Raw genomic sequence first — 72,089 nt, 5'->3', positions numbered from 1 at the left:
TGTAAGTCTGTCAAGTGAATGAATAAATTCATGAATGGCAACTCTCCCCTAATATTATCAATTGGAACTTCTATTTATGTCTATAATCAAGTAGGTGAAAAATACAAAATACAAAACTGATGTAACATATTAACATAAGAGAAAGGTACAGGGGCCCTGGGTGGCTCAGTAGGTTGAGCATCTGACTTGGACTTCAGCTCAGGTCATGATCTCACAGCTCATGAGTTGGAGCCCTCCGTCAGGCTGTATGCTGACAACTCAGAGGCTGGAGCCTGCTTCAGATTCTATGTCTCCCTCTCTCTCTCCACCCCTCCTCTCTTTCTCTCTCTCTCTCACTCTCTCTCTCTCCCTCTCTCTCAAAAATAAATAAACATTTTAAAAAAGAGAAAGGTACAACAACATATTTACCTTATCACCATACTTTTTTTTATTATGTTAGGTAAAGAGACCAGGAAACACCAAAGAAAAATATCAGTGAAATATGCCTTGACATCCTACCTCTCTACTCTATCAGAACCTCCAGAATTGCCTCCTCTACCAATCAATGTCAACAAACAAACCTACAAATAATAACAAAACAACAAAGATCACAGACAAAAGTATCAGAAGACCTTCATCCAAATTCTTTCCTGTAAGCTGTGTGATCTTCAAGTCTCTTCCTCTTTATGCCTCTATTTTCTCATTTATAGTGTGGGTATTAATTCCCTTATAAATCTATAGTAAGAATTAGTTATATAATATATACTAATGCCAAACACAATGTATTGTGCATACTAGGTACTCAACAACATCTTGTATGTATGAAGTGAGAGTTATATGGTATGCAGAGTAATTTGTTCTACCAGAGTTAACTTAACTCTACCAGAGTTAAGTAAAGAAGTTGTCCCTAATAGAAGTTGACAGGATTAATAAGGGACAAAAGTGTTCCCTCAGTCATGCAGGCCATCTCTCCAGAATACTGGACACCGGGGTCCTATTTCTCTTACCAATATGCTACCTGCCCCAGTTTCTTGACCTCTAAAGTAGAAATCAATGACTGACCTAATACATTCTTCTACATTCAACTCTACTGTGTGGAACTTGATTATCTCTTCTATCTCATGAGAAATTTACTTTCAAGCAAAGACCTCGAAGTATTATTTTTAAAAGATAACATTTAAATAATATATGACATTTTTATGATATCACATTCTTATAGAGGTCTTTTACATTGTAGCTATCTTGTTGAAAACCTACAAATTTTGGATTAGGCTGGGGCTTTTGAGTTATCTGAGAACTGTGTACAATCAGAATTGACAGAATATAGATACATTAAGTGAAGACATGTTATAATCCAATTTAGTTTCTTATGATTCAATTCTGTAAGATTTACGTCACGGTTGCCTGAATGAAGAATCTCTACCATGATATTTTTATTTCTTCATTTATTTATTCCCTTCATTCTCTGCTATTGTTGTATGTCTTGTCAGTGTGTAATTATCTTATTTGAATATAGTTTATAAAAATGTATGTGGATGCCATGCACACACACACATAACTTAGGAACACAACATGAAATGAACTTAAAAGAAGACAGATGCCTTAAAAATATTTTTTTTTAATGTTTATTTATTTTTGAAGGAGAGAGAGATGGAGAGTGAGCAGGGGAGGGGCAGAGAGAGAGGGAGACACAGAATCTGAAGCAGGCTCCAGGCTCTGGGCTGTCAGCCCACAGCCCAATGCGGGGCTTGAACTCACAGGCTGTGAGATCATGACCTGAGCTGAAGTCAGATGCCCAACCAACTGAGCCACCCAGGTGCCCCTTAATATTTTCTAAAGGTAGTAGAAAATATCAAGAGCAAATGAATTTATATCTTTATAATTTTTTTATGAATAATATAATTTCCTAATATTATTGGATATCATATTCACTTATTTAGTTCCATAATCTGAATCATTGAGAATGGAATTTCAGAAAGTATTAACAGACAAAGAAAAATCTTCAACAGGTTGCAGTATATCTCCTTGTCAATCTATGCTTTCTATTTAATTCTATAAAAATTGAGGTCAGTTAATAGAAAATGCTTTAACCTACTCTTAGATAATATTTTTCATATCTTTGCATAGTTTTAAAATAAAAAATACCATACTACCATTCTTCATATTTATATTTAAAATGTTGTCTGAAGTTTTCTAAAGAAAATATTTATCAATATCAATATAATAAAAAATTTGAAACTTCGGATAGAATGAAAAGATTCAGAAAGTACTTAATTAGCTAGCAACAATATACATACTTCTCTTCACCGTTCACCTACATGCCTTTTCTTTGTCTATACATAAAGAAATTTAAAATAAAACTGACAGCTCAAAATTTGTGTGTATTGTAATGGATGATGGTAAGACATTAAGATTGAGAAAATAAGTACAACTAAATCAAGGACATTTGAGTCATATGCTTAGAAACTAATACCTAGCACTCTTTTGTTATTTTACTTTTATTTTACTTTTGAGAGAAAGAGAAAGAATGAGAAAGCATGAGCGGGGGAGGGGCAGAGAGACATGGAGACAGAGAACCCCAAGCAGGCTCCATGATGTCAATGCAGAGTACAATGTGGGGCTTGAACTCACCAACCATGAGATCTTGACTTGAGCCCACTCAAGAGTCCCATGCTTAACTGATTGAGTCACCTACATGCTTCAAGCTCGTATTCTACTTCTATCCACTCCTCTTTGCTTACTCTTGAAATAATGAGTGTCTGCAAAATTCTGTCCATGGTTTTTATCTATTTCAGCTTCCACCACTCTTTGCTGGTGTTCACATGCACTCAATGACCTCTTCCCACATGTTGAGGATATGTAAATCTTCCTAATTCAGTCGTGCCTTGAGCTTGAGCTGTTCCTCTCTAAAGGCCTATTGGAAATCACTCTATAAAATATCTCATGGATACCTCAAAGTCAATACATCAAACAGTATTATCATTGGGTCTCTCCTTCTTCAATAGTTATCTTCCTTTTTTGTGCACTCATTTTTATGAATAGCATCATCTTTCGACCATTTGATCAATCTAAAGAGCGGAAAGTTTTATTGAATTGTGCCTCTCCTTTACTCTCTCCATAACCAGTTTTTCTTTAACATTTGACAGACTGGCAATTCTGTATCAATTATCCCATTCAGTAATTCATTTAATAAATATGTACTAATCACATACTAAATTTTAGGTACTGTTCTGCATTCTGTAGTTCTAGCATCATGAGTTGATATTTTCATAGAGGCAAAGAGGCTATAATAGAATAAGTGATATAATTAAATCTATAATATGTTAGAAGATTCTTTTTCATAGTATATTATTGAGTGTTTTGCAAAATCCAGCTTGAAAAGAGCAACCATGACATTTTCTGCAAAGTGGATGGTGCTGTGAGAGCAAATAATAGGGAGATAGATATACTTTTTTGGGAATCCAGAAGATGTGCCTAAAAAAGTGATGAAAGAATCCAGAATGATGAACTGGATATGAAAACATTTTTAGATGAATATAAGTTAAATCATTTAAGAAGGGAGAAATAAGCAACTTATCCTATTTATCACTCAATTTATTCATCTTTATAATGGGCATATAACAATAACTCTAAAGTTGTTAGGATAAAATGAATTAAAGCATATTAAGTGCATGAAAAATGTGTTGTATGTGTAAGCATTAGTTGCTGTCAATTTAATATCAATATTATTATTTTTATTATTATTAACCATATAGTATGTGAAAGCCATCATGCAGGGTATCATGAAAAAGTGTGTGTGTGTGTGTGTGTGTGTGTGTGTGTGCACGCACGCTGACGTGCAATTTCAGTAGTTGTTCTGCAAGTTAAATAGATTTACACATTTTTTAATGCTTCTTTGAGTCAATCACAAAGGAAATTTAATTGCACAAGTGGAACACCCTAATTTTTCGTCAAAACCACAAAACCTAAAAGTAGGACAAGAACAGATAATTTCTAAAAAAATGATTTTTAAAATTCTAAGCTGACATTTCTAAGATTTCAAATGAAATTTCTCTCTCTCTGTCACACACACACGCGCGCGCGCGCTTGCGCGCTTTTTTCTATCTGGTTTTACTTACAATTTTGCTTCTGAAATAAGATGTTAGCCTAAGGCTTTCTTTTTTAAATAATAGTTATGTTCCTGGCCTGTCCATCCACTGGTCTGCCTGTCTATTGTATTAAAGGCCTGGATGAATTTATTTATAGCCATAATCTTTTCTTTGGGTAATAGCTAAAGCTAATGGTTTATCATCTGTACAACCCCGGCAGTCTATCTTCCCTGATTCCTTAGGGTAGCTATCCCCTCCACCTCATCACTCCGTTGGATCTCTGAACAGACATCATCCTTAAAATCCCATTTGTACCATTTGGATCAGGTCAGGAAGAGTAATAGCTCTAATCTTCTTGGAGTGATATTATTAATCTTGAGCAGGTGAGCTCCAAGGTACTTTCTCTAACCTACACATTTAGAAAGCAGAAGCTTTAGGGCTGTAATGAATAAAGCTAAAATGGAAGCCTGCAGCATAAGGGGAAATGATTGTAAGATTAAGCTGTCCTTTAGGTTTGTACTTAAAACTTGTTTACTCTGTTAAATCAAGAGCTTTGAAAAAACTAAAGACAAGTATTAAATGGCTTCCCATGTGAAGTCACTCAGAATAGTATTCCATTATTAATGTTCTTTTTGAGTGGAGACTATACGAAAAATCATAGAACAGTTTAAGTAGTTTTTTTTTATTCTAAGATAATTACAATGGCTTTCAGAGGCATTTGTTTTTAAACTGTTTATAAACCTGTTTCTATAACTGACCAATAACCAAACACATTTACAAGCCAAAATAAACTCTTTTATTTTCCTTCTCTCCCCTTCTATTCAAAACCTCATGTTTGCTGATCTAAAAAAATCCATTCTCCTGCATATAGCACAAAGGGGTGTGTCCACTCTCTGTTATACACACCTGGCTCTCACATTTTTACTCATTAGTACCTTAGATTTTTTTTTTCTTTGCAGTGTGTGTATTAAATATTCTCTCTTCACATTTCAGTTTTTATTTTTCAAATCATATTTCCGCCCTTGCTAAAAAGTCTTTATGTTTCACTCACCTTGCAGTGAGTCATAAAAGGATACGATCCTGAAGCAGGTCCAGGTAAATAGGATGTAGTTGAAATGTTTAAAAGTTTCAACATACTTTTTTTTTGACTGGGTTTGTATATGTTTAAAAGTAACCGGAAATTGTTTTACCTTGCTTTTATTTTTTTATTGAAATGGCTCAAAATTATTTTACACTATATTTGTATAGTGTTCCCATGATTCATTAATCACACTCTCAGTTTTCCATATTTTATTAGCCATCATTGTTCCATGTATTTTGTAAACTGTAAATACAAACTTCTTTTGTTAGGCATGCCTATCATGGATAGTATTAAGAAATGATAGAAGAATCTAATATATGTCACCTAATATTAGCTACAATGACCATGAGCTATTTAATTATTTCCTCTGTACCTTAGCTTTCTCTAGTATTAAAATATTAACACTGTATATATTTTTTGGATTGCTGACACACAATGTTTCATTAATTTTAGATATATAGCATAGCTAACATATATCTTTTAGGAAACAATACAACAATACAACACATTATGTTACAGTGTCACAAGCATTATTTTCTTTTCTTTGTTTGTTTGTTTGTTTCTTTCTTTCTTTCTTTCTTCCTCTCTCTCTCTCTCTCATTCTCTTTCTTTCTTTCTTTCTTTCTTTCTTTCTTAGAGAGAGAGAAAGAGAGCACAAACGGGGAGGAGCAGAGGGAGAGGGAGAGAGAGAATCTTAGAGAATCTTAAGCAGGCTCCATGCCCAGCTCAGGGCCCACCTGGGGGCTCAATCTTATCTCTATGAGATCATGACCTGGGCCAAAGCTTAACCCACTGAGCCACCCAGGTGCCCCCAGGCATTGCTTTTAAAGCTCACATTAATCCTCCTGTCAACTCTATCAGCACCATTTTACCTATGAGGAGACTAAGACACAGAAAAATTAAATAATTTTCCAAATTATAAGTATATTAAGTTGTGGAACCAACATTCAAACCCAGACATGACTGGGTCAAGTCTTAAGTGTTAGTATAACATAATTCTGGTTTTGCTCCATCACTTAAGGTTTGATAGAGATGAAAGAATTCACAAAACGGTGATTAGAACATTAAAAGGGTCTTTATTGTATGACTACTATAATCCTGGTCATAATTATTCTAATATTCTTACTTAACCAATAGTTTTGTCATACCTACTCTGTGTCAGGCATTATGCCAGGCATTTTTCACTAGTATTATTATTACTATTGGTATCACTAGCTTCATTTTGTAGAGAAAAATATGAAAGTCCTAATCATTTAAACTTGCTCTAATACAAAACACAGATGGCAGATCTAGAAAAGGGATTTTTATTAAAAGAATGCATGTTTAAAAGTTCAGGGCTGGATTCATCCAATAACTTTATCAATGACTTTGAATGAAGCTAGCTAGTTTTAATTATTTTATAAATATGACAACACAATTTATATATCCTCAAAGCAGAAAAGTAGCATGATTAAAACAAAGGAACTACAGGAAGACTATAAAAAAATAGACAATTTTTTCTAGAAAAATTAAGCCACAGAGAGTATAATAAAAGAAACTGGTCAGAATGACTGTTTTTTAAAATATATATATTTTAAAATTTTTTAAAAGAATACATATTTTTAAAAATATATGATATCTCCAATTACTACCTGTGCTGCAGCAAAGAACCTAAAATTATCCAAAGAAAGGAGAAAACACAGGATAAAATAAAACAATCATTTATACCTCAAACTGTAAATATGATGAATTATATAAATAACTTCTAATATTAAATATACTTTCCTTTCTTGGGGTTACCAAAGTTGTTCATAATGTTTTATATTTGTTTTATAAATTGCATAGAGAATTTCCTCTAAAACGTATTCAGTAGAACAAAAGACCAAGAAAATCAAGGCAGTAAAGGGAGAATAAAATATGGAAATATTTTCTAGTAAAATTAAAAGTTATTACAATACCCTATTAAGACAGTACAATTTTGCATACAGATAGTAAATCAACTAATGAAACTAAAACATAAAAAAAAGAGGGACATATAAATGTACAAAAATGGCATCTGAGTTCTGTTGGAAGTGTATGGCTTGTTTAACTGATATTACTAGGAAAAGTATTTACTTATATGGACAATTTTATTTATTTTACACTGTAAAATACATTTCTAGTGGATCACAGAAGAGTGAAAAATATTTTTATAAATTTAGAAAAGATTTAATTAGAATATGTTATTTTAGAGAGATAATTTTCTTTAAAGATATTAAGAAAATATATTTAAGAAAATGTTGATAAATTGAATTATATTAAAAATAAGATGAAATATTTATCAAAAGACACTAAGAATAAAATATAAGTCACGATAAGGATTTTTGCAGAAGCATTTGTTATCTTATATTTCTTCATCTAGTTGGTACATTAGTGTTTGCTTTGTTCTTCTTACATATCTTATACTACAAACAAAATATATAAGGCATACCAAAATTGATTTTCATATATTAGAAATCTCTGATGTTAACTAATGTGTTCCATCAATATAAATATTGTTATTTCTCTATTTTTTCAGTGAGATATATTTTCATGATTCCACTCTGGAAAATTTCCCAAAGAATCACAGGTTCTTACTATTCTGTATAAAAATGATGGCTTTTCTGTTTGGACTACTTAGCAATGATCACATGTATCTTTTGGATAAATAATAACAGTCTAAAAGAGTATAACTTTAAATTAATCCCAATAATAATTTATATTTAGAATGTCTAGTTCAAAATCTATTTCTAATATATTCTTTTTGGATCAATAAAGTAAAACATCAAACATTTAAAATTAAATACAACTAACAAATACATGTCAGAAAAGAAAATGTTCATAACTTGTCAAATATAAGCAATTTATTATCTCTTTCATTATCCATTGCTTTTTGTTATTTTTTAAATTATATAAAATTTCTTCCAGTCTTTATGTTTATTCATATTATTCTGAAGTATTTAGTCTTCTGTATTTTAAGGCTCTAAATCATGACATATTATCATATTAGCATATAAAAGTTTACATTGGCAATATATACATTTTTTTGGAAATTACTTTGTTAAAATATATTATTATTTTAGAAAAATTGGTTCCACATTTGAAGTCAAATATTTTCTCTCTCTTTATTTATTGTGTTATGAAGATTCTTTGATCTTCAATGTTCTCATTTGTTAAATGGGATTATCTATCCCCCTATCGAATTTTTCAAAATGATCTAGTATAATATGCCATGGAAAAGGACAAACTGATGGTCTGTGTACCAACAATTTCAGGAGACAATCACATGAAAATGCTTCAACCTTCTTATGGGTAAAATCTGTATATAGCAGGGCTTGTCTCATGCTTCAATAATAGTTTATTATTTTACTTAAATAACTGTTTCAAAGGAAAATGGCATGATTAGTTAGAAAATTTTAGTGACAAGTGTTTGTCAAACAAGCTTAAATTTTTCTGGATTGCTGGGTTGGTCAAGCTCAAATCAATAAATTTGAGCTCAAATTCACTAAACCCTTTGAAAATGGAAGACATTGCTTGAGAGTATAGCATAGATACTGTTTTGAATCTAACATAGAACATGTGATTCTGTCTTCTTAGGTCAAGATCTTATGTATTTTGTGCATGTGTATTCAGCAAGAACTACAGCTGAGTAAAATTAAGAAAGAAATCCTAAGGTTATCCAGTAGAATGTCATTGACTTAGAGTAATTGTTCTTCATTGTAAGTGTCAATATTTAGTGTGCTTTGGGGGACTATCAAGGCTCTGTGGTTATAGCCACAAGATCAAGAAATTCATACTGCTCTAAACAGTTTGATCATTAGAGTTGTAAAAGGAAACGATAAAACAGACCATATTACCTAGGAGGTAAAAATCTCATTTAAGACATTTTGTCACAAGGTTAAAAAAAAAAATCAACGTAAATAGTAATATCTATCAGCATAAGAGTAATTATATGTTAAATATATATTTTGCACATTTAGATAATTTTTATTCTTGCATTATTGGGAAAATGATTGTATGCTCTCAATAAGGGAAATGAAATAAGTCCTTAATAAATGGGATATAATTCTAGATTAAGGATACTTTTTAAAGGCAGTTTCACCACATTGATTCTAATGTGATTACAAAGGATTATCAAATGGCTCCCCATGATGCTGGTGAGAGTATAACATGAGTATTTTCATTCACTTCTGACAGAAGCATGAAAGACTGTAAAAAACTTTGTAAATATTCATTATCTAATTTGGATTTATTTCAAAATCAATTAGAAATTCATAAATATAATTTATTCCTAAAGATCTTAATATAATATTAATAAGGAAAAAAATAACCTAAATGTCTACATGTGAGGGAAAGGTTATACCAATTTTTTGCACAGATGTTAGAATATCATGTATCAATCAAAATGTCTTCATATTATGAAGAAGAAGGTAGGAATAATAATATTGGGTTTACTGCATAAGCTTAACTATGAAATGCATGTACACAATATCTGGAAATAAATTTAAAATCGTTTCCAAAAAAGCTGCCATTGTATATAGAACATGTGCACTATTCTTCTTACACTTATTGATTCCCTAAGTTTACTACAATAAACAAAGGTCTGCAATCAGAAAAAAAAAAAGAGAAAGGAAAAAAATAACCAACAAAAATCCCCTATACCTTTCTTCCTTGCCCATATTATGTTATAGAGCCTATGTGCAAAGTCAGGAATAATCCTTTATTCCTATCCTTCCTTGAAACCCCATATCTAACCCAATAGTAAATTACAGTCTCTATCTTAACACTATACTTATAATAAAACTACTCACTCCACCTCCATTGCCATTTTGTAGTCTAATCTACCTTTCTCTCAAGGCAGTATGCTCCTTTGCCTCCCTGCTTTAAGTTTATTCACACCTAATCTTTTCTCTACACAGAAGTTAGAACTATATAATAATATTGATAGAATAATGACACTTCCTTGATTAAAACTCTATAATTCCTTCTTTAAAAATCAAAACTTTTTATTGTGGTCTGGAAGATCCTACAGAATGTGAATCAAGCCTACTTTTCTTATCACTGTATCATTACAATCTTCCTGTCACGTACTACTGTTTGGTCCTGCCAGCTTCTTTATATCCCTACTATGTTATCCCCTTTCCCACTGCAATACCATGTATCCTCTCTACCAAGAAATTCCATCTCCTGACTCGCTTTGGGGGACAGCCAGGAGAATTCATCTGTCAGATAGCCAATCACAGATAATCAAATTTATATTGGCCCTGAAATTTATCTCTGAGTTTCCACCAAAGCTCATGCTTCCCACAAACTGTTTCTGGTCAAGAGATGGACATGGCAAGGATATCAAGGCAGGCTCCTCCCTAGGAGGCGTGGTAATCCTCTGATGGCTGACTTTGGTTCTAGGACTCCACTTGGCCTTGCCAAAGTTTTCTTAGGCTGCAAGGAGAGTAGAACAATTTCACTTTCAATCTTCCCTTCCTCTTCCTTTGACTCAGGATCATACTTGTAACGCACTCCTACAGCTCTTTCAGACTTGTCCAGACATGTCCCAATTTCTCATAGATTTTCCCTAAGAACATCTCATTTTAATTTAATTTTAATTTTAATTTTTAATTTTAATTTTTTAGAGACAGAGAGAGAGCAAGCATGAGTGGGGAAGAAGGGCAGAGGGAGAGAGAGAGAGAGAGGGAGAGAGAGGAAGAATTTTAAGCAGGCTCCACCCTCAGCATGGAGCCCAATGCAAGGCTGGATTCCACGACCCTGGGATCATGGCCTGAGCTGAAACCAAGGGTTGGACACAACCCACTGAGCAACCCAGGTGCCCCTCCCTAAGAAAATCCTTAAAAATTTAAGATCATTAGGGCATCGCTTCTCAGAGAATCTGGACACAGTGATTCTCTCCTTCATGTCTTAATTTCTTTTCAGACAAAAGCTACCTAATATATAACAACACTGGTTACTCTGTGTCTATTTTGTTTTGTTGGTTCAATTATTGTTATTATTTTAAACAGCACCTTTCAAAATACAAAATTGTCATGTTTAATGTTTATTTTTCTATTGTATTTCCCACCACTACAATTTCAGCTCTGTAAGACCTGGAATATTTTTATCTCATTCACCAATATATCCTTTTAGTATCTGAGACACATTTAAGCACTCTCAATAAGTATTTGTTAAACTAATTTATTCCTAGCCTGTAACTAATCTCTAACCCAGTCTATAAAATGGACTAAGTGAAAAAAAAAAGAAAAGAAAGGGAAAGGAAAGGAAAGGAAAAGAAAAGAAAAGAAAAGAAAAGAAAAGAAAAGAAAAGAAAAGAAAAGAAAAGAAAAGAAAAGAAAAGGACTAGATGTAATCAAAGATTATGTAGCAGTTGACTAGATCAACAAAATATCCCTATCAATTCTGCCATATTCTCAACTTGCTTTTATCAACACAGAATGGATCTCATGACACTGATCCGTAGAAATGTGTGTGAATGCTTTGGCAGTTTCTAAGCCACCTCTACAAGCTAGTTATGTCTTTGAAACTAAAAGGGAAAATTAAAAATGGGGCTTCTCTCAGCCTTCAATTTTCTAGCCTACCTGGAACATTTCACACTAATTACCACCACCACTTTCTCCTCTAGACAAGTGCCTCTCTTATCCTCATTGACTTCACACTCTTCACGTATTCAGATTTACAAACCTACTCCATTACTGGCTCTATTTCATCTTCCTAATTGGTGCATGTATCATAGTAAAACTTAGGTTTAGGTATTACTGATGAGGGATAGAAGTAGAAAAATGTTCACCTTTAACTCAGAAGGCTGACCTACAGCCTACATAGTTTTCGATAAGGATCAAATACCCGCTGGTTGCACATTCTTAAAGGGTCTCATGATTGCCTGTAAATTTCAGTGATATATAGTATCGAACCGAATGACAAACACCAGAGAAATCTTGGTGAAAATAGTTTTACGAGTAGAAATTCAAAGACATTTATGACCTAGTACTCCCTGAAAGTCCTCTCCTCCTTGAGCACTAAGCATATATAACCACCAGACTCATACAATAAAAAGTGCAGCTCTTTCTGTCCACGGGTCCTGTCTCCGTGCTACCTAAATAAACTTACTAATTGCACCGTAAAATGTGTCAAGAATTCTTTTGAAACAGGTAAACCACATGTTATATTCAGAATGATTATGATGTATAGTTACCATCTAACTCTATTGGTACCTATTATTGAAGGTTAGTAAAACCATCGCTTTCTCCACTCTTTTCTCTCTCCCTTCCGCCACCCTCTGGTGCCAATGTGAAAGGACTGACTATATAGAATACCAGAATAGGAAAGAGAAAGATAAATGTGAATTATTTCAATAAAGCATAATGTTTTTAGAAATATAAAGCTGCCCTGCTAATTTAGCAACCTGTTAAATGTGTACAAATAAACATCCTTTATCATTTGATTTAAACTTAACATACTTAAACACCATGCATACTTAACATACTTAAGCATACTTAAACACCAGGTTATTTTGGAATACAAAGGGATTTATCTATGCTAGTGGCCTTTTCTGTTAAAAGCACTCACATAGAACAAATTCTGGTCTATGTAGCTCTGAGAGAAATGCTTTCAAACAGATTGCAATTTGTATACCACCCACAAACAGCACTGAGCATTATTAATAAATACAATTCTGTTTCCTTCTCTTTTTATTAATAAAGCAATGATGATATTTATTGGGGTCAAGATAAATGTACAAAGAATTTATACTAACTTTAGTTTCCATGTATGAGATCATTTAGTACTTTTAAATTAATTAATAATTTATTTTCAACATTTTTTCCTTAGATCCTTATTTGAAGAATCCAGAATACTTTTAAATGTAAGTAAAAATGCACCCAGATTCAGAAAGGATGAATTTTTTTCTAACCTGAATTATGTTGAAAGTCTGTTCTCTTTCCAGTAAAAGGCTCAATATCAGAATATTATATGTGTAATGCCATGCAGATTGACTGTAAAAAAGGAAGTTAATGTGATTCTTTTGGGGCATTATATATGGGGACATTATTGAGGGGTAATAAAACTTTATTTCCTTGTGTTTTTAAAATAGACCAAAGCATATTTTTTATTCATTTAAATGTAATGATACAATCTTGCAAAATGAAAATGTTATAAACACAAACTAGTTCAATTATTTTTATTGATGTCCAGTGCCATACCTTGAAAAATGTTAAACACACAATTTTCACACATATACAGTGAAAACAAATAAAAAAAACTTTAACTTATTAATAAGAGAACAGGAAGATGAAATAGCTGATCAAAAAGAGTATAAAAACTCTTTTGATTTAGGTATAGATCTGGTTAAAGATATAGATATATATGGATCCTGCAATGAAATTGCCCAGTTAAATCTAAAACAGAGTAATGTACTATAGGATAATAAGACATAAACTTTGGGGTTATTTTGTCTAATACTAGTGAAAAAATTCTTTTGGGTCTTTTTAATTTGCATAATGCAACATCTAACTTTATAAAGGCTAAAGGGTAGTAAATACTATGTAGGTATATTTTTCTAAATGGATAATTCTGATATGGCTTTATTAGGAAATGTTCTAGTATGACATTGTAGGGTTATTTATTTATTTATTGCCTTACTTATAGATTGTATATACTTTTTCTTAAAACTAATTATTGATTATTTAATAAAGATTAATGTATTAATTTGTTAATAAGTAGCTGCTTTTATTGATCAGTCTATTAAACACAGATAATAGTTTTACTTTTGGTGGACATAGTTAAACAGATCTAAATCCTAGTATTAACATAACTTTTACTCAGTATTACAGTGATCATTAATAAAACAAAACTCTTAATCTTAAAGACTTCAAGTTCCTCTGCAGAGATTAATTTCTACCTAGGATATATTTTCATGTCCTATGAAACATGGCCTCCATCATTTGAGCCATAAATTTATTAAATCACATTTAGTGAGTGATAATATATAGGCATGTATTAAATATACAGGGTTTTAAATAACACAGACAGGTATTAAAGTGAAATAAGTTTGTTTAATAAATGATCCTATATACCAAATACTTAAAATCTACAAGAAAAATTTTAAGGATATAAATAATCAAAATTAAAAGTAATATATCAGACTGCTGATAAAAATAAAATTAGGATCATGTGTTTAAGGAATAAAATATTTCTTGCTGGGTTGATAGGAAAAGTCCTTAGCAAAAGTTAGGAGATAAACAGAGGCTTAAGAAAATAGTAGGCTATTGATGCTGTAGAAAAGAATAATTTCATTGTGCTTCTGGTTACCAACATAGAATATTGATGGTTTTCAGTTCTGTTATCAGTTAACTAATGTTCAGAGATCAGAAAAGAGCAATAGGGAAAAACAAAATGACAATAAAACATTACATCATTAGTTGACACCAGAATAAACGGAGATAAAATTCAAGAAATTGATGATTCTTTATCCTGATGCCCAACTCATATTAAACACTCAAGAATTTAGTTATCACTTAGGAAGAAAACAAAAAGGAGAATAAAATTCTTTAATTGAATTATTTTTTCCTTAAAAACAACACTAAGAAAAAGGGCTGGGATGAGTAAGTTGACCATTAATTGGCAAAATTCAATTTTAGAACCATTAGTAGAAATGTGGGTTTAACAGCTAAGTGAAATTATTAGGAGATAAATATTGAAATGTAATTACAGATAGCAAGAAATCAAGTATTTTTACTCTCTTGAGTTTATGTCTGTAAAAGTACCTCTCAATCCCATCCCCAGCCTAAATTTCTTACTGGCTTTAAAGACAGTTTCCTTATTCTGCATTTTTTCCTTTTCTTTCTTTCTTTCTTTCTTTCTTTCTTTCTTTCTTTCTTTCTTTCTTTCTTCTTCCTCACCCACATAAAACTGTGTTAAACTCTTTAATTGAAAAATACAGCAACAAAATTAATAGTGGTATTTTCTTATTTTGCTTTTTTAAAATATTAAGGCTTACCCTCATTCATGAAATGTTCAGTCTGTATTCTCATGTGAGATTCATGGATGTGTAAGGAAACAGGACAGGCTATTATGAGTATTTTAAGCAACACAGAGTGCAGGCAAATATACTCATCAAAATAATGAACTGTACAAGCAATTTCACCTAAAAGGCCCAAGGACTTTTTAGGAGGAGAAAAGTACTAGGAAGTTCTGAATAAGCTGAGGCAGGTTTTCTCTGCCCTGCTCTCACCATTGTATCCATTATCCTACATTTCAGCAGAAGTGACAATTTTCTTTCTTTTTTTTTCTTTTCTTTCTTTCTTTTTATTTTATTGTCAAGTTAACTCATGTACAGTGTATACAGTGTGCTCTTGGCTTCAGGAGTAGATTCCATGCTTCATCACTTACATACAACAGCCAGTGCTCATCCTAACAAGGGCCCTCCTCAATGCCCATCACTCATTTTCCCTGCCCCCCGCCCCCCTCCTGTCAACCTCAGTTTGTTCTCTGTATTTAAGAGTGTCTTATAATTTGCCTCTATCTCTTTTTGTAACTTTTTTTTTCTTTCCCTCTCCCACGGTCTTCTGATAAGTTTCTCAGGATCCACATATGAGTGAAAAGATATGGTATCTGTCTTTCTCTGCCTGGCATTTTACTTAGCATAATACTCTCCAGTTCCATCTACGTAGCTACAAATGGCCAGATTTCATTCTTTCTCATTGCCAAGTAGTATTCCATGGTGAATATGTATACACACACACACACACACACACACACACACACACACACCACATCTTCTTTATCCATTCATCAGTTGATGGACATTTGGGCTCTTTCCATAATTTGGCTATTGTTGATAGTGTTGCTATAAACATTGGGATATGTGTGCGCCTAAAATCAGCACTCCTGTAAGAAGTGATGATTTTCAGGGTACCTAAGTCAGTTAAGTGTCCAAACTTCAGCTCAGGTCATGATCTTGCAGTTTGTGGGTTCAAGCCCTGCATAGGACTTTGTGCTGACAGCTCAGAGCCTGGAGCCACCTTAAGATCCTGTGTCTCCCTCTCAATCTGCCCCTTCCTACTCATGCTCTATATCTCTATCTGCCTCTTAAAAATGAATAAACATTAAATATTTTTAAGAAGTGATAGTTTTCAATACCTACTACCCTGTGGTTAAAAACTGATACATTTGGAAAAAAAATTTTTATGTTTATTTATTTTTGAGAAAGAGAGAGAGTGTGCACCAGAGAGGGGAAGAGAGAGGGAGACACAGAATCTGAATGAGGCTCCAGGTTCTGAGCTGTCAGCACAAAGCCCCACCCGGGGCTGGAACTTAGGGACCACAAGATCATGACCTGAGCTGAAATCAGACGCCTCAACCAACTGAGCCAACCAGGCGCCCCAAAACTGATACATTTGAAATAGAGTCAAATTTAGTTTTTTTTTTTTTTTTTTTTTAAGGTTTATTTAGTTTTGAGAGAGAGAGAGAGGCAGAGACAGAGTGTGAGCCAGGGAGGGGCAGAGAGAGAGGGAGACACAGACTCTGAACCAGGCTCCAAGCAGGTTCCAGGCTCTGAGCTGTCAGCACAGAGCCCAATGTGGAGGTCAAATGCACAAACTGTGAGATTATGACATGAGCCAAAGTCGGACACTCAACCAACTGAACCACCCAGGTGCCCCATACATTTATTTTATTTTTTATTTACTTATTTCTGAGAGAACCGGAGAGAGGGTATGAGCTGGAGGGAGGGGCAGAGGGAGAGAAAGAGAAAGAGAAAGAGAGAGAGACAGAGACAGAGAGAGATTCTTAAGCAAGCCCTGTGCTCAACACGGAGCCCAATCTCATGACTGTGAGATCATGACCTGAGCCAAAATCAAGAGATGGACGCTTAACTAAGTCACACAGATGGCCCTATTTTATGTTTTTAAAGTAAACTTAATATTAACTTTTTAAGAGCTCTATGCCTTTGAATCCCTTTCTTTCTTTCTCTCTACCTCTGCCTCCATCTGTGTCTCTCTTATCTTCCTTCCTTCCCTCCTTTCCTTCTTTACCCTACCATCTCTTCCTTCCTTCCACTAAGGATTTCCTTTGAATATTAAAGGTGAAAGCCCTTGAACTATATATACCTTAAACCATACACTGAACAAAATGTGTACTGACACTTCTCATTAAAAATGATGGTTGGAAAAGGAGAAGCAAAGTACCATGAGTAGGAAGCATCTGAGAAACACCTCTTGCTCTAGTCTCAGGTATCAGGGAAAGAAACACCAAGTGGAGTGAACCAGATCTGAGAAAACCTTTGCTTTCTTTTCTTGTTTAAGCCAGGGAAAACAACTATTTTGGTGAAGATAAGCCATTATTAATGACATTGAAATTTTTAAAAAATCAGTAACTCTATAGGAGACATTGTGCCAATTCATATTTAAGAAGAGTTATCAAGTTATCCCTCCTTTGAATTTTCTATACACAAAAGTTTCTCTCACTGCCCGTAAGGAGCAAAGAAGAAGAAATAGTGGACATGTGGGATTGGTGAGACTTCTAGGTCAAATTAAGAAGTTGGCAGCTATCTCTTTGAGGATCATGACCTCCAGAAGGATCAAAGCACCTTCAGCAAGAATGAAATCAAGAAAACGACCAAGGAACAAACAACAAAGGAAAATAATCAGTGAATCTCATTAGTAGCAAATTTGGACATGGGAACAATAACATCTGAGAAGAAACAGAAGTCCTCCTTATATACATGAGGTGTGATAATTTTGAATAGTCAGGGAAGCCAACACTGTGATATACTTAGGAGCACAAGTATTTATTGGGGGATAACACTAGTAAAAGAGAAAGAGATGAAACAAGATTGAGAAGGGGCAGCCTTTAATGGAGATGATTTAACAAACTCTCCATCAATCCAACAGGGATCTTCAGAGCAAATATAGACAATTAGATCAATGTTGTATAGAAATGACTAGATCTTTGGATGGCCACCTAGCTGTTATTGGCTTTTTATTATTGGATATTATATCCCTGGATACCACTGTCTTTCTTACTAGGGTCCACCGTGTAAACAGTGTGACTTTGGCTCAAAATCTGAGCTAAAGATTGAGGCTCGTGGCTAACTACCTTCTCTGCAGGTAGGCAGTAAGTCCTTTCCTGAGGAGGGATCTGAGTGTTGCATTTTCATGTCTGTCATAACAACATAGCTTTTTTCAAGACCCTCTGACTTTCATGTCTCCCCATCAGTTACTCAAGGGTAAGTCTTATTTAGAGGGAAAAGAATAGTAAGGGTGATGATCTTGAACTCCTTATGCCAAGAAAAACTAACAAAAATTGGGATTACTGATTTCACTTGGAATTGTCAAGATTGGTTTTCCTTTTTAATAAAAATGAGATTCAAGACCTAGGTAGTATGTAATTATAAAGAAATAAGCAGTTAATCTTTGTACACCAATTTTTTCCTATTACAGTAATACCCACTCTATGTATTTTTAAATATACAGAAGACATATATCCAAGAATACTGTGTCATAGATGTTTTAGTTCTTGATTTCTAGATGGATTTAAGTATAGAACTATTAGATTATTTGCTCTAAAGGTGCATGAGCCAACCACTACATGACTTCAGCATTTCTTTTTCAGAGAATTATAAAGCTATATTCTAGAATAAATTGAAATAAACAGTAATGAATTATTCTTTCAGTGAATCCTACTAAGTGAGCTGAAAAAAATTAGTGACAACTTCTAAACATGAATAGAATATATCCACTTATAAGTCCCTGATGAAACCAAATAGCCATGCCATGAAAAAATATATAATGCAATTAACACTTTATAGGAAAAAAAATTTTCAGATAAAAATGCAGGTAAGTCAAACCAGATGAAAGAGATTTAATAAAGAAAAACAAAATCAAGTGTAATAGGATTTTCATCATCATTCACTTTCTCAAAGTTTCTCCAGAAACTCCAGATCTAAGAGAGATACAATAGGTAAATACCCCCATAGCATAAGTAAGATGCTAGGCTACCTATACAGATGTTCTACGAGACCGTCCAAGAAGTTGTATGACATTATGGGAGTCCTACCTCCTGGTTTTAAGGAACAAGGAAGAATCAAGCAAAAAGATTCTTTTGCAAGGATTTGTCAGTACATTGTGTCTGTTCCCCTTATCTCCCTGGAAGAGGCAGGAGGAGACTGTTTCTTCTAACCATAAGCCAGGGATAGATCCTTCAAGGGGGTCAAGTACTCAGAGAGTTTTACTTTGGGGGTCATAAAGATGCCATGAGAGGCTACGGCTAAATTGGACTAAGATGCAAAGGAGAGAATGTGGGGAGGTAATGCAATAGGAAAACATTAGGGACAAAGGCACCTGATTAAAGGGGTGACATCATCTGGAGCCATCTTGAGAGGGAATATTTCTAAGAGAACCATCTGAGAATTTAAAAAATGGGAAAAATCACTGATTTCCAAGGAATAGTAGATTCTCAGGGAATAACAGGGCCACCTGGAGAAGACATATTTTGATCTGGGGAATTGTATGTATATGCAAGATACTAACAAGAATATTTACAGGAAAAAAAATCAAAGTTCCCTAAGAGAGAATTAGTTTTATATATTAACACCAGATCATAAACATCACTAGCAAAAAGACTGTTTCATTTTTGTTTTCTTTAATGTTACCTCCCCCATAAGTATGACAGTGAAGAGGTCAGAACAGGAGCTAGGTAATGGGCTAGGAGTTGAGTAAGGGAAATGGAAGAAGTCATTCCCATCCTTCACTGCAGCTTCTAAGACTTGAAGATACCCAACTGGAGAACGGATCTATCTTTTAGTAAAGTGAAGTTTGGAGTCCTGATGGTTATACTGGACACAAATTTAAGGCAAAAAAATACAAGAGAACATATGTTAAGTGTATAAGAGTTATGGAGAAAGTTATGGATCCTGCTCCAGCTTTGCCAAAGAAAGTTAAACCAGTAGCTCACAAAATACATTAGAGGATCTATAGAAAAAAGATCAATCTTGATTTATGGTTTTGACTTATTGAATTCAAATCATGTAATAATCTAGATAAAAAAGTTTATATCAATTAAGAAGCAGAAGCAGTTTAAATCAAAGCAGCAAGCATCAATGTTGCAGTAGTAATACTACAGTTGGTTGTGATGAAATTCATACAAATTTCATGGACACAAGTTTTGCAAAATCTTTTAATTACTCAATAAAGACAAAAGTTTTGTTTATGGAAACGTAACCTGAGGAGCAATCTAATATCTACATAAATTTTTTAAATATGCACATCTCCAAAGGTAAGGGAAACAAAAGCGCAAATGAACTACTGGGACCTCATCAAGATAAAAAGTGAAGGAAACGATCAGCAAAACTAAATATCAACAGACGGAATGGGAGAAGATATTTGCAAATGACATATCGGATAAAGGGCTAGTATCCAAAATCTATTAAGAATTTACCAGAGTCAACACCTGAAAAACAAATAATCCAGTGAAGAAATGGGCAGAAGACATGAATAGACACTTTTCCAAAGAAGACATCAGATGGCTAACAGACACATGAAAAGATACCCAGCATTGCTCATCATCAGGGAAATACAAATCAAAACCACACTGAGATATAACCTCACATCTGTCGGAGTGGCTAAAATTAACAACTCAGGAAACAACAGATGTTGGTGAGGATGTGGAGAAAGGGGAACCCTCTTGCACTGTTGGTGGGAATGCAAACTGGTGCAGCCACTCTGGAAAACAGTGTGGAGATTCCTCAAAAAATTAAAGGTAGAATTACGATACAACGCAGCAATAGCACTACTATGAATATATCCAAAGGATATAGGAGTGGTAATTCATAGGGGCACATGTACCCCAATGTTTATAGCAGTGTTATCAACAATAGCCAAGTTATGGAAAGAGTCCAAATGTCCATCAACTGATGAATGGATAAAGAAGATGTGGTTATATATACAATGGAATACTACTTTACCATGAGAAATAATGAAATCTTGCCATTAGCCATAATGTGGATGGAACTGGAGGTTATTATGCTAAGTGAAATAAGTCAGTCAGAGAAAGACAGATATCATATGTTTTCATTCATATGTGGATCTTGACAAATTTAACAGAAAACCATAGGGGGAAGGCAAGGGGAAAAATGGTTTCAAACAGAGAGGGAAGTAAACCATAAGAGACTCTTAAATACAGACAACAAACTGACGGTTGACAGGGGTGGGGAAAAACGAGTGATGGGCATTGAGGAGGGCCCTTGTTGGGATGAGCACTGGGTGTTGTATGTAAGTGATGAATCACAGGAATCCAATTTTGAAGCCAAGATTACACTGCATGTTAGCTAACTTCACTATATATATATATATATATATATATATATATATATATATATAGTCAATGATATAATTAATTCATTAAAGGACTGAAAAAAAAAGCATAATAGGACATCTTGAGAATTTTCAGGTAGACTACTCAGCAATGAATCATAGAATCTACTCCCAAAGCCAAGAGCACACTGTATATACACTGTATGTTAGCTTACTTTACAACATATTTTAAAAATAAATAAATATAAAAATGTGCCAAATAATGATCATCATGACATCATCTTTCATAAAAAAAAAAATGAGCAGCTGGTTTGCAATCTACGTCCCAGCAGATTACTGTCAGGAAATAAAGAAAGCAGGTGATCCAGGTGTGCTCTCTTGGCATTGTCTTAATGCAAAGGAAATCATAAGTTTATTAAGTAAATTCCAAAATCTCACTGAGATAGAATTGAATGCATGGAAAATGTACAGTGTTCTTTGATAGAAAAAATAATATGCAGATACAAATTTAAATTTTTGTTTTGGACATAGTTCTTCAATATTTTCTTTTTAATTTTTAAATTATCTTTTTATCACTGTATTTACTACTTATATAATTTCTTCACTATTGTAACATTCCATTAACTAGTTTCCTCTTTCATTCTTTGCATAGTTTCAGGAATGACGTTTCTAAAATTTAAATATTGTCATATTTATCCCTGTGTAAAACCCTTTAATGACTCTGATTTCTCATGGGTAAAAGTTCTGACTCCTGACAAAAGAATTCAGCCTCTCCAGGACCTAATGCTTGACTGCACTTCCCAGCCTATGTGTTGTTCTCATGCACCATGCTGCCCAATGCCTATCAACCAAATTCATTCTGCTCTCTGTCTATAACGAATACTCTGTTTTTTGGTTTTTTTTTGTTTGTTTGTTTGTTTTACTCCATCATCTGCTCAGACAACCTCTCCAGCTCTTTTAGTAATCAGTTCAAAGGTTATTCCTGGTATGAAACTTTACCAGATTCCCTATTTACTTTTATCTCCTACATAAAATAGAACACTTAATGTCTTTGCCTCCCCTGAACTTAATACATGCTTCTTTCGAAGTACCTATGATACTTTATTACAACTATGCATTTGCATGCCAGTGTTACTCTACCAGTTTTGATTTACTGATGTTTGCATCCTCAGGCAAATGATTGACACAAATCAGATTTGTGATAATCTTTGAGTAAATGAATTTGTTGTTGAAGTTTCAACTGCATGGCTACATTGATTAGGCAAATACCAAATATATATCTGAAACTCTGTGCTTAGATCATTTGTTGCCATAATGTAATTACATTTCATAATCATTTTTAAAAGTACCATAAATGGAATGCTGTAGTGAATACTATGATATGCTGTCCAGATCCCCTCTCAGACCCCAGCTGCTGGCAAAAAGCCTTAGACTGTGAGAGTTCTTTATGAATTGTCACTGCTGAAGATAATCTCACCAAAGGTCAAGTGATGTTCCTGGGGCATCCCAGGAAGGCCTAAGTCCTTTGCCATAATTCAGGACAATACTGAGAGGAAAAACATGTTTGAGAGTTCACTTTCAGGTCAGCAGAAACCTTGTATAAGGTAACATTACACCCATTCTCCCTATGACTGATCCTGACTCTTTCCCTTTCTTTACATAGGTGTTCATCTCAAGAAAATAACTGTTATATTTCTCTCATGTTTTTCTCCTTCTCAGAATCTGTTTTCGGAAGATAGATGTGTCATCCTTTGAGCAGCAAAAGTAAGTTATTAGCACAGATATTTCAATTTCTTTTCACTGTAAATGTTGGAGGACATTACATCTTACTAGTGGCTAATATGCAGACTGTCACTGGTTCTCACACTCATACTTGTAACCATGCATCATACATAATATGAGACATAACCTGAGAAGAGTAAGGGTTCCAAACACAGTGGGATTTTATTGAGGTCCTCATTCACTGGTATACCGTTAGCATACTAGGACCTATTTTCCCTTCTATGCTCCCTGTTGGATGAATTTTTAGATTAAATGATATAATTTTAGTTAAACTAACACTTATCAATTGGAAAGATGACTAGCAAAGATACTTGCAGAGAAAATGGGTCGATGATACTAATGACACAAGTAAAAGCAAATAACAGTGAAGTCACAGAGATGTTGTGTCTCTCAAGTCTTGCAAAAGTTTTTATTTATTATTATTTTTTTGCCACTAACCTGGTTAAAACAAGGTACAGTCTAAATAAATGTGTTGAGAATTTAGGCAACTAAATAATACACTACTAAATAATTAATAGGTCAAAGAGAATACCTTACTACCAGAAATCCTTAAGTCCTAATTCCTATAGTAGAAAGTCATACTGAGAAGGTGGCAGATTAACAGATTCACTCGACGTAGACACAAAAAGACTTCTCATGTGACTTGCTATTTTTAATTGCTAGTATATTATGCCAACCTTAACAAAGTTTCATTTAAGCTCCACCTTTAACTTTCACTCAAGAGTCTGAATAGTTTACAGGCGATTATTAGCAGGTTGCCTCAGAACCTCCACCAAGATTCCATTCTCATAACTTCTCCCATTAATTTTTGTGAAGTTGTGATTAATACTCCCTTAAGCACGATTTTCATATTGCTAAGGACACTGAAGTGAGTGTGCATATTACCTAACATAAAACCTAAAATTCCCAAACCATACCACAAAGCTTCTCTGCTTCAACCACTTCCTATACAATATAAACAAACATATTTCTGTCAACTAAGCTAACCATTTGCCCTCTGCTTTACCCCGTTACCATCCTATCCAATGTTTTCTTGTTGTTTTCACCATATCAATGTATTTATTTTTATGTTATATTCACTCTTCCCTATGCCTTTATACAAATGTAGAGTCATTGTATCTTTTCTTTCAAATAAAAATGTAAATACAGAACAACAACTCAAAGTATTGAAAATATAAGGCCTTAAATTATTTTTTATGATAAAATGTGGCCTATTTTGGCCATCATTCTGAAAGTGACAAATTCCTAAAGCTATAACTTCTAGTGGGAAAAAATAAATGCAGCATATTCAGCTACAAGTTTAGAAAGAAACTTTATCACCATTTATTAGGCTCATATTTTTTCAAAAGTACATAGTCACTTGGAAGAGTGATGTTGAGGAATACTATACTTAATGCCAAGTGCTATTTGAAGACATTATTTCACCCAATCAATAGTCATTGATATTAATTTAATTTTGATATGAAAATTAAATATAATTTACATGTATATTTAAAAAATATTTTGCATTAGAACAAAAAATGTCCTAAATATATTACAAAGCAAAGTAATCAGAAAGCTCATCTTAATAAAAACAAGAAATAAAAGTGTACATCTTTAGATTTTCTCATTTGTTAAAAAGTTAACTTTGATATAAATGTGTATGCTTTTTTTCTGTTTTGAATATTCACTTTAAAAATAAGGGCTGTATTCTACTTGTTTATGCAAGACATTATGTTTTAATGTAACAAAATATAAGCTAAAATGTGTCTGAAAAAAAGGTCTCTGAATATAGAAATTGAACATTGGATGGAGGCCTTCTAAGTCATAGTGTACCTATATTGCCTTTAAGGCAGCATAAAGAAAGTGCATTTTGATATATATCTTTAATATTCTTTTTATTGAAGTGAGAGACAGTATAAGAAAGTAACTTCTAGTTTCTTGGAACAATGTATTCCCAGATTATTCTATGTGTAGACATCCTTGTTACTTTTAACATTCCCTTTACACCAATAACCCTTTACTTGTAACCATAAAACAAATATTCAAAATCATAGAGGAGAGAAAATGCACATGTTACCATGTTTTAATTAAATATTTATTTCATTTTCACAAGTTAATATTTTTTAGAATTAGTGTAGTTACAGTGTATTTCTGAAAATAGAAGTTATACGATTTAATAACTATGTAGAAATAGATCTGAAATAAATCTTTATATATAAACTTTTTGTAGACTCTAACTCTAAAGTTCTCTTTTGTCCAGGAAAAGAGCAAGACACAGGATGAAAAGCAAGAGATGGCTAATGTCTGCAAAATACAAGAGCCCCGAATAACCGTCCTTGCCGGTATTTATTAAGATCAGAAAGCTTACAAATGTGATAGGCGTGCACAAAGAGACAGAGAAACCGTAAACATTAACTCATGGGCATAAGGGAAAAGGGGGTTTTGAAGATATACAATGTTTGGGGTTTGGGCCAATATAAAACAAAATCCTGGCGCCTGGCAGATGGGCAGGTGGTTGTTAATGGCAGACAGGAGGCGTCGTGTCTGTTTGTTTTAGCTAGTCTAAGGGATAAGACAGATAGAACAAATAACCTCAGGGTTAACAAGGCACCTTTTCTTTTGTTAATCAGCTCTGCTCTGGGTAGCATCACCCCCAGAGCAGCGGTCTATAGCTCTATTTATCTGTTTACCTAACTTGGTCCTTTCCTCCTTAAATTCAGCTTTCTGTTATAGTACTAAATTAGGGGGTGCTTCTGCCCTGAACGCCTAATCTTGCTTTCTTCATATACCTTTGTATTGGGTGCCTTTTCACCCTTCTCTATTCTGAGGCCCTTTGTCCCTCCATCTCTAATCTGGGGGCTCTGCACCCCCTCTCTGTGCTGGGTTCCTTTGAACCCCCTCTCTATTCTGGGGTGCCTTTGCACCCCCTATTCTGGGGTCCTAATCTTGTTTACCCAAACTCGGATGTGAGCATCCTATGGCTTTGTGCTTCTTTATGCCTTGTTAATCCATTGGTATAAGCCCAGGGAATTCCTAAGCTTATTCCCCACATAAACTATCATAAAATCTACATAAAATTATACTAACTTAGGTAGAGTATATCAACTTTTAACATATTATGATAATTTAGAGCATTTTATTAGGTGAACATTGTCAAACTGAACTTAAATTAAAAGTCTCTCCTAGGACATGTAACTAGCCATTATGTATGTCGTTAGCCAATATTTCTTCTAAAGTTTCATCCGTATCTTTTGCATCCTCATTATTTCATTTTCTTTTTATCCATTTCCTAAATTTGTCTCATTTTAAGACTTTATCTCTTTGAGCACATGCTTAAATATATGTCTTAATGATATTTTATACATAATAAAATCTATTTTTAATGTTAGCAAATATAAACTGCAGCATTGACACATAACTTATAAAATGTTATCATTTTTATTAAGGCCACCAAAGATTTCTATTTTAATGTGTGTTTATAGATTTGTTAACAATATGAGTATCATTACCATCTTATTCCAAATGTTTTCAAAATCATTTAGTGATATTCTTTCCAGATGGTCTTATAGAGAGCTGTTAAAGCAGTATTCCGTCTTAATGTTAAAATTCTTATATAATAATAAGTTGATTACATTGTTTAAGTGGTTTTGATATGTTCAGAGGAAGACTTCTATGTAATCACTTAGTAAGTTTAAAAAGAGAGAGAGAATAATCCATGGCAAAAATCATATAATGTTGTTAATTTCAATATCTCATCCAAACAGGTTTTAGGTTCTCTTCTGGCGCCTATGTTAGAGATTTGTAAATAACTCATCATAATGTAGTTAGAGGCATAAAACCTGAATAAATTGGATATAAGCATTTCAACAATTAACCCTATCTTCATCTTCTTAAAACAATTACAGCATTAAATATAAGAAAATCATGTGCTTTTCCTTCTCAGTGCCAAATTCATCAGACAGACATGTCTTCAGTTGCTTCTGTCTCTATATAATTAAGAATTTATGATTCAAATATATGTTTGAAGGCTTATGGCTATCTATATACATATAAGCACATACACACTATAAGCTAGTGATTAGATAGATAGATAGATAGATAGATAGATAGATATCAATGGCTATATTCTGCCACTCAGAATCAAAAAAGTCTAATATCTACAGTTGATTTACATATTACCATAAGTAAATTCCGAAATATGAATCTTTAATCAAAGTATATGCACGATATATGCTAAAACCCACTGAAAATGACTTGATTTTTCATTAGTCAAGATAATCACAGATCAACTGTCATACACAATGCAAGATGGTAATATATTTGTTTAAACATTTACGTAACATAATTGCTTTCAAATACTTGGTAGTAGTTTAACTGAAGCAGTTAATTTTGGGAAAAAAATTTCTTCTCTATTGCATCCATGTGAAAACATTTATTTTAATAGTCTGCCTGTATTTTTCCAGTGTGTCCAGGGAATCAATTTTCCAAAAGAGCAAGGTTATTCCTTTGTTTTGTTTGTTTGTTTGTTTGTTTGTTTGTTTGTTTTAATGGAATCTGAGACTAAAAACATTTCTCTATGACTCTTCCATTAAACCAACCCTGTTAGTCATATGCCCTTTCTTTGTATGTATACACAGATTGACAATTCTCTAGACAAATCCATTCTCTTATTTCCTTTCCTTTTGTTACCTTTAATTGTGGCATTTGATTTTTCTTGTAAAGATAACTGTCCCAATTCCAATAAGCATCTTTCTGCAGGCTTACCAGTGTTCACATTTGTCTCCAGATTATTAACTCAGAAAATCATTTGGACAAATTTAGACCTCTAGAGATTAGTTCAGGTCATCTCCTTCTGTATTAGTTTTCTTAAGCAACTTGTCCACTGAGAGTTATTTCTGAGACAGATATTTGGCTATGACTTCACTATCACATGTGTGTGTGTGTGTGTGTGTGTGTGTGTGTGTGTGTTTGTGTGTGTGTGTGTGTCTCTATCTATCCCTATCTCTCTCTATCTCTATCTCTATCTATATTTGACTATACTCTGAAGGACCTCAATGATATTTTTCCCTTAGAATAAATTTTAGAGAAAATGCAATGTACTTCAGAACACTGTCAAGTCTTTAAAATGAAATGTTTCCATTTAAAGTTAAAATTTGCTAAACACTGAATGTGATTCATTAAAATGATATAATTTTAACTTTGTTCATTTTGATGGGAATGTAGAAAATATTGCCCTATGCCAGTGCAGGTTTAAAATCTAAATTCATGCATACACTTCACATAGTTTCCTTTGCATTCTTACTATACTACCAGCATCACAGAAAGACAATAAAAGCACAGTAAACGTTTGAACTATTATCAGAAGGAGATAGGGACACTGTCCACAAAGGTACTATTCTGAGAATGAAGACAACCTAGCTCTAATTCTGACTGTACCAGTGATTAGCTCTGGGTCTTTAGAGAACTCAGTAAGCAGAGGATCCTGAAGAAAAATTATCTCTAAAGCTATCCTAAGTACATCATTCAATATTTCTGAGTTTTAGAACACATGCATTTGCAAAAGGAGAAGACCCAACAGTAAAGTAACTAGCTAGATATGTAATATAAATATTTCAATCATATTCTAGTTTAGACTTCTAGTATCAGCCACTTCAAGTTCCACCAAAGGTAAAGTATCTATTCTATATTTTTCCAAAAATACTACAATGTTAAAAACCTAAGTATATTTCTTTCTCTTAATTTTAGATTCTGTCTTCTTAGCATATTCAAGCAAAAATAAAAGTATTCCAGAAGTTCTAAAATATTTATTTTATTAAACACACTACATGTGTGTCAATTCTGACTTTTGCACTAGTGCTTGAATCAGTTATTTTTAAATTTTTTTTAACATTTATTTATTTTTGAGACAGAGAGAGACAGAGCACAAATGGGGGAGGCACAGAGAGAGAGGGAGACACAGAATCGGAAGCAGGCTCCGGGCTCTGAGCCATCAGCCCAGAGCCTGACGCGGGGCTCGAACTCATGGACCGCGAGATTGTGACCCGAGCTGAAGTCGGAGGCTCAACCGACTGAGCCACCCAGGCGCCCTGAATCAGTCATTTTTTAAACCAGAAATGACATCTGTTACACTGTTACATTGTGAGGTAAAGTTTTCCTCACAATAATAAAATGTAGGTCTTGTACTAATTGGTGAAGTCGATACTCAATCGAAATTTACGGATTTACTAATATTCTAAGAAAAATGTATTTTTTATTGCCATGAATTGAAAGGATTTAAACATTCATAAACTAAAAATTCCTCTTAAAGCAACTAATACATTTTACTGACAAGTTTGACTTAATTCTTTCTTTGTCTCTGAAGAGGACTGACTGAATATTTGTATATAACAACTGAGCACACACCATATTGCTTTGCGGGTTAAAAAAAAACTTCAAAGGAATAATTTTCCATCAATCCTGTTTATTAATGTAGCATAATACATTTTATAAAATTATATAATTCCTATACTGATATTTTTAAAGTGAATATTTTGAAATAGGAGATATACTATGGGTATACATAGATAAAATATTCAAGAGAATTCACCTTCTTAGGTCTAAGAACAGTGCCATAGATAGGGATCCTCTCTAAATATCACATTACTTTCTTATTCCATTGGTAAGGAATATGAATTACATTTTGTAAAGTATATTCAATTTTCTGAGTTTCTATTTAGACAAGTGGTTATTGTTGGAAAAAAAAATAAAGATAGAACATCGATAACATTTCTCCCTGAAACTTATCCCCTTACTGGTCTGCTGTAAGGAACAAGAATAAACAATAGTCTTTTCTTCTTTTTGGTCCATAAGCAGGATACCCAGAAATCTAGGTAAAAGTTCATTAATCAAGTTTTTCTGAACCTTCCCACTTTTGAAGAAATTCTCTGTTTAAAGCCTGGGAAAGTGTTTAATGATAGCTCTCATTATCTCTCACTATGGTATCCTGTATAACTTTAGTGTAGTCTAATAATCATTGTCTGGTAGTTGAAAAGGGAATTCTGACATATATATATATATATATATATATATATATATATATATATATATATATTTTGAATTTGGTGGATTCAAGTAAGGCAGAAAATGTATTTTTACTATGCCATCTGTGATGCCATGGTTCTCATAATTTTTTTTAATTTTTATTTATTTTTAAGTTTATTTATTTTGAGAGAGAGAGAGAGAGAGAGAGAGAGAGAGAGAGTGTGTGTGTGTGTGTGTGTGTGTGAGTGGGGGAAGGGCAGAGAGATAGACAGAGGGAGAGAGAGAAAATCTAAACAGGTTCCATGCTGTCAGTGCAGAGCCACCCTATGTGGGGTTCAAACCCACAGACCATGAGATCATGACCTGAGCTGAAACCGAGAGTCCTATGTTTAACCGACTGAGCCACTCAGGCACCCCTCTCATCATTATACTTAATGTCAAATAATTGAACCACCATCACTGAAGCCAGGAATAAGACATAGAAGTCTATTAGCACTCCACTAATTCATCCAGTCATTCAGGTAACAAAAATGTATTCTGTGGAATGTAGTTTCCTTATTCTATAGTGCTGTTTGGGAAATTCTGGAACTACAAAAACAAGACAGGTAATTCATTTTAAAAGCTTAATTTTGGAAATCAGGTGCCAAAATACCATTTGTAGATGATTTAGTCATCTATCTACAAAACTCAAAGAATTAATAAAGCACTATTATAAATGTTCAGAAAGTTTAAAATGACAATTCAAAATCAGCAATATTAAAAGTTTTTATTCATAAAATTATGTCTTAATTATGTTTTCTCTTTATTTTTATATATTTTTTGGATCTTTTATATAATGGAGAACTTCAAAATACATAAAATTAGGCTATAGTAAATCTTTATCTACATCAAAGTAAAATCTGTTCTGTCCCACTTATGTCCCCACATATCCTCTCCCCATATTATGAGGGAGTTTATCTGTTTAATCATGAAAATTTCAGTATGTATTTCTAAAGAAGTACTCCTTTTAATTAACTGAACTGCAAATAGGGTTATCACACCTGAAGAAATAACAATAGTTCCTCAGTAAACTAAATATTCAGTTAGTCAAATTCTCATTCCCATAAATATTCAAAATCAGAAAATATTTCAAAATATTTCAAATATCTCTTTTCTATAATGAACATAATTTTATATTAACTTTAACCTTCATTTTTTCTATATATCCCCCTACAAGTCTACTTGTTACTCAGATATTTTCCTCTGTAATGTAATTTAAAAACTGTAACTTAAGTAACTATTCAATATATAAAAAGCATTGACTACAATAATACTACAAAAACTGCAGGAAATATTTTGTAAGGAAAAGATGACCAAGTCATAGATTTTAGTGATTTTAGCCTCTAAAATACACACACACACACACACACACACACACACACACACACACACATTATTTATGATTGCTACAGTAACAACTTGGGGCAAGGCCTTCCAACTGATTTTCAGAGTATACTGTCCTAATTTACAATTTCTTTGGCATCCATATAACTCTTTCTGGAACTTCTTCCAGAGGTTTTTGCTGCTTCTCATTCCCAAGTGATAGACACAAAAATTTGTTTTTTCTGGAGCTAGAAATGTATGACTGTAATAGTACAGTACTTCCAAAAGCCATATTCAGAGAAAGAAGATATTGATGCAAATAGAGGTGTACATCTTGTGCTGAGCTTTGGAGCATTTAGGATTTGAAAGTACTCTTCCTTATGATGTCTGTGATGTTAGGTTTCAGATGCAGAAAACTGATATACAACGTGTTTTACAACCTACTAGAGGCTACAATTGATAGAGTAAATTTAGTCCATCCTCCTAAATAGTTTGAATTACATTTTCTATTTACATTTTTTTCATATTTCCTATCAAGGGCAAACCATCTATGAGTTGTTAGTTTGGGCCCCCACTCCTGGAAACAGAAGAACTAGGCTTTATTTCCATTAAATGTGCACTGAGTATGGATAATAAATAAGGCATTATTTTTTTCTATACAGCTGTGTGTGACATAGTATCGTTAGTGACATAGGAGATACTCATAAAAATGTATAATAATACAGGGTTCTGCATAATAAATATATCTAAACTGGTTTGACACTTCAAAAAAATTAAACAACATTGATAATATTTAAAAAATTAAAGACTTTATGTTTTAAAGTTAATATATAGAGTGTACTGATTTAATGATTTTTCAATAAATATTATTAAAACATTGCGTTTTTTTCATTGAGGTAGTAACAATTCCCTGAAAGTGGATTTTAGCTTACTTTTTGCCCAATGAGTTGCAGTTTTGTTGCTCAAAATGATAATCATGTGCAGCATTTACTAGATGTTTAAATATCCACATATAGATTATTAAACATTTTTAGGGTCCACTTAGTGTTATGAAGCTTAGTCCTTGTTAGAATTTCACAATCACATTGAAAGGCAAATAAACAAATACAACTAATAGTATAAATCAGTAAATTATACATTCATGACATATATACCGGATTTGGGGAGTGAACATACTTGAGGGAAATTAAAGGACAGAGTTGATAGTGCTTGCTATTGTCATAAAGTTTTAAAGAGGAGATGGTCCATAAATAAATTCTTAAAAGATAAAAAAAAACCCATAGGGAAATACACTAAGTTCTCAAGCATATTTATGAATTAGAGACTTTCAAAACAATGTATAACATCATCAGATAATACAGGAAACATACATCTTTTGAAGCATATTCTTCCATTCCTGCTTTTACTGAAAACCTGTTTTTCCCGTGGCAAAAGTGTAATTCATGCTCTAGTGAATCCCCTCTCTAGCAATGTTAAATAGTGAAGAGCTCAAAATGACTTTAGGAATTTTTTTTCTTATTAATCCTCACATTCCCATAAGGCAGATGGAAAGAATTACTATCCTCATTAAATAAACTGATAAGCTAGGAAACTAAGTATTTGAATGGATACAAAGAGCACAAGGCTACAAAGATCTTTGTATTATTGAAAATATCCAATCTGACCAATCCTCTAACCACAGTACTTCTAACTTTATGACTTCATGTTGACTTTTTTACTCTATCAAATGTTTGCCAGTAAATATTCACTGAGTGACCAGATTCAAAACCTGTTCCTAACCCCAGTTCTTTTCTCCTCTTTCCCCATCTCCACTGATTCCATGATTTTCTCAAATCAGTATCTTATCCATTCCCACTGCCACCATCTTCACAATTCCATACCCAAACTGCCTTAACAGTCTCCCAACCAATCTATGTTATGACAGACCCTATTCCAAATATTCCAATATGCACACATTAAATTTTCTCCAAAAGCACCACTTTAAGAATTGTAATAACATATGTACAAATAAATTCAATATATTTAAAATTTAAGGGATTTCCTGGCACCTGGGTGGCTCAGTTGGCTGAGCGTCTGTCTCTTGATTTGGGCTCAGGTCATGATCTCAGGGCCATGGGATCGAGCCCTAAATCAGGCTGCATGCTCTCTCTCTCTCTGTCTCTCTCTCTCTCTGTCTCTCTCTCTCTGTCTCTCTCTCTCTCTGTCTCTCTCTCTGTCTCTCTCTCTCTCCTCCTCCTCCTCCTCTGCCCCTCTACCCCTCTCCCCTGCTCATGTTCTTTCTCTCTCTCTCTCTCAAATAAAAAAGTAAAATTTATAAAAAAGAATTTAAGGATTTTGCTCCTCTGATTCCAAGTACAGTGGTGTCACCTTGTGCATACCTTTAAATTATAGAACTGTACTATTTGTCATGAAGAAACCAAAGGGAAAAATTAATTTAATAGCCATGGGAAAACCCCTGCTGTTCTACTCAGAGAGCTTATGCCTAAGAATGATTACAAGGAGGGCGACTTTTGTCTTTCCAATTCTCAGTGTTCTCAGTTCCATCGTGCCTTTTTTTTTTTTTCCAGGCAAAAGCATATCTCAATAGGAAACCAAATTCCAAAGTTTTAATAAATGTGTTTCTAAAGCATACCTTCTAAACCCATGCCAGCCATTTTATTACAAGTCCCACTGTAGAAAGAGCTGTCAGGGTACCTGGGTGGCTCAGTCGGTTAAGCGTCCGACTTCAGCTCAGATCATGATCTCATAGTTTGCTTGGTGAGTCCCAGCCCCACGTTGGGCTCTGTGATGACAGCTCAGAGCCTGGAACCTGCTTCATTTCTGTGTCTCCCTCTCTCTGCCCTCCCCACTCACACTCTCTCAATCTCTCTCTCAAAAATAAAAATTAAAAAATTTAAAAAAAAGAAAGAGTTGTCAAGGATCATTTCTTTTAATAAAGTTTTTATAATAGTTTCAGCATTACAGAAAACTTGTGGAGGTAGTGCAGAAGAGTTCTAATATATGCCTTACACCCCATACACAGTTTCTACTATTGTTAACATGCTACATTAGTATGGTACTTTGGTCACAATTAAAGAATCAATATTAGTATATTAGTATTAACTAAAGCAATATGGTATTCAGATTCTTTTAGTTCTTACTCAATGTCTTTGTATTGGTCCAAGATCCCATCCAGGATACCATGTTATATTTAGTTGTTATATCTCCTTAGGGTCCTCTTGGCTGTGATAATTCCTCACACTTTCTTTGTTTTTAATGACTTTGACAGTTGAGGAGTACTAGTTAGGTGTTTTGTGAAATGTTTCTCAACTCAGATTTGTCTGACAATTTTCTATGATTGGACTAGGATTATTTTTTAAGGGACTGGAAAAAGTGTAAAGACCACAGAAGTAAAGGTAACGTGTTATTTCATTACGTTTTCCTTTTATTATTTTTTTTCATAAGAACACTGAAATACTCTTAGAAAATTTAAATTATTCAGTACATTCTTATATAGTTACCATGTTAAACATTAGGTCTTCAGACTTTATTCATTTTATAACTGGAAGTTTGTATAAAGGGTAATTTTTCATATGCTATTTTTTTGTTTCATACAACTTTAGAAGCCTAATATCAGTACAAGAGGAAACCACACTATATTTCCAACTAATCATATTGGAAATCTCACTTTAAGCCACTCTGGTTAGCATATATATACATTTTCAGAATTACAGTGTTGAAGACACTGTGAAGTTCACAAGGAGAATATTATGGTTCAACATAACTTTTTCACTTTGTTTATGTATAAGTGAAAATTATAAAACTTATGTAGAAGTAGCATTTTTTTTTACAATTGAAGAAGTAAATTGTCTTTTGCTACATTGAAAGAAGTCATGATATGTAAATAATCATTAAAAGATTATAGCTCCAATCTTACCTATTTATAAGTATCCTGAGTTTGTAGTAAATGTCCATTCCTAGTTCCCACCCTCAAAGATCTCAATACAGAATAACAGTGTGCTGCTCAAGAACATAAAATTTAACAAGAATTACATGTAATTCTGATTGTTCAGCATATCATATTTGAGAAACAATCTTTTCAAAAAGACAGCTAAATCCCCCCAGTGTCTAACACCTATTCTTCTAGTGATTATCTCTGCTGTTTTCTGTCTCTGTATGATTATTATTTTTCTTTTTGTCAGCTTTGTTATAGCAGCTTAGCTAATACTTTAATAACAATTTTCAAGAATTGGACCAATTCCTTCCAATAGTCATATAATGCATATTTATTAATATTTCAGTATTAGAGTGACCATATATCCTATCCTGACCAGAACTCTCTTTTCTTAAAATTTTTTTTTTTTTTCAACGTTTTTTATTTATTTTGGGGACAGAGAGAGACAGAGCATGAACGGGGGAGGGGCAGAGAGAGAGGGAGACACAGAATCGGAAACAGGCTCCAGGCTCCGGGCCATCAGCCCAGAGCCTGACGCGGGGCTCGAACTCACGGACCGCGAGATCGTGACCTGACTGAAGTCGGACGCTTAACCGACTGCGCCACCCAGGCGCCCCAGAACTCTCTTTTCTTTAGATGTGGTCTGGTTGAAATGATAAATTAGATAGCCACTTTAGTTTTAAGGGACTTGGCCTGCTCAATGATATATCAGAATCTTAAAAGGCTTCTCCTGAAAGTTAAATTCCAATTCAGGTAGAGTTCAAAATCATGTTGACTTTATAAACTTTGATTAAACAGAAGGATTGAACACTCTACACTAATGTTATTATACTATTATGTACATGTAATATTATAGTCATTATTTGATTAGAGGGTAAAAAAGATAAATAGGCACATCTAGTCTAAGATGATTTATTTCTTTTTATTTCTATTTAAATCATTTCACAGCCTCTCCAATCTCCTCTGGCATCTAGAAATTAATGAGCCAGGAATTCTACAGCCCATTGGCAAGTGCCTATCACTCTTCCAAATTTCTGAATAAGTGGAATGATTCATTCATTTAAATTTATTGCCCTGGGAATATCAGAGGTGACATACTTTTCTCAATACTGATTTACATTGAGAAGAAAATAAAAATTCTGACTATTTTAATTAGGCGAATGCACCACTAAATCCAAGACCTTTTCCCTTGCAAATTCTTTAAGAAGTCAAATTGCTCAGCCTATTTGTTGTTGTTGTTGTTTGTTGGTTTGTTTCTGTTTGGTGGCATAAATTTTTGCCATACTTTTCCTTTCCTTAATGGGGTAGATGTCCCTAGAGATTGCTGCCTTGGAAACTGATTACTCTCTAGTCATTGAAGCTCTTTACTGACATTGCAGAAAAGTGGTCCAGATCTCTTCATTAGCCTTCAGATGGGAAGCTTTAGATAAGCACAACTAAACAACTCTAACGCCATCCTCAGGGCGTATTAACAATACAAGCTTTCATAGCATTTCCGGACTAATATTTTCTTCACTCAGATATGTTTTTATTACAGAAATCTGCAGGACTATATACACCTGTCTTAATAATACTCAAAACTGCTAATGTAGGTCCTGAGAATATTACATAATTGGAACTTGTTATCAGTAACTTCTTCCTACATTTTTTGGTGATTGAAAGTGATGTGACTTTAAAGAGATGTACCAAGTTGATTCACTGTTCTTTTTCTGTAAATCACACTCAAACCAGAAGTATGATCTTTGATTTAAGAATTTTCATTTAATTACTACATTCCAGTCTGTTGTTTTAAGTTTAAAAAAAAACCACTTAGGATGTATGTACGTACGTATGTATGTATGTATGTATGTATGTATGTATTTAATTTGTCTAAAGCCTGCTAATTATCAACAGGATATACCAGTACCAGTGTTCTCACATAACTGCACCTATCCTACCAAACTAAATTTAAGACACTGAAATATTAGTATAGTTACACTACTTAAAATTCCAGCTAAATATAAGCATGTAAATATTATGTCCCGTCGACTTTTCTATTCTCTCCAAATTAATAAAGATAGATATCTAAAAAGGAGTAATGTTCTACAAAATTGTCATTGGTTCATTCCATATGTATTATCACTCTGAGTACCGATATCCACCCTTCCTTTACTTCTTATTCAAATTGGAGAAATGACAAGTTTTATGAGCAATTACTATTCTTTTTCCCAAGGTGAATTCAATCACAACAAGGAGGGGAAAAAGAAGTATTGACATAATTCAATTTCATTTCTATTCATCTTTATGTCTCATTAGGTTTATAGTCCTAATATATTTTAGATCAAAATAAGATATCAGAAGTAATTTCAGTGACTCTTTATATTTACTTTAAACTTATTTTCTTCTATGTCTTTTTCTCAATGCAATTATATGATAAAGTGAGTAATAGAAAAATAAAAACTAAAATTTACTTAGAAGACATGAATAGCAAAACATATATATAACTTGCTTTTCAAAGTAATTAAACTTATTTTTATTGAGTACTTTCTAGTTCAAGGCACTAACTATAGTAAAACATATGTTATTACAAGAGAAACTGTGACTAGCATATAAATACTAGGACAAAGAGGAGAGTTAAATCATATTGGAATCTGTGAGAATGTGTTCTGGAACATATTCCAGAATTTTCTAGGTTTGGAAGTATAAACATGCCAGATACAAATGTGGAAACTGCTTGAAGAAAACCACCTGATGCAGCAAGATGTCTCCAGAGAATGGTTCAGTGCTAAGCAGCGCTACCCCCAGGCAAGGCACTGATAGATAATGTAGGAGAGATGGGCAGGATTGGTTTACAGCTACAATGTTTTTCTATAATACAATGCCTGAAATGGATTTGAGTGAGTATTCTATTTTTTTTTTTTTTTTTTACCAAAGTATAGACATAATCACAGATGTAATATGTATTTGAAGAAAAAGAAGTCTGGAATTCACCTAATCCAAACTATCACGCTCGAGAAGAAGACAAGGCAGATTAATTGATGTACCCTATAATTCACTTCTAGTGAGTGACAAATTTCTATTTTACCTAAAGCACCTTATATAGGGCAGATATAGTATACATATCTAAAGAATATTTTTATTTAAGTGGATTTTGTCCCAAATTTACTTTCTCAAACTGTCCTTCCCATTTCATATTTTTTGGCATGATACATTTTTTGTTATGGTAAAACATATATAACAGAAAATTTTCTATTTGGGCAGATTTAGTGGTGTTAAAGTCATTCACATTGCTGTGAACCATCATCATAATCTGTCTGTAGATTTTTTTCATCTACTCAAACTGAAAATCCATTCTATACCCATTAAATAATAACTCTCCATTTGTTCCAGAGCCTGGAAACCACCATTCTGTATTCTCTCTCTAGGAATTTGACTAATCTGAGTACCTCACATAAATGGAATTGATTATTACTTGTCCTTTTGTAACTTCCTTATTTAATTTAGTATAAAGTCTTAAAGGTCCATCCATGTTGCAGTATGTGTCAAAATTCCCTTTCTTTTTAAGGCTGAATACCATTGTATTGTAAGAACTTATTAAATTTTATTTATTTTTTCAGTCATCTATGGATCCTTGGGTTCCTTCCATCTTTTGGGTATTGTGAATAATACTGCTATGAACATGAGTGTAGAAATATTGTTCAATCTCTGCTCTCAATTCATGCCATCTTATTTTGTTCATTGTCATCTTTGATAATCTTAGTTCCTATTTCTCATTACTCTTCTGATCACCAAAGATCTTTACTATGACTCAGCTTCATCGTAACTATCAGCTCTGTGAAGACTATTTTAACTAACCACAATAGAATCTTAGACTGACACAAAGCACACATAGTAATTGACACCCATATCATTAACCAGACCCATTATATCAAATTCTGCAGGCAAACTCAATAGATAGCAACATACAGCTCTATCATCAATATAAATATACTAAACGCTCCTTAGAAATCACATTCAATAGAGTTACCCCAGTCATGCATTAATTAACCTGTGACTTGGTAGTTTTATGTTCCATGGGTTAAACTTTTACCAATGGAAGTTAGAGACCAGAAGGATCCAACAGGTAATGTGCCCACCCTGACTCTTTCTGATCAAATGTTCTCTTTCACAGTGATTCCATATAGTTTCTATATGTATGTTTCAAATGTCCAATTAATAACCAATTATTTCTTGAGAAGTTGCAGGCAACTCTAATATATTCAACCTTGTATTTGTTTTCCTCCTTCCCAGATTCACTTCCCATTTTCCATCACTCTCACCAGCATCGGGGCTCTTACTACCCTTAAACCAGTAGGCAATAATCTTCAAAATCCTATACAGAATATCTACTTCAAGTCTACACCAAGAACCAAATACAAGAGCCCTAAATTCCTGAAAAACAGAGCCATAAGTAATGTTTTATTTAATGGGTTTATTATGCATTTTATGTTGTTAACAAAACAAGAACATTTTTTAAATACATGTTTCCCCACATGTCTCCTGTGGTTTCCACCCATTTGTGATTCAGTCTATACTCTACAGAGTATATTCTGTGTTCCTCTGTTTCTTGTTTCTTTTTCTAAGGATTCAAAAACTTGAGAATGACTTACAGTTTTTAGTCTATATTGGCACTGAATCACTTTCTGGAATGGATTATGTAGCCTTGCAGTTTGCAACTCTCAAGACACCCATCCACCTATGTTAGTTTCTCCTTCAAACAGCTCACTTGTAGAATGCACTGGTGTGTACCAACCCTTTCAGAAGTTTTAGGATGATGTAGATTTTGCACTGCTATCCAGGTTGGCACCATTACTTCATGTAAGTAATCTCTGATTCCTGATTTTTCAAGTCTCTACCTTTTTGGATTTTGTCAGAAACACACACTTCTTGATATTATTTTGCAGAAGATCAGCTCTCCAAAAACCTTCTTATTCTAAAGTATCTTCCTGAACTGGGCCTCCTGAACATGCCCTGCTAACCAACAGGTTACCTACCTACCTTCAGTGCAGTGACTGCACTGAACTTGCAGAGATTTCTAAATTCCTCTATTCCTTTCTTCCTCTCAAACTGTCTTTAGTAAGTCCAAATAGGAGAGTATTAGTTGATTTCCACAATGATTTTAAATATGTCTCTTCTGTTACAAAAACATACTTGGGCACAGTTTTGGTTCACATGTGTTTTCTCCCCTACACCCATGCATATGTGTATAGTTATAACTGATGTGGTCATTGTGAAAGATCTCTCAGTTTGGTTTGTTCTGTTAGCTAGTTTCCTTCTCTACACATCTAGTCCATTATTGTGGCTCCTGGACAGAAAGGGGATTGACAAGTATATTATCTCACAAAGGAGATGGATATGACATAGGGAATATTCAGACATGAAGAGCAAGGTGAAATCTCAGGCAGGCATAGAGTCAGAGAATGAGACTATTGTGATAAGAGTTTACCTCACTAAGGATTCCTAAGGCAGGAACATTGCCCCTTTTCCACTGCCTCTTTTTCCTTCAGTGTCAAGAGATCATGTAAGGCTCTCATGCAAGCCATCTTAGAGAAGAGGGAGAGGAAATGATCTTAATCTAAAATTATCTTTTATAATTTATGAGATCAACAATTATTTGAAAATACTATTTTTGTTTCATTTTATTTATTGCCCAGAAGTTTGACAGGTAGAAGGAAGAGATAAAATGAGTTTAAGGAAATAAAACAAGGTTATTTCCTACACATGCATCAGTGGTTGTATGTAAATTACAATGTAACTCAGCTACATGTGAGTTATACCAAAGCCAGTTACATATGTACGCTTAGACTCAGCTACATATGAATTTTGGACCTATGAGAAATAAACGGTAAATTCCAGTGTTGATGACACTTAACACATCCTACAGTTCCAAATGTCATAGCATTCACTAAACATTTTATTTATTTATTTTTAAATGTTTATTTATTTATTTTGAGAGAGAGCACAAGCAGGAGAGGGGCAAGGAAAGAGGAAGAGAATCTCAAGCCAGCATGACACTCAGCATAAAGCCTGACACGGGGCTTGATCTCACGAATCCCTAGATCATGACCTGAACCAAAATCAAGAGTGCAACACAACCAAGTGAGCCACCCAGGCGCCCCACCACTGAAACATTTTAAATGCATGCTTACTTATTTAAGTCACTTATGTTTACTTTTTAATGCAATTCTATTCTTCATGTAGAAAGTCTAAAATACATTTGAAAGCAACAACAAGAACAAAGTAAAAAGTCATATTTAAGAAGCCAGTACTACTCAGTTGTGGGGAATAAGCTTAGGAATGCCCCAGGCTTACACCAATGGGTTAACAAGGCATAAAGAAGTACAAAGCCATAGGATGCTAACACCTGAGTTTGGGTAAACAATATTAGGCAAATAAGGATAGAGAAAGGGGGCTTAGGCCCCTAGAATAAAGGGGGGCTGGGGCCCCCAGTATAAAGCAGGGAGGTGCAAAGGCACCCAGCATAGGAAGGGGCAAATGCCCCAATATATAACACAGGTATATGAAATAAACAAGATTAGGTATTCAGGGCGAATGTGCCCCCCAATTTAGTACTATAGCCGAAAGCTTATTTCATAGGAAGGAAGGACCAGATTAGGTAAACAGGTAAATTGGGCTATAGACTGCTGCTCTGCCCTGCAGGGCAAAGTTGCCCAGAGGGGAGATAATTAACAAAATAAAAGGTGCCTTGTTAACCTTGATGTTATTTGCCCTGTCTTATCCCCTAGGCTAGCTAAGATAAACAGACATGGCGCCTCCTGTCTGCCATTAACAAACATCCATGCATCTGCTCAGTGCCCAGATTTTGTTTTATATTGACCCAAACCCCAAACACCATATATATTCAACACCCCTTTTTCCATCATGCCCATGAGTTAAAGTTCACCGATTCATTATCTCTGCGCACGCCCATCACGTTTGTAAGCCTTCTGATCTTAATAAATATGGGCAAGGACCTTTATTCTCAGCTCTTGTCTTTTCCCAGACATTAGCCATCTCTCGCTTTTCATCCTGCGTTCCACGCATTTCGCTGGCCAAAAGAGAACTGTAGACTTAGAGTCTACGACACTGTTCTTTTCCCCTCTCTCTCTTCCTCTCCACACAGCCACAACTACTAGTGTTGCTCTTATAATAGAATAAAGCAATCAAAATTGTTTATGATAATTCTCTCAGGAAACTTCCTTTGGAAGCTCCATCACACCAAATCCTTCTAACTTAACCTTACAAATTTTTAAGAGAAAATATCAATAGTTAAGCCAAATATTTGATGAGAAGAAGTGAAGTCTTAGGCTTACAAAAGAAACGATTCAGTAGGGAGAAAATAGTTGGGAGTATGTAAACAAGGCATTATTACTGGAACAAAATGAACTTGTCGTTATAAACATTAAAAATAAAAACTTTATTTCTTAAATTGTACAATCCAACATCTTTAAGTGAAAAAACCTGGTAATATTTTTAATAATTTCATTTCCACTAACTCCTTTTCTGACAAAGCACTGCAAAGCCCCAAACATGGACTATTCTGTGATGATAGACTACTAAACACATAAATAGCAGAGGGTTTTATTTCCTTTTTCTTTTTTATTTTTATTGAGGCCATACAGCATTTTTTTTATGTAATAAGCCATCCAACCTCGAGGTTTAACAATTCTAAGTTAATCATGTGTTCTGAACAAAAAGTTAGATATTTTTAGTGTCCAACAAAATTAAACTAAGCTTCATTAAGCCAGATAAGTAGAAAATAAGCAGTAGTCAATCCCTAATATGTACTAGGCACTGTGCTTTTTAAATACAACATAATTAATTCTTTTAAGGAATCTCTAAGGTGAGGACCATTATCACTATTTTATAGTTAAGAAAACTAAAGTTCAAACATGTTAAGAATTACTCCACAGGTTCATGATGCTGGGAATAGTACAATAAAAAGGAAGATGTAATTTTCAAAGAGACAAGGCCAAAGATTTTCTATTTGATTAAAAACACCAATTCTTAGATCAAAAAAACCCAGGAAACCCAAAGCTGGGAAATAAAATAAAATAAACTTTAGAGGAGTAATGGTGAAACTGTATGCAAATTAATTGACTGATTGATTGATTAATAAACATAAGGCAAGACAGATCTTGAAAACAACCTAGAAGAAATATCAGATTATGGGACATGAAAACAGTAATAGACTGATACCTGACACTCAACCAAAACAATTAGAGTGGGAAAACGATACAATAGTATATTTACTATGTAGAGAGAAAAGAACATTTATTCTGTACCCAAAATTGAATTTATTTTTCAAGTTATAGAATAAAAGAAAGACATGTTTAGATAAACTTTGAAAAGTTCAATCAACAAATCTTACCTAAAGGAAATGATAAAGGTTGCTTAGACAACGGTCCCTACTAGTGATGTGAAATATAAGAAATGGTGAGCAACACTATTGGTAAATATTTCTAGGAAATAGTGCATATATCAAAACAATGATTGGCTGTATACAACAATAATATAAAAATGCCTAAATATAGGAAGAAACAAGACAGACATTGGTTACTCAAAATAGCATATAATGTAGGCAGTATGTAATGAGCTTCAAAAGTACATAAAGTTATTGATTAGTAACACATAAATTAGCTTTTCTTAAAATTGTTTCATAAGCAGACAAAAGTAATTATACAGTATAAAACTTGCAGGAAAATCTATTTGAAAACATGGGGGAAAATAAAATAAAATAAATCCTTTCAAAAGAAGTTTAAAAAAAAAAACCAGTGGGAAACAGAAACCCAATTTAAATATAAATAAAAAAGAAGGACACCCGGGTGGCTCAGTCAGTTAAGTGTCCAACTCCTTTTTTTTTTAAATTTTTTAATGTTTATTCATTTTTGAGAGAAACAGAGCATGAGTGGAGGAGGGGCAGAGAGAGAGGGAGACAGAACCTGAAGCAGGCTCTAGGCTCTGAGCTGTCAACACAGAACCCGATGTGGGGATTGAACTCATGAACCTTGAGATCACGACCTGAGTCAAAGTTGAACGCTTAACTGACTGAGCTGCCCAGGCACCTCTTAAGTGTCCAACTCTTGATTTTGGCTCAGGTCATGATCTCATGGTTTGTGGGGTCAAGCTCTGCATCTGGCTCTGCGCTGACAGGATTCTCTGCCTCCTCTCTCTCTGACCTTTCCCTGCTTGCATGCTCTCTCAAAAACAGTAAATAAGTAAAACAAAAAAAACAAAAAACAAAAAAAACCCAAAAAACATATATATATATATATATATATATATATAGAGAGAGAGAGAGAGAGAGAGAGAGAGAGAGAGAGAGAAGGAAAAAGAGAGAGAGAAAGCACATGGTAAAAGAATAGGAAGGCATATGTGAATATAATGAAAAATATAAATAGATTAAATTAATAAATCTACCTTAGAAAAAAACAAAGTTTAAATATGTTAGTTACAAGGAAAATTTCTAAAACATAAGAATGCAGGAAGCCAGAGAGTTAAAGAATGAAAAAAAAAAATAACCTGGTGAAAGATATTAAATGGTCAAAAAAAGACTTTAGGATAAAATGCAAATCAAGAGAGTCTCCAGAAAATGATATAATGTTCAACTCAGTAACAAGATATAATAATTCCAAATTTGTTATGCCAAATAACTTAGCTTCATAATAGATAAAATAGGTTGGACTTCACGAATCCAATTTTAGTAGGAATTAACTAATCTAAGAACATGCTAGAATGTTTAAGCACTATTCTCAGAAATTAATGGGTCAAATAAATAAAAATAACACCACATAGAAGATATGAATTCAACAGTTTGTATGCTTAATTTATCAGGAATATTTTGGACAGTATTGGAATATAACATTTAAGAAGTAAAGAACACATTTTTCAAGCACAAATTGAACATTTATGAAAAGTCTCTTCACAGTAGACAATATAATTTAATATAATTTCTCTAATTATATTCCCCTTAGGATCACATCTCTGATCATAATGCAATTAAGTTAGAAATCAATAGTAACACCACCAACAAAAACTAGAAAACTCTCTGTGACTGGTAATTAGAAAAAAAGATGTCTAAAATCACTGAACAAAGAAGTAATCACTATAAAAAGTACAAAGTTTAACTAGACTAGATTATTCTAATGGAAATACTATATGAAAAAACAAATATGTTACTATTGGAGTAGAAAGTATATAAACTTAAATTCAATATTAGAAAGGCAAACAAATGAAGATTGTTAAACTAGATGATCTTTTTTTTGTATATTTGACACAAAATGTTATATTAATTTCAAGTGTATACCTTGTCTCAATTTCATTCCTCACTTAAAAAAAGTTCACAGCTGCTGAGTTTTATCTAACTTTTAAGCAATTTTGCTATTTAGTTATTTAATTAAACAAGGATGTAGTGAAAAATAATAAATTCATAAATGTACTTTAGGAAAATAGTTAAGTTTTACTACTGAAGTCTGTTAGTATTAAAAAAAATAAAGTTTTGTCTATTATCCTACTTATAAATACAGGTATAAATACTCACTACTAATCACAAACAAAAAATAACAAAGTTAAAATCTAGTGGGATGCCTGGGTGGCTCAGTTGGTTAAGCAGCCAACTCTTGATTTCAGCTCACGTCATGATTCCAGGGTCATGGGATTGAGCACTGTATCAGGCTCTGCAATATTAATGGAACCTGCTTGGGTTCTCTCTCGCTCTCTGTCTGCCCCTCCCCAGTTCCTAGCAAAATACCAAAAGGACAATACTCAATAACAAGTAGATTTTATTTGTAAAATTCATAGGGATTTTAATATAATAGAAAAGTAATTCAATTAGCTTAAAAACACATGAAAATAAATTGAAATTCAATTGCAAGATGTTAATGTAGGTTGTGAAATGAGTCAAGGAAGTTAATCGCAGGGAAATAAGAGGAATGGGGGAGCCAAACAAAAAAAGGAACAGAATATATATACATAAACATGAAGACACGCTTATTTATATTCTAACAAGAAATTGTACATATTCATAAAACAATATATGTGTGTATATTTAAAGAATCTGAATAATTAAACAAAACACAAATAGTTGCAGGAAATAAAATTTTATTATTTGTAAATGTCTTTTTTTTTAATGTTTTGACTTTTTAAAAGTTTATTATTTTGAGAGAGAGAGCATGAACGTGTGGGGGATGGGCCGAAAGAAAGGGAGAGAGAAAATCCCAAACATACTCTGTGCTGTCAGCACAGAGTCCAACACAGGGCTCAAACTAATAAACCTTGAGATCATGACCTTAGCCAAAATCAAGAACCAGATGCTTAACCGACTAAGCCACCCTGGCACCAATAAACATTAATTCTGTATTAAACTTATGATCAAATTATAGTCCAAAGTTAACACTGTATTTCTTGATCCAGAAATTCCCATGAAAATGATTTTACTCTATTAACTGCAACTATTCAAATTATGGTCAAGATTATGTATTGAGAAAGCAAAGGCCATTATTATATATATGAAAAATGAGGCTTTTAATGTATATTCTAATTTTCAACATATATTGAGCTCCTACTTAATGTCTAGAAAGAACAAATAAACACTAAATAAAGTAAAATATTCATAGAAAGTTTACTAAGTTTAGGATAGGGAGTATAGGATCAAATCTTTCTCTGTTATGCAAAATCTTTTTCACATTAAAATTCTCTTTGCCTTTCAGAATCTTCATATATGTACATGTACATGTATGAAGAAGGGATATTTGTAAAGTCACATGTTTGTGCTGGGAACAAAACAAGACAATATATATGGAAATATGTGATATAGAGTAAAAAGCTAGAGTTGAAATCAGCAACTGACCCTTAAAAATACCAGAAATTTGAGATAGGAGGCTTCTAAGGTGAACTTTTTCTTTTTATTTTAAAAAGAGAGCACATGCAAGCTGGGGTGGGTGGAGAGGGTCAGAGGAAGAGAGAGAGAGAATCTTAAGCAGACGCCACACACAGCACGGAGCCCAATGTGGTCGTGGGGCTCAATCCCACGACCCTGTGATCATGACCTGAGCCAAAATCAAAGGTCCAATGCTCAATAAACAGAGCCACCCAGGCACCCCTCAAGGTGAACTTTTATCTTTCTCAATTTTATACTGAGTTTTATATAGGAGTCACTGAATCTATAATATATTTACCATACTATCAATTAAAAACAATATTTGATGCAATAAATAATAAAACAACTGACTTTATTAAGTAGTAAACTTTATCCCAAATAATCAAAGCAGAGACATAATTTGCCTACATATATAAAATTAGGAATGATGTCAAGCAACCCAAGGTCTTCAGAAACATGTATTTCATAATAATGGCAAATCTACATATTGTGGATATAAGATATATACATATATATATACACACACACGTACGTATATATACATATATAATAAATATATTATACATAATAAATCCATATAATCTATATAATCTATATATAATCTATCATATATAATCATCAATATATATTATCAACCTATAGGAGGTTGACTGAAAGCACAATCACTCTGTTCAATGTAAAACGCATTGTGCCAATAGCAGAGTAATTTTATAAGACCAAAGGAATCAGGGACAAAAAAGCAAAAATCAGAAGGAAGTGAGCAGGCAATTTATAGATATTAGAATAGACAACTGATGCCTCTCTTGCCCTGTCATATTGAGATGTGTCAGTACTCTTTTCCAACCATCAATCATTGCTACTCAATTTAATTATCCCATAATATCTCCCAATACCATTTTATCTGAGTTAACATTCACCAATGACCTTCTAAATGGTAACATGTTTTTTTAACTCTACAATCATATATGTATACTTCAGAGCACATTTATCCCCACTCAAAGTTAGTTTCTTTATTTATAAAATAGAGAAAATAATACACATATCTCCTGTGAGCATTAAATGAGACAGTGTTGTAAATAGGCCATTGTTACCCCACAAATGTTAGTAATATATTAATTCCATATACTTCTAACTTTATTTTTGGTAGTGGATACATAGATTTTATTCACACGAGTATATACTTCAAGACATGTGACAATTGCACATATTACTAAAAGTGGGTGAATTAATTTAATGTCTTGGTTAGTAGCAGTCAAATTCACCAGTGCTTTGATTACAATAATAAAAATTATAAACATTATTTTGGGGACTTGTCTAGTAGAATAACAATTATCTTACTACAGATGCTGTTGCCAAGATTTAATAACTTCTTGACTTTTAGGCAAGGCAACGTGCTCACTTAATTATATTTTCCTCTATTAATATGCATTTGATTTAATACATAGGATTGTCTTAACCACACTGATGTTAAAAAATAAACATAACAGTTTCCCATATTATATTTCAAGATATGCACTATACTTTATACATGTGATAACATATCCTCTGCTGTTAGCAAATTTTGGCTCATGGTGAATGGAAAGATTTTACTTTAGACACCTTGGAGAAGGAAGAAAACTTGGAGAAAGAAGAAAACTAGGAAAAGTCTTTACATATTTAGGTGTCATTTAGGAACACTCTATGTCATTCTTATTCAGTAGTCATTCTCCAGATATGTGGCAGTAATATAGGTTAAGATGTAAAGGAATACACATATGTTAGCCTTTCACATGAGGTTTATTTTTGATGCCAATTATCAGAGTAGATTTTTCAGTCTAGGGTAAGATACAAACTCATTTCACATGGGCCACAGTCATTGGGGTTAATGATTTTTTGTTGTTACTATGTGGACTCAAATCTGATCTGGTCACCTAGAAGTAAGTAACCGCATGTGTCATAATAAATTATTCAATAGGTTTCTCCAGTTTATATTTTAAGCATTTTACTTAGAAGAAAGTATATCATCAAACTCTTGAAAGTATATCATCAAACTCTTCAGATATTTAAATGTGTAAATATATATATATACATATATATGTGTGTGTGTATATGTATGTGTATACATATATACATACATATGCATATATACATATATACAGATACATACACACACACACATATATATATATATATATATATATATATACACATACAGACATATAATTTTCATGAATTTTCCCAAGAGGTTTTTGCAGATTCTCACTCATTTTCATGGTATTATAGAATTATAATCACTATCATCCCAGCATACAGATAAAGCTATCACCTTCTTAAATAATACATAGAATGCTGATTGCATGTAGCTGACTTTTCTACTAGTGATTAGCTCTGGTTTGCTGGTTTACTGTATTTTTGACCGTTGGGTGAAGCCACTTCTTTCATTAGTTAAGTATTGTAGGTGTAAATTGTGTTTATTCCCACAATGTTATTGGTGATTAAGTATAACTAAGCTTTACCCTATTTCTTTCAAGTTAAAAACACAATTTATAAATGTAGATATCTTCTGAAGACGACAGAAAGGCTGTTTGGAACCTAGATTTAACTTGTTTATGAAAGAAGTGCAATTCGGACAGATATTATTTCAGAATTGGAAATCTCCAGCACCCTCTATTTTGTAATGTTTAGAAGAGAATAGACTAAGTGTGTACCTTACTAAATTATTACCAACAAATGTGGTAAAAGTCTCCCAGTACATATACCATTCTTTCAAATACTGACCCAGAAGTGGTACTTAGATGCTTTCCCTTCCTCCTCCTCCTCCTCTTTCTTCTCTTGTTCCTTCTCTTCTTCTGCCTTCTTTTCCTCCTATGCACAAATGTGAGTTAAGTGCAATCTCTCCCATTGAAATTATTTGGAAAAAAACAACTCAGGAGAGAATGTCTAACAATTTCTGGGATTTAGGGTTTGCAAATTGTGTGTGTGTGTGTGTGTGTGTGTCCTCTGTACGTGTATATCAGTGCGTGTTTCTAGGTGTTATGGATAGAGAAGTTGTGATAGAAACTTTTCTTTCATCCATAGACCAACTTTTCTAAAGTAAATATGTTCTATATTGCTAAATTTAATATAGTTCACATTTCCTTCAAAATCATTAAGCTTTGGAACCTCTTATAAGGGAATTACCGATAACTATAGTATGAGCAATTCTCTACAAATGAGATTTTTCTTCTATTTAAAAATTTTAGGGCCATTATATCTTTATGGCAATACTAAGAAGAAATAAGGTTAAACAGAAACATTTTTATCTTTTTGGTATAATCCCAAGTGCAAGTCTGACTTTTACAAAGATTGTTAGAGCTACCTATCCCTCTCTCTCTTTTCCCCCAAAAAAGCCTCAACAATTCTAATAAAAATCAGTAAATACTTTCTAATTTGGCTTGATTATCTCATGTAGGATAGAGACAAATTAACAAACCAAGAACCATTGTCACAGAAGTAACAACAACAAAAAGTAAATACAGATATCATGCCTGCATATGCATATGTCGATGTACAGTGAAACATAAGATTGTGAGTTAGTGGTTCTGTGTGTCTCAGTTTTGTTAATAGTATATTTCTTTCTATTTCTGATCTTAACAATTATGTATCTGAAAGTTAAGGTAGAGGCTCATTACTGAAATTATAGTTAGCTCACTTTTGTGTATTCTGTTTTATTTAAAAAATGACAATTCTTTTTTATGTGTACAATGCCATCATGTATATACTATGTGATATAAATTATTTCAAGTCCTTTAAAGATTCTTGGTATTTAAAATGAACTTTGCCTTCATAGAAAAACAACAAAGATATTGTGTCTCACGCATGTGGAAGAAAAAATGGATGAGCTCAGAGAAAAATTATAGCATTATATTGGGCACCTCAGGGCTAAAGTTGACTGAAACAGAAAAGATTGTCTTTGGTTTGATGAAACTAATAAATCATTAATTAGGTTGAAGGGAAGCAGTAGCAATCAGCATAGCTGTCTGACAGCTGGGATTCTGTCAGAAGATTGTCAGGTACTCTATTACTTCAGAGTGACATGGAATTGGGAACTGAATGACAGCAGTTGACAGAAATATAATTTTTTCAAGAAACATATATTTAAAGCTCTAATTAAGCATAATGACAAGGAAAAACAAGGATACCCTGCTGAGAAACAGAGGATGTATGTTCTCATTCCAACTTTATCTTCTCCGGGATAGTTAAGTAAATTAGTAGTCCTCTTTGAATTAGATGAATTAGATGTTTATTCATGTTTTGGGAAAGCCTTAAATTGATAGAATTCTCAGCTGAAAGTATGAAAACAAACAAAAAATAAATAAAACTGCCAATAACTGTTTTCCAATTAAATTGTATAGCATGGCTGTTAAATTTGTGAAATCTTTAAACTGTAAGAAAGAAAGTAATATTTACTGGAATCAAGCATATGCACTGTAAGAATCTTAGACTGTCCAGGGTATTGTATGCGATATAAAATTGTTGTGAAGATGACAATGATGACGACGACTACGACTACTACTACTAGGATTATCATTCTATCCTTATCACAATAAATCGAGACTGGTATCATCATTTTGTAGAAATGGAAATTGAAGTTAGTGACAATGCATGCTCACTCATTTTAGTAGTCATATATCTGTTGTGCCTGTTACTTCTCTTTAGAAGTAATGCTCTTACTTGTTAAATGAAATAAGCACTAGTAGGTTCCCAGGGGATATTTAAAATATTTCTTTCTTATTCCTGGAATAAAAAGATTTTCTAAAGTTTCATGTGCATTTCTGATGTTATTTTTAGTAATAGAAGTGTTCATGGTTGTGAGTTTCTCTTGAACATAATGAATTAACTCGCATTATCAAGTCAAATAAGAACTTAGAAAAATAAAATAACAGTAACAAGAAGAGTAACAGAAGAAAAGAATAATGAGGATAACAGCAAAGTTGATATAGCTTGTCAAATTCACCTAAGCTGATATTTAAAGGAAAGGAAAACAAACAAAAGTTTACGAAAATAAGAGATAGCACAAGCATACAAAATAGGAAATATGAAATGTGAAACAACAAAAATGAGAGAAATTTTTACAATTTTGAGGGTCATCAGCCAAATTATAAGAAAGTATATTTGACTACTTAAATATGTGAATAATTTACTAAGCAATCATTCAGTACAATTTGTTAAAAGAAATGGAAGCCTAACATGGAATACTAAAAAGTACATAATGCTAAATAACTCAGAAAATGAGATAAAGTGAAAAAAAGAATATATCGGCCAGTTAGAAAAAAGAGCAAGAGGATTACTTAATCAAAACTTATCACTAATCATATTAATGTATGTGTTCAAAACTCCCATATAAAAGGCCAAAAGTATAAGACAGTATAAAACAAAATGTTCAGTTATAGTTATCAAAAAGAAATATGTTTTAAATGAAAGGACACAGCAGGGTTAGAAGCATAAGAATTAAAAATTCTATATATAAACGTATCAACGTACAGATATACATGTGTGTACATATTTAGCAATTTTTGTAATACAGTTAAAATCAGTAGTATCCTGGATATGTTTAACAGATTGCTCTCTGGGAGAATGTAAAAACAATGACAACCCCAATTAAGGTAGACATTACAGTTCTTAATAAAATAATAGGAAATTAAACTGAATGATACACAAGAATGTTAATACACCATAACAAAGAGTACTTATTAAAATCACACAGGTTGGCTTAACATTCAAAAACCAACTGATATAATTCACTTTCTATTCAAAACAAAAGAAAATATGTATCATCTAAATACATGGATAAGGCATTTGAAGAAATCTGTCACCCATGCATCATTTAAAAACAGAACAAAACAAACATAGAACATAAAATTTTTGCAGCAAACTTAAAATAAAAGGGAACTTCCTTGACCTGATAAAGGGCATATATGAAATATCTATAGACTTCATTATATGCAATGCTGAAAGCAAGAACATATGTTATCCCTCAGAGCAGTAACAAGCCAAGAATGTCTGTTCTCCCTATCTTCCTTCCCTATTATACTGGAGCACATAGCCAGAAAAATAAAGCAAGAAAATAATTAAGGACTAAAATATTTGCAAGGAGAAAATAAAACTTTCATTATTCACAGATGACATAAAATATGCATAGAAATCCTCAGATACTAGAAATTGTAAATACATTCACCTAGTTCATATTATGTAAGATCAACACCCAAAATTGTTCAATTATATTTCTTTAAACTAACAACAAATAATTTAAAATAAATATTTAGAGTGCCATATACAATATCTTGACAAATATTAAATACTGGAGTTCAATTTAATAAAACACGTTCAAGACTACTAAAAATGCTGTCACAAACAAACAAACTAAACAAACAAAAAGTAGAAACAGACCCATAAATACAGAGAACAAACTGGTCATTGCTGGAGGAGGGGAGAGGGGTAGGGAGATGAGGGGAAAAAGACAAAATGCCACTAAGAGCTATTGAAAGAAAGAGGAAAGAAAGAAAGAAAGAAAGAAAGAAAGAAAGAAAGAAAGAAAGAAAGAAAGAAAGAAAGAAAGAAAGAAAGAAAGAAAGAAAGAAAAGAAAGAAAGGGAGAGAGGGAGGGAGGGAAAGAAAGAAAGAAAGAGAGAAAGAAAGAAAGAAAGAAAGAAAGAAAGAAAGAAAGAAAGAGAAAGAAAGAGAAAAAGAAGAAAGGAAGGAAGAAAAATAAATGGACAAATATAACAATTTTATGGAATAGAAATTTCTGTATTAAGATGTTATTTGTAACAAAACTGTTCTATGAATTTAACAAGATTCATTCAAATTACCTGGGGGTATTTTTGTAGAAATTAATATGGTGCCTTGTGCAAACCACTTCAACTTCCAAAACAAATTAAAAAAAAATAACGTTTATTTTTGAGAGAGAGAGAGAGACCAGGGTAGAGAAAGAGGGAGGCTCTGAGCTGTCAACACAGAGCCCAATGCAGGGCTCAAAGTTATCTACCGCGAGATCATGACCTGAGCAGAAGTCAGATGCTTAACTTACTGGGCCACTCAGGTGCCCCTTCCAAAACAATTTTTAGGACAAAGAATAATGTTGGAAGATTTCTACTACCTGATAGGAAGACATATTGTAAAGTTACATTAATCCAGTGAATGTGGTAGCTGCATTAGGATAGGGATATAGATCAATAGAATAGAACAAAGAACAGAGAAAGACTTACACAAGTTTTTAATTAATTTTGAAAAAAACACTAACATCATGCAATGAGGGAAATTGGTTTTTTCAAGAAATAATGCTGGATGAACTGAATATTCATATAAAAGTTAACATTAACTCATCTTACACCATATACAAAAATAACTCTAACTGAATAATAGACTTAAAAACAAATCATAAATAAAGGATAAATCCATAAGTACTTTAAAAGGAAACTTTAATTTTTTAATGGTTATTTATCTTGGAGAGAGAGAGAGAGAGAGAGAGAGACAGAGAGAGAGAGAGAGAGAGAGAGAGAGAGAGAGAGAGAGAAGGGCAAAGAGAGAGGGAGACACAGAATCTGAAACAGGCTCCAGGCTCTGAGTTGTCAGCACGGAGCCCGACGCGGGACTTTGGCTCACAAACTGTGAGATCATGATGAACAAATGAACCATGTATCATGACCTGAGCCGAAGTTGGATGCTTAACTGAAACACCCAGGCACCCCTTAAAGGGAAACTTCTAGAGAGAAAAAGTCTTTGCATTTTTGGGGCAGGTGAAAATTTCTTAGGACAAAAAATAATGTATAAACGAAAAAAAAACCATAAATTGGATTTCATTAAAACTAAAAGTGCTCTTCAAATGACACCATTTAGACAATGAAAGGGCAGGCAAGACAATGGAAGAAAAACATATATAAAAGTCCTCATATTAAATATATAAAGAAGTCTTATAACTCAATAGAAAGAAGACAATTCTTAAAAGTGAGCCAAATATTTGAAGAGAACTTCATGAAAGAAGATATGCATTTGACCAATGAGCACATAAAAAGATAATATCAACAGCAGAAAAATGCAAGTTGAAACTACAATGAAATAGCACTATACATCAACTAGATTGACTAAAATTTGAAAAGCCTGACAATGACAAGTTTTAGCATGGTTGTAAAGAAACTGGAATCTTCACACATCGCTAGTAGGAATGCAAAATGTCACATCCAACTTAGAATACAATTTGGAGTTTCTTATAAAGTCACAAATGCACTTACTATACAACCCTAAATACCCTTTCCTTAGTATCTATCTAAGAAACATAAAAACATGTAACAACAGGGAGATGTGTATAAGAATGCCCATAGAAACTTCATTCTCAATAGCTAATAGTAAACAACCCAAGTGTCTGTCAACGCATACATGGGTAATTAAATTGTGAAATAGCCATATAATGCAATTCATTATGTCACTGAAATGACATAAACTATAGATAAATAAAACACAGATACAACTCAAAAACATAACTGAAAGGAATGAAATCATGCATAAACAGAATGCATACTGTATGTTTCCACTTGTTTTTGGAAATTCAAGAGCAAGCAAAAGTAATCCATGGTAACAGACAGCACATCAGGGATTAGTCTAGGACCAGAATTGGGGGAATTTACTAGAGGACTATGGGGAAACATTTTTGGGATGATAGAATGATTCTAGTTCTTCACTGTGGTGATGGTTCCAAAGAATATACCTTTGCCAAAACTTACCAAGCTGTACAATTACAATAAATACATTCTACCACATGCAATTATAACTCAAAAGATTATTTAAAGATGGATCATGTGTGAGAAGCAGTACACAATTTTAAGAGTGATATCTTGGGTAGGTAAAAGGCGTTGAGATCCAAGTGATGGGATTAACACTGAGATCTTAGGTACAGTTTTGGAGTAAGGAGACATTGAGAGATAATCTGTATTTAGTGCATAGTTTAGTAGTTTAGCTATCTTTTCTTTATTTTTGCCAGGTGAATAAACAAAGGAGAGATTGGTCTTTTTGAAGGAAGCACACTTTGCTTCAAGTAATGCAAGAGGTAAGGATTAGTTCTTTGGCAAGAGTTGAAACAGAGAAAAAAATGCAAGAATGAAATCCAAAGGTGGTTTGAAAAAAACAAACAAACAAACAAACAAACAAACAAACAAAAACAAAGCAAAGCAAAGCAAACCCAACCCAACCCAACCCAACCCACACAGGACCAGGGGACAGATTTAGAACAGATTTAGGAGGCACTGAACAGAGGAGAGGCACTGAAAAAGGAGGAGGAGGGGAAAATGAAATTTAAAGGATAGTTCCTGGAAAACCTACCAGAAATGAACTCAGCAAAAACATAGTTGGATACTTATTCCAACCTTCAGAAGAGTCTCAGAAGAGGAGATGTTGGCCCTTTTTAAAGTCCAGGGCCAGTCTTTACATTTATGTTCTGTATTTCTTCTAGGTTTTAGGCCCTAAGCCACCTGTGATTCCTTTACTATTCTCTTCCTTTTGAATCTTCCACTTTTCTCTCACCATTAATTCCTTCCCACCAAAGTACCAGTGTGCTGATGTGTTTTTCATCTTAATAACAACAACAAAAACCTTCCCTCCAGCCTGCCACTTTCCCTAACTACCAACCTATCTTTTCCTTCTTTTAAAGACAACCCCCACCCTCCTGCCCCAGAACATTCAACAGTCCCTTCCTATTCACACTGTGGTCTTCAGATCAGCACCATCATTACCTGGAAGCTTATCCAAAGTGTAGAATCCTAAGCATTCTCTTATTTACCCCATTTTTTCTGATTTTTTTTTCCATGCTTTGGTAATGGAATTGATATTATTCCATAAATTTTCCCAATCTGAGCTATAGTTCAGAGCCATCTACCTGGATTCACTTCACTACACATTGAATTTATTGCAAAAAATAAATTTCAAGATACCTAGGATCCAAAATTAAATCCAGAATCCTTATTTAAAAAGAAGCATAGTTTATCTATATAAAAATGAATTGAGGATATATGCATGGGAGTAATTGTAATTATGAACTATAAACTGTACAATATAACCCAGCTGAGCAAGTAAATAATGCATAAATGAGGTGACTGGATGGTGAAAATTTGTTAGGGTCAATAGGTGGTAGACCTTATTGCAATCTAGTTGGTAAATTAGCAAAAGTAGTTAAAAATATAGAAGACGACACACAGTAGAATATTTGAATTTGAAACAGATGAAATGACAGGTCAATTACAACTCTATTTGTGATAAGCACAAGACTGTGGCTCCAACATTAAAGGCTACATAACAAGTAGTCTATCCCCACTGTCCTTAAGGTTTTTCATCTCAGTTTTCTCCTATTTTCCCCTGATCCTCAGTATCTTCATGTTATGAGTGTAACAACTGTGCCTACATCTTAGCTTTGTTGTGATTATTAAATGAGATTAGAAATGTAGGGCACTTTGCACATTGTCAGGAACTTTGTTAGTCTTTGTAAATGTTAGCTATGGTTTTTTATCCTTTCACTCCTCTGTCCCCTCCCCCATCTAATTCTCCTACTTTTTACTACCAATACTAGTATTCTTAGATACTACTGTGACCATCCTTAACATTCTTTTTATCATAATTATGCTACTCTTCCATATTGCTTAAAATTTGGCAGGACTTCTACTAAATTTATAGAATATGCCAATGTCATTATACAGAACACATGTTTGCGAGCAAGTAAATGCATTCCTAATGCTTTAGTATGCTGTGATTGCTCATTTATTAGCATTGCCATATGTGCACTATGTTTATATAAGGGAGACTTGTTCTTACAACTGAAGGGAAAACATCACATTATAATTAAGAATGACAAGTGATATGGACTTGACTATACTATACTAATGATTTGTCACTCTTGTTAATATAGTAGTCACTAAATTATAATAGTATTAAAAACATTATTAAAGAAATATTTGAAGTACATTGCAAATATTTGACATATCACATGTTTTTCCAATGCTAATTCTTCTAATCAAAGGTTACAATGTGATAGACATCTTCTGGGGTGACTTCTATTCACAAACTAGATGCTCAGTGACAAATGTTGGCAGAGCCAATATATTAGTCAATATATTAGCATAAAACATAATGCATGCTAAAAAAAAACTGATGCAGCAGATTTAATGGGGTGGCAAAGATAATTTAACTTAGCAAATATTTGCAAAGGTGTGATCAGGGACAAGGAAACTAACAAGGAGCAGAGAGATGCAATAGTGGGGCCTTTGAATGGCAAGGAAAAGACAATAGTTACAAGAACCCAGTTGAAAGGTGGTGCTATGGAAAAGACTTCCAAACAGGAGAGGTAACTCTAGTGGAATGCAGTAACTGCCAGAATTGTATTGGGGTAGGTAAACAAAGGGGATTATAAAATTCCTGACCTCTTTTCACTCTCCTCTGATTTCCTCCCTATCTCTTCCAATGACCAAATCCAAGAAGACAAAGTGTTATATAGTCCAAGAAGGGGATCCTGTAGCTGTCAGCTCCAGCATAATAGAGCAAGGTAGAGAAAACAAGAGGATGGTTCTGAGAGAGGCTAACAAAAAAAAACCATATATTAAGACAATAATAATCTTTCATCAATCAAAACTGACATGCACAGAATTTTCCAAAATAGGCTCATACTGATATTATCTTTTACCTATGGTATCCAGGATGCATGCTATTTTTTATTTGATCAAACTTACACAATGCTATATGTAAATTATATCTCAATAAACAGGAAAGCATTCAAAACCAATTTATAAATGTCTCTGCAGGATAGTCCACTGAGGAAGAGTGGATATGAAGTAGAAGATGCAATATACAATACACCTAACTTACTTTTTTTTCATCAGTGGCTAAAGGGCTGGCTAGATGCAAAGGAGAAGATTGTGGATTGGAAGAAATATATCAGAGGAAGGCATATGATCCACATTTCAGTATAGACCCAACAGATGAAAATATTCAAATGTATAAAAAATGCTCATCTAAAGTATTTTACTGAAAAATATGTTCTTCATAATAAGTTAGGTAGAATGACCACTCTGTAGATGTCAGTTGTCTATCTTCTCTCTACAACACAGTATGACAGTGTGTTGTTTACTGCGCTCATACACAAAGAAGGAATGGGGTAAGACTGAGGGTCATTCATAGTCTGGGAAGCACAGACATTCCCTAATCAAGACCTCCATTTTGAGCCCTCAATTCTCTTATACAGCAACCAACCCCATTTCTTGCTTTTTGGGGACAAATAACTTTAGTACCATCACATCATGTTTTGGCCAGCAATTCAGTCTTACAAAATAATGACTTAAAGGCCTCAACAAGTACAAAAAGATTGAGATCATATCATGTATATTTTGTGAGCACAATACTATGAAAGTTGAAATCAACCACAAGAAAAAAATTGGAAAGACCACAAATACATAGAAGTTAAAGAAAATCTTACTAAAAAATAAATGGGTCAATCAGGAAGTTAAAGAAGAAATTTAAAAAAATACACGGAAGTAAATGAAAATGAAAACAAGAAGGTCTAAAACCTTTGGATGCAGCAAAAGTAGTCCTAAGAGGGAAGTATATAGCAGTACAAGTCTACCTCAAGGAGAAAAAACAATCTCAAACACACCACTTAAACTTACACTAAAAGGAGAAAGAAATAGAACAACAAATGAGGCCTAAAGTCAGCAAAAGAAGGGAAATAATTCAGATAAAAGCAGAAATAAATGATACAGAAACAAACCCCAGCCAACTTATGAAAAAGAAGAGAGTGACACCTAGGTGGCTCTGTTGGTTAAGCATCCAGCTCTTGACTTCAGCTCATGATCTCACATTTCATGAGTTTGAGTCCCACATCCACCTCTTCATTGACAGTGCAGAGTCTACTTCGAATTCTCTCTCTCCTCTCTCTCTGCCCCTCCCCCATTCTCTCACATATTCTCTCTCTCTTTTTTCCTCTGTCTCTTTAAATAAATAAATAAATATTTTAAAAATATTCTCTTTTAATAGTTTGTATTTCTGTGGTATTGGTTGTGATCTCTCCTCTCATTCATGATTTTATTTATTTGTATCCTTTATGTCTCTTTTTAAGTTTATTTTTTTTTTGAGAGAGAGAAAGAGCACATGAGTGGTGGAGGGACAGAGAGAAAGGGGGAGAGAGAGAGAATCCCAATATATAGATAGCACAGAGCCTGACATGGGACTCAATCCCATGAACTGTAATATCAAGACTTGCACTGGAATCAAGAATTGGATGCTTAGCCAACTGAGCCATCCAGGTGCCTTCAATTATAAGAGAGTATTATGAAAAATTATATGCCTACAAATTAGACAACCTGAAAGAAATGGGAAAATTCCTAGAAACATATAAACTACCAAAATTGAAACAGGAAGAAATACAAATCTTGAATAGGCCAATAACCAGCAAAAAAATTGAATCAGTAATCAAAAATGTCCCAACAAAAGTCCAGGGCCAGATGGTTCCACAGGGGAATTCTACCAAACATTTAAAAAGTTAAATCATATTCTTATAAAACTGTTCCAAAAAAAATAGAAATGGAAGAAAAACTACCAAACTCATTCTATGAGGCTAGCATTACCTTCATTCCAAAACCAGACATAGACTACACACACACACACACACACACACACACACACACACACAGGAATTACAGGCCAATATCCCTGATAAAAATGGATGCAAAAATTGTCAACAAGATAATAACAAATGGGGTCCAACAGTACATTAAAAGAATCATTCAACATGATCAAGTGAGATTTATTCCTGGGTTGCAAGGGTGGTTCAGTATTCGCAAATCAATCAATGCGATACACCACATTAATAAAAGAAAGGATAAGAACCATATGATCCTCTCAAAACATGCAGAAAAAGCACTTGACAAAGTACAGCATCATTTCTTGATAAAAACCCTCAACAAAGTAGGGATAGAGGGACCATACCTCAACATCATAAAATCCATATATGAAATACCCACAGCTAATATCATCCCCAATGGGCAAAGACTGAAAGATTTTCTGCTACAGTCAGCAACAAGACAGGGATGTTCAGTGTCACCATTGTTATTTAACGTAGTACTGGAAGTCCTAGCTTCAGCAGATAATAAAAAGAAATAAAGGCATCCAAATCATCAAGGAAGAAGTCAAACATCTACTATTCACAGACAACATGATACTCTACATGGAAAACCCCAAAGACTCCACCAAAAAATTGTTAGAACTGATACATGAATTCAGTAAAGTTGCAGGATACAAAATCAACATACAGAAATCTGCTGCATTTCTATACACCAAAAAATGAAGCCGCAGAAAGAAAAATCAAGGTATTGATCTCATTTACAACTGCACCAAAAATCAGAAGATACCTAGAAATAAACCTAACCTAAGACATAAAATATTTGTAGCCTGAACTGTATATAACTGAAATTTAAGATGACACAAAGAAATGGAAAAACATTCCATCATCATAGATTGGAAGAAAAAATATTGTTAAAATGCTTATACTACCCAAACCAATATACATATTTAATGCAATCCCTATCAAAATACCACCAGCATTCTTCATAGAGCTAGAACACACAATCCTATTATTTGTATGGAACCACAAAAGATCCTGTTTAGTCCAAGCAATCTCGAAAAAGAAAACAAAGCTGGAGGCATAACGATTCCAGACTTCAAGCTGTACTACAGAACTATAGTCACCAATACTACAGAAAAAATAGAAACATAAATCAATGGAACAGAATAGAAAATGAATAGATGGACTCACAACTATATATGATCAACTAACCTTTGACAAAGTAGGAAAGATATTCAATGGAAAAAAGAAGGTCTCTTCAACAAATGGTGCTGTGAAACCTAGACAGCTACATACAGAAGAATGAAACTGGACTACTTTCTTACACCAGACACAAAGATAAGTTCAAACTGGATGAAAGATCTAAATGTGAGACAGAAAAACATGGAAGTTTTACAGGAGAAAACAGGCAGCAACCTCTTTGTCCTAGGCTATAGCAACTTCTTACTTGACATGTCTCCAGAGGCAAGGGAAACAAAAGCAAAAATGAACTATTGGGACCTCATAAAGATAAAAAGCTTTTGCATGGTGAAGGAAACAATCAACAAAACTAAAAGGCAACTAACGTAATGGGAGAAGATATTTGCAAATAACATATCAAATAAAGTGTTAGTATCCACAATCTATAAAGAACTTACCAGGGGTGCCTGGGTGGCTCAGTCAGCTGAGTGTCTGACTCGGCTCAGGACATGATCTCACAGTTCGTGAGTTTGAGTCCCGCATCGGGCTCTGTGCTGACAGCTCAGAGCCTGCAGCCTGCTTTAGATTCTGTGTCTCCCTCTCTCTCTGCCCTTCCCCTGTTCACACTCTGACTTTCCCTCTCTCTCAAAAATAAATAAACATTAAAAAAATAAAAAAAAAGAAATTACCAAACTCAACACCCAAAAAACAAATAATCCAGTTAAGAAATGGGTAGAAGACATGAATAGACACTTTTCCAAAGAAGACACCCAGATGGCTAACAGACACATGAAAAGATGCTCAACAGTGCTCATCGTCAGGGAAATACAAATCAAAACTACAATGAGCTATCACCATACACCTGTCAGAATGTCTAAAATTAACAACAACACAGGAAACAACAGGTGTTAGCGAGGATGGGGAAAAGGGAGAACCTCTTATAATGTTAGTGAGAGTGTAAACTGATGCAGCCACTCTGGAAAACAGTATGGAGGTCCCTTTAAAGTTAAAAATAGAACTATGTTAGAATCTAGAAACTGCACTACTAGGTATTTATCCAAAGGATACAAAAATACTGACTTGAAGGTATATGTGAACCTGATGTTTATAGAAATAATAGCCAAATTATTTATCAACAATAGTCAAATTATGGAAAGAGTCCAAATGTCCATTGACTGATAAATGGATAAAGAAGTGATATTTACATACAAAGGAATATTACTAAGCCATTAAAAAAATAAAATCTTGCCATTTGCAAGACATGGATGGAAGTAGGATGTATTATGCTAAGTCAGGGAAAGATAAATGCCATATGATTTCACTCAAATGTGGGATTTACAAAACAAAAAGGCTGAATGTAGGAGAGGAAAAAAAGAGAGAGTGGCAAAACATAAAACAGATTCATAACTACAGAGAATAGACTGAGGGTCGCTGGAGGGAAGGTGGGCTAAATGGGTTATGGGCATTAAAAAGGGCACTTCTTTTGATGAGCACTGGATGTTATATGTAAGTGATGAATCACTAAATTCTACTCCTGAAAGTAATATTACACTATACATTAACTACCAGAAATTTCATAAAAGCTTGAAACGCACTATGAAATAAAATGGAGTGTTTTCAAAATAATAATAATAATAATAATAATAATAATAATAATGACTTAATATAAGTTAGAAATTGGTTTCTCTGACCTTCATGAGTCTGCCCCATCTATTATGTATACCATTAGTGCATCTGACTCTATATTAATTCCAGCCAAATAAGTCATTTACTAAAGAAAGGAATCAGTGGAATTCACTGGTTCAATCTCAACACAGCTTGAATACCCTGATAGAATGAGTTACAGATAACTTATATATGATGCCAGTGAAGAAAGAACACATTAAAAGACTGAGTTATTATTTGAAAAAATGAGATGTATCTTTCTAGCCCGGTACCAACACATAGAACTATCTCTCCCATGAATCACGTAAGTGTTGAGTTAAAGAACAAAGTGAGTACCTCTTATCACCTAATGAAGCACTAAAATATTGTTTCTTGCCCCTTCCATTCTCAGTTCTTTGGGTCTCAAAGTTCTGGTATCTAAGAAAAACTTTCTTTCTTGTTTTTTTAATAAGAACAATTTATTTTATTTTATTTTGTTAATTTAATTTTATTTATTTCTAACAAATAACATACAACATTATATTAGTTTCAAGTGTATAATACACTGATTAAACAATTGTATACATTACTCAGTGCTTATCATCATAAGTGTACTTTAATCCCCTTCACCTATTTCACTCATCCTCAACTCACCTCTCCACCGGTAACCATCACTTTGTTCTCAATAGTTAAGAGTCCATTTTTGTTTATTTGTTTATCTCTTTTCTTGTTTGTTTTGTTTCTTAAATTCCACACGAGTGAAATCATATGGTATTTTTGTTTCTCTGACTGATTTATTTCACAGCATTATACCATCTAGATCTATCTATGTTGCTGCAAATGACAAGATATCATTTTTATGTCTAATATTCTACTGTATAAATGCACCACTTTTCTTCATCCATTCATCTGTGGATGGACACTGTGGTTGCTTCCATACTTTGGCTATGGTAAATAATGCTGCAATATTCATAAGAGCGCATATATCTTTTTGAACTGTTTTTTTTCTTTTTTGCATTCTTTGGGTAAATACCCTGCAGTGGATTATTGGATCATATGATAATTCTATTTTTAATTTTTTGAGTAACTTCTATACTGTTTTTCACAGTGGCTGCACTAGTTTGCATCCTACCAACAGCACAAGAGTGTTCCTTTTTTTCCACACCCATGCCAACACTTGTTGTTTCCTGTGTTTTTGAATGTAGACATTCTGACAGGTGTGAGGTTTTTATTTGCATTTCCCTGATGATTAGTGATGTTGAGCATCTTTTCATGTGTCTGTTGGCCATTTGTATTTCTTTGGAGAAACATCTTTTCATTTCTTCTGCCCATATTTAACTGGATTATCTGTTTTTGGGGGGTGCTCAATTGTGTAAGATTTTATATACCTTGGTTACTAACTTTTACTGGATATGTCATTTGAAAATATCTTCTTCTAGTCACCAGGTTGTCTTTAGTTTTGCTGACTGTTTCCTGTGCTGTGCAAAGCTTTCATTTTTATGTAGTCACAATAGTTGATTTTTGCTTTTGTTTCCCTTGCCTTATGAGACATTTCTAGAAAAATGATACTCTGGACGATGTTAGAAAAATTATGGCCTGTACTCTCTTCTAGGAGTTTTATGGCTTCAGGTATCACACATCTAGGTCTTTGAGTTTATTTTGGTGTATGGTATAAGAAAGTCGTCCAGTTTCATTTTTCTGTATGTAGCTGTCCAGTTTTCCCAATATCATTTATTGAAGAGATTGTTTTTCACTCGTTGCAAATTCTTGCCTCCTTTGTTTAAGATTAATTGGCCATGTAATTGTGGGTTTATTTCTGAGTTCTGTATTCTGTTCCCTTGATCTATTTTTGTGCTAGGTTCTATACAGTTTTGGTAACTACAGCTGTGTATTTTATCTTGAAATTTGGGATTGTTATTTCTCCAGTTTTGTTTTTCTTTTTCAATATTGTTTTGGATATTTGGGGTTTTTTAAGGTTCTATACAAATTTTAAGATTATTTGTTCTATTCTGTGAAAAATGCTTTGGTGTTTTGATAGGGATTGCATTTGGGTAGTATGGAAATTTTAACAATATTCGTTCTCCCAATCCATGAACATAGAATTTCTTTCTATTTGTTTGTATTGTATTTGATTACTTTCATGAATGTTTTATAATTTTCAGAGTACAAGTCTTTCTCCTTCTTGGTTAAGTTTATTCCTAGGTATCTTATTGTTTTTGTTGTAATGGTAAATGAGACTGTTTTCTTCATTTTCCTTTCTGCTACTTCGTTATTAGTGTATACAAATGCAATGGATTTTTGTATATTGATTTTACATCCTGGGCCTTACTGAATTCATTTATTGCTTCAAGTAGTTTTTTAGTGAGGTCTTTAGGGTTTTCTATATATAGTATTATGCCATCTGGAAAGAGTGAATGTTTCACTTCTTCTTTACAATTTGGATGTCTTTTATTTCTTTTTTTCTTTTCTGATTGCTGTGGCTAGGATTCCCAGTACTATGCTGAATAAGAGTAGGTGAGACTGAACGTCCTTGTCTTGTTCCTGTCCTTAGGGGAAAAGCTGTCAGTTTTTCACCACTGAGTATTATGTTAGTTGTGAGTTTTCATTTATGGCCTTTATTATGTTGAGGCAAGTTCCCTCTAAACTTACTTTGTTGAGGGTTTTTATCATGAATGGATGCTGTACTTTGTTCAATGTCTTTTCTATGTCTCTTGAAATAATCATATTTTTCTTTTCTCGTTTACGTGACTTATCACATCGATTGATTTGCAAATATTGAACAAGCCTTGTATACCAGGGACAAATCCTACTCATTCATGGTAAATGGATTTTTTAAGGTATTGTTGGATTCTGCATCTAATATATTGTTGAGGATTTTTGCATCTGTGTTCATCAGATACTGGCCTATAGTTCTCTTTTTTTACAGTGTCTTTATCTGGTTTTGGTATAAGGGTAATGCTGGTCTTATAGAATGAATTTGGAAGTTTTCTTTCCTCTTCTATTTTTTGGAAATAGTTTTAGGAAAATAGGTGCTAACTCTTCCTTAAATGTTTGGTAGAATTCACCTATGAAACCGTCTGGTCCAGGACTTCTGTTTGTTTGTTGGGAGATTTTTGATTATAGATTCAACTTCAATGCTGGCAGTCGGTGTGTTCAAATATTCTATTTATTCTTGATTTAGTTTTTGGAGGGTATATATTCTTACGAATTTATCCATTTCTTCTCGGTTGTCCAGTTTGTTGGCATATGATTTTCCACAGTATTCTTTTATGATCTTCTGTATTTCTGTGGTATTGGTTGTTACTTCTTTTTCATTTCTGATTTTGAGTTTTCTCTCCTTTTTCTTTCTTTCTTCCTCCCTCCCTTTCTTTCTTTCTTCCTTTCTTTCTCCCTTTCTTTCTTTTTTCTTTTTATTTATTTATTTTTTTGATCAATCTGACTAAAGCTTTACCAATTCTGTATGCCTTTTCAAAGAACCAGCTCTTGGTTTCATCTATCTGTTCTATTGTGTTTTTAGTTTACTTTTCATTTATTTCTGTTATAATCTTTATTATTCCCTACCTTCTACTTGATTTGGGTTTGTTTGGTGTTTATCTAGTTCCTTTAGGTGTAAGTATAGGTTGTTTACTTGAGATTTTTCTTCCTTCTTGATTGCTATCAACTTCCCTCTTAGAAGAGCATTTGCTGCATACAAATGATTTAGCACTATTGTGTTTTCATTTTCATTTCTCTCTCCCTCTCCCTCTCTCCCCCTCTCTCTCTCTCTATGTGTATATGTATATATATGTGTATATATACACATATATGTACATATATATACACATATATATACACATACATATGTGTATACACACACACACACATATATAGTTGAATAATATATGAATATTGAACATATTCATATATATATGAATGACCATGTTATGGTGTAACATATGATCTGTTCTGAAGAATGTTCCATATGCACTTGAAAAGAATGTGTAGTCAACTGTTTTTGGATAGAATGTTCTGTATAACTCTGTTACATTCATCTGGTCCAATGTGTCATTAACAGCCACTGTTTCCCTGCTGATTTTCTGTTTGTACGATCTATCCCTTGATGTAAGTGGGTTGTTACAGTCCTCTACTATCATTTATTACTATCAATTACTTATTTTATGTTTGGTATTAGCTACTTTATGTATCTGGGTGCTTTCATGTTGAGTGCATAAATATTTACAATTGTTTTTTCTTGTTGGATTGTTCCCTTTATGATTATGTAGTGTCCTTCTTTGGCTCTTGTTACAGTGCTTGGCTCTTGTTTTAAAGTATATTTTGTGGGGTGCCTGGGTGGCTCAGTTGGTTGAGCATCCAACTTCGGCTCAGGTCATGATCTCATGGTTTGTGGGTTCGAGCCCCGTGTAGGGCTCTGTGCTGCAGGCTCAGAGCCTGGAGCCTGCTTCAGATTCTGTGTCTCATTCTCTGCTTGTCCCCAACTTGTGCTCTGTCTCTGTCTCTCAAAAATAAATAAAAATGTAAAAAAAAACTAGAGTTTATTTTGTGTGATATAAGTATTGCTACTCTGGCTTTTCACTTTCATTTGCATGATAAATGTTTCTCCACCCCCTGACTTTCAATCTGAAATGCATTTCTTGTATGCAGCATATAGATGGGCCATGTATTTTGTCACTCTATGTCCTTTGATTGGAGCATTTACTCCACTTACATTCAAATAAATTATTGATAGGTATGTACTTATTGCCATTTTGTTACCTTTTTTATGTTTGTTTTTGTAGTTCTTTTCTGTTCCTTTCTTCTCTTACTCTCTTCTCTCATGGTTTGTTGGCTTTCTTTAATGATATACTTAGATGCTTTTGCCTTTATTTTTTGCATATTTATTACCGGTTTTTAATTTGTGGTTACCATTAGGCTTATATATAACATTTTATGTATATAGCAGCCTATATTAAGTTGATGGTTGTTTAAGTTTGAACTCATTCTTTACTTCTCTCCCAGCTTACATGTTTTAGGTACATGGTGTTCATACTTTACATCCTTTTATGTTGCGAATCTCTTGACTGATTTTTATAGATATGTAATTTTACAGCTTTAGTGCTTCCCATTTTCTTTACTCCTACTTATGGTCTTTCCTTTCCACTCAAAGAATTCTCTTTAACATTTCTTGTACGGGGTGGTTTAGTGGCCATGAATTCCTTTAACTTTTGTTTGTCTGGGAAACTATCTCCCCTTGTATTCTGAATGACAGCCTTGCTACATATTCATTATTGTAGCTTGGTTTTGTGTTTTTTTTTGTGGTTTTTTTTTTTTTGTTTGGTTTTGTTTTTCTCTCTCACTTTCAGTATTTTGACTATATCATTCCACTCCCTTCTGGCCTGCAAAGTTACTGATAGCTTTATGGAGTTTTCCTTGTATGTAAATGTCTTCTTTTCTTTTGCTGCTTTTAAAATTCTCTCACTACTTTTTGCCATTTTAATTACTATGGATCTTGGCACAGACCTCCTTGGGTTGATTTTGTTGGGGGCCTTCAGTGCCTACTGGATGTTGATTTCTGTTTCCTTCCCTGTGTTCAGAAAGTTTTCAGCTATTATTTCTTCAAATAATTTTTCTACCCCTTTTCTCTCTCTTCTCCTACTGGTATCCCTATAATGTGAGTGTTATTATGCTTGATAGCCCTTAGGTTATTTTTGTTTTTCATTATTTCTCTTTCTCTCCTCTATTCAGTTTCTTTGCTTTCCATTACTCTGTCCTCCACGTTGCTGATCTGTTCTTCTGTTTCCTCTAGTCTTCGATTTTTCTCTCTAGTATATTTTTAATTTCAGTTATTAAGTTCTTAATCTCTGATTAGTCCTTTTTTATGTTTTGTATATCTTTGTTGATGGTCATTGGCACCCTCCTCTTTTCTCAAGTCCAGTGATTATTTTTATAACCATTACTTTAAATTCTTTATCAGGCATATTACTAATATCCCCTTCACTTAGGCCTCTTGCTGTACTTTTGACCTTATTCTTTCATTTGGGACATTGTCTTTGTCTCCCCATTTTCTCTAACTCTCTGTGTCTGCTTTTATGTGTTAGGAAAGTCTGCTAAGTCTCCTGCTCCTGAAGTAGCCACTCATGGCAAAATCAATATGTAGAACTTCAAATTCATTTGCAATGATCCCCCACACTCCCTTCTCTCCTCCTTACTGCCCCAAAGAGAAGATACAAAGGGCCTATTATAGATGCCTGCACACACTGAGTTGCATTACAAAAGAGAAATACTGCTGGAGAGATTCACCATGTAAAAGGAGCAAGCCATCCCATCACTCCAACGCAATTCTCAGAAATGTCCAGGATAGAGTGGTCAGAGTTTTGAATTTTTGCATATGCAGTAAGAACAGGAAAGAATGGTCAGGATCTGTGGTAGACTGCCTCTCCCAACAGAGCAGGAGGGCACTTAGGAATTAGTTCTTTGTTGGGGCGCCTGGGTGGCGCAGTCGGTTAAGCGTCCGACTTCAGCCAGGTCACGATCTCGCGGTCCGTGAGTTCGAGCCTCGCGTCAGGCTCTGGGCTGACGGCTCGGAGCCTGGAGCCTGTTTCCGATTCTGTGTCTCCCTCTCTCTCTGCCCCTCCCCCGTTCATGCTCTCTCTCTGTCCCCAAAAAAAAAAAAAAAGGAATTAGTTCTTTGTTCATGAATCAGGGCAGCAGTGGTGAGGATGAAGATAACAGAATGATACTCACTAAAAGAAAAATGCTAAGACTATGAATAAATACATGCAAAATTATATTCACACACATATGTGCATATGCATGTTCATGTATGGGTAAAATTTCATTCAGTCTGCAAAATACATCTATGAAGACCAATCTGTGGGTGAATATATAACCCACATCTCACAGTCAAGGAAACACCGTTTGCATCCAGACTTGCCTTATTCTGAAATTTGTTTTTCTTTTACTACAAATGAGAAGGATTTTTTGCAACAAGAACGAAAAAATTTGTAACAAAATGTTAAATATTAATACCAATTCATAGTGAATTTAATATAAATAGTAATAATAAAAAGAAAAATTACCCTTGGTTAATGTTGGTAAGATTCAACTAAGAGATTTTGATTGTCTTAGAAGTTGATAAGGGTTTTATAAATCTTCAGATTTTCCACCTGCACTTCTTGAGTTAATCTACATTTACCAGACTTACCACCACATAGTTTATTTGCTCCTGGACTCACTGCATTCTGATTGTTGAATCACCAGTCTGCTAAACCTGTTCTCCTAAGACCAAAAATAGCATTTTCTTTCTCCATACCCCACCAGTCCTACATTTCAAGCATTTGTCAATCTTTCTTTCTCTGTAACATGATACTCTATGTAGAAAACCCAAAAGATTCCACAAAAAAAATTGCTAGAATTAATAAATGAATTCAGCAAAGTCATAGGATATAAAATCATAAAATCAATGTACAGAAATCTGTTGAATTTCTATACACCAGTAATGCAGCATCAAAAAAGAAATCAAGGAATCTAATCCATTTACAATTGCACCAAAAACAATAAGATACCTAGGGATACCTAACCCAAGAGGTAAAAGATTTGTATTCTGAAAACTATAGAACACTTAAGAAAGAAATCAGAGGACACAAAGAATTGGAAAAACACTCCATGCTCATGGATGGAAGAACAAACATTGTTAAAATATCTATACTACTCAAATCAATCTACCCATTTAATGCAATCCGCATAAAAATACAACAGCATTTTTCACAGAGCTAGAACACACAATCCTAAAATTTGTATGGAACCGCAAAATACCCAAAATAGCCCAAGCAATTTTGAAAAATAAAATAAAAGCTGGAGGCATCACGATTCCAGACTTCAAGCCATACTACAAAGCTGTAGTCACCAAGACTACAAAAAAACAGACACATAGATCAACTGAACAGAAGACCCATAAATGGACCCACAACTATATGGTAAACTAATCTTTGACAATGCAGGAAATAATATCCAATGGGGGGGGGGCAGTCTCTTCAACGAGTGGTGTTGGGAAAATGGGACAGCTACATGGAGAATAATGAAACTAGACCCCTTTTTTACACCATACATAAAAATAAATTCAAAATGTATGAAAGACCTAAATGTTAGACAGGAAACCATCAAAATCCTAGAGGAGAACAAACATAGGCATCAACCTCTTTGACCTTGGCCAGAAGAACTCCTTACTAGACATGTCACCAAA

At 33.6% G+C, this 72,089-nt stretch overlaps 1 long non-coding RNA gene across 1 annotated transcript; it reads left to right on the top strand.

Moving 5' to 3' along the window:
• Window positions 1-23,157: 23,157 nt before the first annotated feature.
• LOC131489786 (uncharacterized) lies at window positions 23,158-59,452 on the top strand. Its single transcript, XR_009250742.1, has 4 exons — window positions 23,158-23,225; window positions 25,486-25,567; window positions 56,432-56,497; window positions 59,313-59,452. It is a non-coding gene; the product is annotated as an uncharacterized LOC131489786 (long non-coding RNA).
• Window positions 59,453-72,089: the final 12,637 nt, after the last annotated feature.

The sequence above is a fragment of the Neofelis nebulosa genome, chromosome 11, assembly GCF_028018385.1.
Source record: "Neofelis nebulosa isolate mNeoNeb1 chromosome 11, mNeoNeb1.pri, whole genome shotgun sequence".
NCBI classification, from domain to species: Eukaryota; Metazoa; Chordata; class Mammalia; order Carnivora; family Felidae; genus Neofelis; species Neofelis nebulosa.
The sequence above is the reverse complement of the archived record's forward strand: the minus strand, read 5'-3'. Positions and strand labels throughout refer to the sequence as shown.